This window comes from Panulirus ornatus, chromosome 24 (genome assembly GCF_036320965.1).
Source record: "Panulirus ornatus isolate Po-2019 chromosome 24, ASM3632096v1, whole genome shotgun sequence".
Classification (NCBI taxonomy): Eukaryota; Metazoa; Arthropoda; class Malacostraca; order Decapoda; family Palinuridae; genus Panulirus; species Panulirus ornatus.
In genome coordinates, this window is record NC_092247.1 from 1,172,695 (window position 1) to 1,244,783 (window position 72,089).

The window sequence follows — 72,089 nt, forward strand, 5'->3', positions numbered from 1 at the left end:
ATATATATATATATATATATATATATATATACATAATCGCTAATAAACCCATGAAAAATGAAGTAAGCCTATGATTAATTCCTTGCTGACGACGGTACGATCCTTGGGTATGAGTGTCTGACCTTTGACCTGACCCTTATGAGTCAGGGAAAAGGTTAAGGCCATCGTACCGAAGGGCCTTACCGTCCAGCTCAAGAGATCATACAATGTCTTTCCAGTGTTGCTCAATCAAGCTGACTGTGGATCTCGTAAATGCCCTGCAGCGTGTATGTTTACCTCATATATCGAGTACCTCATATTTATCCTGCAGTCTCTTATGAATTTTAAATGACTGAGAGTGGAAATGTAATCGGTGTATGATGAGAGGAAGAGACTTGAGTCCTACAATACTCTCGAAGTACATAAGACTCAAATAAAATCAAAATATGTATACTTACTTATACCTACTTTATTTTCTGTCAGGAATCCGTTCTATTATTTTATGAATATGCAATACCAAGAACAGATGAAGAGCGACCTCATTTGCTCCTCACGGGTTTGGATGCCTGACTAAAGATGGAAAGGTAATAGGAAGAGGGCTATATAAAACAAAAGATGATACTCCACAACTTGGGTGGTTAACTGTTGATGGAGGTATCATAACGGTCAATCCTCGTGTGGATGGTTTCCATAGAGAAACTAAGGGAAGCAGCAGCAAGGTATATGCTACAGGCCCAAGCCATAGTGGTTGGGACACTTACGCAGACAGCATACAAAATAGGTGACTAGAATGATACCTTTGGAACAAAGGGCAGCAACAGCACAGTGGAGAGAATGTGTTGTGTGAAGGAAGGTGATAGCTGGAGGATAAGTGAGGCGGCTAAGAGAGGAGTGGAGGAAGGAGGAGCCCAGTGTAAGCAGTGTTCTATATTCGAACGAGTAAGATCCCTGTATACATGAAATACTGCTCACAAGATGATTATTATGGAATTATGGCACATATACAGCACTCCTAGCTGCAGGGATAGAGTAGAGGATATGGTCGAAATTGAATTGGATAGCGGGAAACGAGTGGGGTTGAAAAAGAAACGTATGAAGAAAAATGCATTTTGGTACGGTTGAATTTCACCCGGTTACTGCTTCTCCATCTCGAGATGCTGAACAGATTCCGGATTAAGAGAGGAAGTATTTATAGTGCCAGAGAAAGAACGAGTATTGGCGTGAGGAGGGTGGGAGAGTACGTTGAATTATATAGGGTGGAATCATCGGCGTAGGAGTGCGTAGGGTTCGAGGATGAAGAAAGATCGGTTATAAAAGGCAGAAGAATAGGCGACAGGACAGAACCAGTAAAGGATAAGAGGGAGAAATCGCTCCATCAGAAACTACCACAGAGAGCCTTTGCGGTAGGTGGTGTGGTGTGAATGGTAGAGGATGGTTTTGGTGGATGGTATGTTTGTACGTGTCCTAAGAATTGACCATAAACGTAGTGACAACCTGCATGGTCTGAGAATCAACTTCCATAACTGTAGAAGGTGTTCACGTTTTTTCCCCACCCGACTGATGGTTACCAAATGACTTGTCAGCTCCAGTGAGCGTGGCAGTCGATGGGCCTAAAACCGAAATAACTCACCAGTCAACCTGTCATCCACGACTGATTGTCGAGGCTTGGCGTAGCAGGGGTCCCCGTGAGGTGGACGTTGGGTGAAATTTGTGATGTCAGTGATGAAGAATCACAGAACTCATATTCCAATCCCACTTCTATCACTGTATATGTTTGTTGTGTGTGTGTGTGAAGACTAGCGTCACCCATACATGAGCTGGATGTTGCCCATGACTGGCAGATGATCATGTGGAACTGGAAGTCAAAATATGATTCGTGATCAGTGGGGAAATGATAATCATTATGCGATCCGTTGCCTAACCTAGAATTACCTGAATTATACTAGAAAATTAGCTGGAAGACCATGATGCCTGTCTTTCGTGAAGGCTTTTCGAGCTTCCTCGATCAGAAAGAAAATATATGCAAAAGGTATTCAGAGCAGAACCAAAGTGATGCATGACAAGAAACGATCCAATATGGAGTGGCAAGCGTGTGTACAACATTGTGTCCCACAGAATAAAGAAACAGATGTACATGACAGAGTTCAACGTTTTGAAACCGACTGAAGTTGAGGACGAAGGATCCGATCTTATGAGAGAAGAGAATAATACACTAAGGAATGGGTTGCTGTTACCTAGAGTGTCCAGGGACCCTACAAAGTGTTGCTGTTAGCGCGCAGGAACTGTAAAAAGTGCTCTTGCAAGATAGTGTCTATGGGGTGAAGAAAGTAATGGTGACAAGCGAGACTATGAAGCGCGTGTAGAAAACGTGAAGTATTTCCTCAAACACATTTCTTTCACAAATAACGGAAGGGCCAGGGGCAATCCATCCACAGGCTTTGCTCGTCGTACGACAGACAGACAGAACAGCGTAAGTCAGGAAATAATGAGTGAAAATAGAGGGAGGATATGTATGAGTGGGTTGTGGAGGAAGATGATTATCCGAGTCATGAGCTGAGCTCTTTGTTGGCCTGAAGACTAAGGGCCTCCCGTGATGTGTGGCTGCAGTAATGAGGTCACAGCGAGTAATGGGGAGTAAAATGCGGTCGGAATTGTCTTGATGAAAATGGCTTGATTAAAGGCCAGGAAGCTTTGGGGTTAAAGGTCAAAGAGCTTTGTTGTTCCTGGACTGTGTGGGAAGATGTCAAGATGCTATATCGTTGGGGAATTAATCTTTTTTTTGCATGTTGACGAAGGTTTTAAAATCATTTTGGTCCATAGTGTATATCTTCTGTGTACAGTGAGTGGGATTACGCCCTTAGCGTCTGCAGCTTGTTATTTATCTATAAGCTTCTTATCTGAAATGTAAGCCATGAAGAACTAGGTATCTCCGTGGGGACACGGGAAGAGATGAATAGTTCTATTGCAAGAGTTATAGTTCCATTCATGTGTATGACGCTGGTAATGTTCAAGGATGTTCACTGTTGGGAGGTGGAGGGTAAGTCCTCCTCTCAACCTACTTCATCGTAGGCATCGGTACATGAAAGATGAAGGACAGAGAAGGTAGAAAACACGTCATAGAGATGAAGTAGTGATCAGGAGAATCTGGAACTACAGACCTGATCAAGTGAGTGTGATGTGAATGACCAAGGTCTTATCTCCAGGATGATCATGACAGCAAGACGGTTTATGCTTAAGCATCGTAAGGTTACTGACGATGGGGAAAGTCTACCTGTGTCGTCGTGTGATGTCAGTAATGATGGGAAAAAATCTACTTCTGTGGTTTGAGAACATCAGTGAAGAGGAAGGTCTGTGCCTGCATTCATCAAGGTTCAGTCAGGGAGGGAAGGTGTAGGCAGAGAAGGGTTTGTATGTATGGTAGATCCAGAGCTGATACGAAGATTGTACAAATGTTTACTACTGATATGGTAAAGAGAAGGATGTAAACAGCAGATCACCGTGCGCTTGTGGCCAAGGATCAACTGATAGAGAAAAGAATATTCATCGGGTGGTCTGTGGTACGGAAGGAGTGGTGGGGACAAGGAAGAAGGGAACAGCTACAGCAATAGGTAACACACACCATTATTCTGGACATAGAAAGTATATAGTTAGTGAGGCGAGAGTAAGCAGCTTACTACTAAATACATATCAAGTGTTATATGATTAGATTATAACAACATGCTAAGGTCTTGTCTCAGGCTACTTATGAAGATATCATCAACATTTTATTATTAGAATGTTTCACATATTTCACATCTAAGCTCCATTACAATTTCATTTTAGCTCCGTATGACTGTGACAGGCCTCGTACAGGCTAGCATATGAGAATGTATGCTAAAGACCAAGCATATCAGTATATATCAGAGACAGCATAACCGTATATACAAGAGAGCCAGCACATCAGAGTGTATACCAGCATCATCTTTGAGTATGCTCTTCGGTTTTTGGCCACATGATACGCAGAAGAGAGACGACATTTTTGGCACCACACGACATAACACACAAAAGAGAAAACTGCAGAATGAAAAGGACAGCTACCAGACCAATTGAAGCTTCAGAACACATACCAAATGAAATGTGGATAAAGAGATTGTCTCTTTTCTCTTATGAAGCATACACTACGCATGGACTTAATGCATATATATATATATACACATATATATCCAGATTCTCAGTTAGTTCGACACTAAATTCTGACGACCTTTATTAAGAAAAATGCTATGGTTGGAAGGCCATATCATCGACAGTGGACGGATAGGAATCCAGTCGTCACTAACCATCTTGCCCTGTAGGATTCCATCCCTACCCTGCTTCTGAGTGGCGTTCGACCTCAAAGGTGCAAGAGTTCCATGAAAGTGGTACTGGAACTGCTTAGAAGAAAATGATATGACATACGTTTGACTCTTTATTAGACATCAAAGATGAAAGATTCTTTGCTGAATATACAGTACCATGGGATACCATATAGGATAGTGACAGAGGAAACTATAAAGTCGCTGTCGTGTTTTGCTCTTCGTTAAAGCTTATCTTAATCCTGTATTGAAACATGTTGCAGTGTTGATAGTATCGCGTAAGTGTTTACGTGGAAATTATAGATAAACTTCTGAAGAAAACAAGAAAAGGATTTATTTACAGCCCCTCCTCCTAGACAAAAGACACCAGAGGTAGGCAAAAGACTTTATGACCAGTCTGCGAAAAATTGCTATGGACAAAATTCGACAATTATGAAAGATTTTAACATACCGGTGAGTTAGCGGGAAGAATCCCTTTACAGCAGTTCCAGTTAGGAACTCTACCCAAACTTACTGTACAGTGTCCAATGCAACTTACCAAGAAACCAACTCGTGGCGTAAATGTATTAGATACAGTTTTAGCTACAAATTAGGATCTTGTCTATAATGTAGTGGGTGAGAAGTTGGTACGGGTTATCACCAACAAATCACATTTTAGGTTGCTTTCAACACTGATTTTGATGCTAAACACGAAACTTACAAGATAGCAGGTTATTTAGACTTACAAATTCTAATGATCTTCACTTTTTGATACGATGTCAATAAAAACAGTATGAACGTGGAATGGAAAAGCTTCACTAAGACATTCAAAGCAGTAGAAAGAGCATCTGTACCACAGCGAGAGAGACGGTCATTTTCCACAACCAGACCAAAATAGCAGAAGAGTGAAATAAAAAAACGACCTGTTGTATACGTATACATAGCATGTAAGAAAATGAAAGAAAACAGCTACTAATATGATAGAATGATATAAATTTGCATAGAAAGACTAGATAAAGAACCTTTAAGTCAAGATAGACGTCAGGATGCAGTAAGCATGGCTTAAAAGATAGCAAATACATAAAGGAAAAACGAGGAAAGCAATGCATACTTCTGTTGCAATCAAGACAGGCAGCAACGAGTCTCTTGATGTATGAATTACGGGACTTGAAGAAAGGCAGCAACGAGTCACTTGTTTCATGAATTACGGGACTTGATGACATGATTACAAACAGTGGAGTCATGACAAACTTCATAGACTATGTCGGTTTCTTTATACACCACTGATGACCCAGCTCAGGATCCAGATCCAGTCTAACTACGAGAGGAAGAACATTCTGCAACATACGCTTTCAAGATATGTTATCATCAGTGAGTGGAATGAAAGCAAATGAAATGAAAGGGTCGGATAGATGTCATCCGAGAAACAATGAAAGAGGCAGTTAACAATGCGATGGTAAAGTCCTCGATTGCTCTTTTTCAACAGTTCCTCTGCCGCAGATAGATAGATAGATAGAGAGAGAGAGAGAGAGAGAGAGAGAGAGAGAGAGAGAGAGAGAGAGAGAGAGAGAGAGAGAGAGAGAGAGAGGTAAAAAGTGGGACGGAATAACTCAGATAATGAGCGTCGAGCAAGCTCTTAGGGAACTCGCGCGGAGTCGTAATACCTCTGTGTCTGTCTCATATGTTGTGCTCTACTGTCCACTTACTACCCGTCGCACACAGCAGACTCATTAGCTACACACACACACACACGTACACGTACACACAGGGGATACTGGGCCCGGAAAGCGGCGTTCTAGCCTCCCACACTGACGTATATTTACACAAACATAACACCAGACACATGTTTACTCCTGTGGTCACCCGAAATGAGTCTGGTATTTGGTCTTTTGTCGCAAAAAAAGTTTACTTTAGGTTTACTTAAGGTGAATGACGTAGCAGGGAGCCTCGCGTGACGTAGATGATGTCGTAAGTATTCCGTCTTAACGTAAGAGTTACGATAGATGTTCTCACTTGATGTAAGTGGTATTCTAGGTGCTCTTACTTGATGTAGGTGACACTCTAGGTGCTCTTACTTGCTGTAGGTGACACTGTAGGTGCTCTTACTTGATGTAGGTGACACTGTAGGTGCTCTTACTTGCTGTAGGTGACACTGTAGGTGCTCTTACTTGATGTAGGTGACACTGTAGGTGCTCTTACTTGATGTAGGTGACACTGTAGGTGCTCTTACTTGCTGTAGGTGACACTGTAGGTGCTCTTACTTGATGTAGGTGACACTGTAGGTGCTCTTACTTGATGTAGGTGACACTCTAGGTGCTCTTACTTGCTGTAGGTGACACTGTAGGTGCCCTTACTTGATGTAGGTGACACTGTTGGTGCTCTTACTTGATGTAGGTGACACTCTAGGTGCTCTTACTTGATGTAGGTGACACTCTAGGTGCTCTTACTTGCTGTAGGTGACACTGTAGGTGCTCTTACTTGATGTAGGTGACACTCTAGGTGCTCTTACTTGCTGTAGGTGACACTGTAGGTGCTCTTACTTGATGTAGGTGACACTGTAGGTGCTCTTACTTGATGTAGGTGACACTGTAGGTGCTCTTACTTGCTGTAGGTGACACTGTAGGTGCTCTTACTTGATGTAGGTGACACTGTAGGTGCTCTTACTTGATGTAGGTGACACTCTAGGTGCTCTTACTTGCTGTAGGTGACACTGTAGGTGCTCTTACTTGATGTAGGTGACACTGTTGGTGCTCTTACTTGATGTAGGTGACACTGTAGGTGCTCTTACTTGATGTAGGTGACACTGTAGGTGCTCTTACTTGATGTAGGTGACACTGTAGGTGCTCTTACTTGATGTAGGTGACACTGTAGGTGCTCTTACTTGATGTAGGTGACACTGTAGGTGCTCTTACTTGCTGTAGGTGAGATGACACGTTACCAGGTGTGGCTGGGTGGTTCAGCTGGCATGCAGCGGTGTCTGTGGCCGTCGTCCTAGTACAGACAGATTGCATCTCCTGCAACTGATCCACATCCTCATGTTTACATTCCCACATAATGTCTTTGGCCCACTTTTCTTTCGAAATATAATTTCCCATTAGTATACTAACCTCACACAGTGCTCTATTAGCAACGTCCATTCATCATTTAGAAGGATCCATTTAGCATAACTGACTTCAGGGATGTACTTAAGTATTTCTCAGTCCTCATTTATAACAATGAGTCTCCTTGGATTTATGAAGGATCTGGGCTTCTGTTCCTCCTACTGCAGTAAGACTGGACAAGTTCGTGTGGTCATATCTACATTGGACTGGTGCTTAGTGTTCGGGTCTTCGTCTTGCTGGTCTATGACGAACACTTGACTGATGCTGGAGTGTGCGAATCCTATATGCCTTATACGAGTGCTGGTTGGATGAAGAACAAGAAAGATGGGATGATCTAGAATGGAAAAAGATGACTTTGTTAAGAAAGAGGTATCTTTGATGGTGTTGGAATGGATTCAGAAGGGATAAATGGAGTTCAGGTGGAATAGGATGGATTCAAAAAGGAAAGGCTTCACTTGAGAGAGAGATAAAATGACTTAAGAGATGGTGACTTAAGTAGAGATGGCGCGAGTTTATTAGAGATTGGATGATTTCTGTGTGACACGGTAAAGGATCAAAAAATGTCGCCGAAGGTTTTCATTGTTATATATGTACTATTGTGTTCAGCCCCCTAGCTACTATGAGCATTCTGTGCACAATAAGTGCCTCTGGACGCTGAACTCAGCTGCAGGCTCATTATTCCCCTTGATCAGAATGATCGATTCTCATCTGCTGGATGTATGAAAAATCTTTTTCATATATCACTGAAGTTTTGATTTCCTGGAAAAGCTCAGAACAGTTCCATATCTTCCAGAGCCTTGACTAGAAATGTTTCCTGGACGCGGTCTGGAAGAAGAGGAGGGTTTCCAGACAATGGAAGGCTCGCAGAACATAGTCGTGAGCAGAGGAGGTGATACGTAACTGCAATGTGAGAAGGAGTTCCAGTTTGGAAGTAGATAAGGTGTTGTGGTTAAGGTAATGTGGGGCATGAGAAGGACGGTTGAATAATCTGCTCCAGGTCACCCTTCTTCCCTGCCCCAACATGTGAGGGCGTACCTAGACATCTCTGATGATGTTAACTAAATTCTTTTAAGCAAAGCTCCTTTGCATAATGTTAAGATGAAGTTACGGCCTCGTGGGACATACGTATAGTCGAGGAATTTTACGAGGAGTCTCGAGTTAGGAGAACAATTGGCGTTACGAAAGATAGTGGGGTGGAGAGATAAACAATGAGTTAGATGCCATCGAAATGTGGAGACTCTGCTTGGCATGCAACAAGCAAGGTGGTATTCGAAAAAGTACAACCTCCTCTTTAGAATTGGATCTGGGTGTGTAGACTACTGTTAGAGATATGACAAGTATAAGTGGAAGAAATATTCTGAGCCAAGTTGGCATATTAAGTAACACATGAGACGAGGTACCAGCTACATGACGTTCAGTGAAAAGATGACGATGATGATGATAGTGAAAAGCAAGACAGGTTTATATGAGGTTTAACGGAGAGGCCAACACTACTGAAAGAGAGAACCATAGATCCCTGCAGATATCTTAAGGTATATGTATTACCATTAATCACTTTTTAGACAATAATTACTTGTGTCCCAGGAAGACACGTTTGCATAAAGTCAGAACCTTGTCAGAAGTTCAGGGAACGCTGACTTAAACCGACTTTTCAGTCGTTTATGATTTCATAAGCACTACCATCAGGGAAACCTCTGCTAGACCAGTGGATCCTCCCAGATCACAGTCCTCAGCAATGGAACGTCTTCAGAACACAGTTGTGCACAACAGGAAGCTATCAGGACAAGTCTCGAACAATGGGAAGCTGTGTTTGTGAGCCTGAGGGATTAAATGTGAAAACAGATCCTGTGTTGGGAGAGTGGGCTTGAGGGCCTAGAACACGAGCAGTAATTGGCTGAGGATGGTTAAGAACCGAGAGTTTCAACCCCTCACCTGCACTTACTCTGTGAGAGCGAGTGTTCACAGCCATACCTTATAGAGACCACTGATGGCTCTCGGTGGCTTATTGGTAAGACGGCGTCACAACCTTATACCAAGAAATGAATTTTTGGATCGCACATAAAAGATGCAAAAAAAACAAAAAATTGGTTGAAACTTTGCTAGTCAAATTTACTTGAAAAATAAGATATTGGGAGAGAAATTAGCTAGATGGTGTACAGCAGAAGAACGAATTATAGAAAGACCGCTGCCAGTATTGGTGAAATGAATTGATACAAACAATTTAGACCTAACAAAGCTAAAGTCTACGGAGGTTGAGTACCGTTAATGGGGTGATCGCTACAGTACTGCACACATTCACAGATAACTCTATGATCATTAAGTGCACCATGTAACAGTATGCCTTACTCCTACAAGCACGGAATAAGAATCATCCCACAGTGGGAATGGTTCCACTTGGAAAAAACACTGATGTCAAACATCAGAAAACGAAATGAGAATATACTTACGATGAATCTATTACCCTTACAGGCAGACAATCAGACACGACTTAGGATCAAAAGCTTACTGTGAGACGAAAGACGAACGAAAGCTTCGTGAATTCATTGACTCACACCATGAGCGTTACAAGAATCTAGTGTTGTATTGAATAGGAGTCAGCCACAGAATATGGAGAGTTGGGAACGAAGACACTTGAGGGGTTAGCCATACGCAGTCCCCCAGTCAACAGTAGACCCATTGCTTAAACAAACGAACAAGCGATACCTAGGTATGAGTATCCTGGGAAGTTTAGACACCATGATAGACTCTGCAATGCATCAACAAATACGGACGCAGTTGGAGAAGTGGAAGCGATGTCTTAAACACAACGTCGACTGTCATACATGCAAGGATGGGGATGGTTATGTGAAGCAGCGTCTTGCAAACTGACCAACCAACGAGAAACACGTTTTCTGAAGGCCCGAGGAACTGATTAAGAGGAGAGACTCGGGAAAGTTTCTTACGAAAAGAATCATAGCTGCTGTATGAACCTGTGTTTGTTTGAGATCACGAATAAGAATACGGTTAGCGGAAGTCACTTGATTAAAAGTAGAATTACCACCTCAAGAAGGAATTATGTCGTAGATTCTACAGCTACAGCACGTGCCATTGCAACAGCTACACGCATGGCAAAGTTTGTAGAACACATAGACGAGTTATACCCAGACTGGCTTGACAATAACATCTTATTTCTTTCATGAAATTCGAACAGTTGAGCCACCAGTTCTCAAATGGCTCAATACGACCCTCCAACAACTGGGCCACCAGTTTACAAATGCCTATATACAATCCTCTTATTGTTGGGCCGTCAGATTACAAATGCCTGTATAAAAAGCTCCAACAGTTGGGCCACCAGATTATAAATGCCCTTAAATGATTCTACAACGCTTTGGCCACCAGACTTCCAATGCCCCTATATGATTCTACAACAGCTGGGTCAAACAGTCTGGAAATGTTTCCTAACATTCCTACAACAGTTTGGCCACTAGTTTGACCTCTCAAATCTCCAGACACTTTCCTGCTTACGGTTCAAATCTGATAAAAGCTTAAACTGAGAAAAACTCTGAGGGAGTTTTCTATTGTTTCCAACAAAGATTGCAGTTCCTCGAGCACTGTTGACTAAGAGAGTTCACCTTCACTCTCCCAACCTCTAAGGCTGTGTTCAGAATGTCATTCGAGGGACTGAGGCTTTGGTGAAAGCAATAAATAACCATACAGAATTCTGTGTTCAGAATGTCATTCGAGGGAATGAATCTTTGGTGAAAACAATAAATTACCAGACAGAATTCTCTGATGGTTTTGTTCAGTTACGACTCTATCAGTTTTGAACCATGGGGGAAGAAGATGAAAAAAAAAAAAAGATGTTAAGGATTCCTTTGCTTGCGTCGAGGAAATTGATTCAACATTTTCGACGTTGAAGGATAGCTTATGGAGGCGTCTACAGTGTCCTACCTCGACTTTGCTGGACCATTTATCTTCGTCGCAGACACGAGCCATATTGTTGCTGGTGTCGTGTTGCAACAACAACAGCATGATAAAGGAGACCTCTATCCTCGCTTTGACTTTAGTCGTTGACTGTCTAGTAACGAGACGAAACCATTCCGGTCTCGTGCGTGTGTGTGTGTTGTATCTGTCGTAAAATATATCGTTTGAAAATAGATAGTCCATTGATACCATAGTATCCATTAAGGATTCTGACTGATGATTGTCCCTGACTTTAGCTTTCTGATTGATGGGAAGCCAAGTGGACGAGTTGTCTTGTCCTGGAGCGCAGGAGTTGAGAATGATGTGGATGTCTGCCACACTGAAGGTTGAGAGAATGTTGTGGGTGACGCGATATTGAGCAACGGGTGAAGTCTGTCTGATCTCTGTAGTAACCAGAGAGGAAGCAACACAGTGAGTGGATGTGTCCAAATCATCCGTTCGGAGATATGGAGTTAGTTGGGGGGTGACAAGTTAGTTGGAGTATGCGTAATGTGGACGCGCGTAGTGAGGTAAGATAACAAAAAATCTTAAGCATGAGAGTGATTACGAACTTTAATAGATATCTGGTAAGATTGAATAAAATATCTAACTCCTAAGTTGTAAATTCAATCTCTCTCCAAAACTGTATTTTCGCTAAAAATTGTAATTACATAATTTCATTAACAGATTGAGTTGATCCTCCTAGGGACTTTGAATTTTTGGAATATTATGATTACGTACGAATATATCTTTTTGCCTGTTTCCTCTGGCGACCAAAGTAAACATGAAAAACAGTAATTCTCTGAAGAATTAGCTTTGACAGTTTTAGACATTTGAAAAATGGCATCTGCTGACTTACATCTCTTACACGAGAGGTACAAAATGTTGCGAAATACTAGTACTAATAGATGGCGTTGTCGAAACTTTTAAAGGAACAGAAAGTAGATAACACTACGAAACAAAGATGGTTTCCTTTTAAGATGAAGCCAAGAAAACTTTATGATTTTAGCATTTGTAAATGCGTGGAATCTTCTAAACATTCTTGTGAAAAAGCTGTAAGTGTTCCTCCAAAAGAGCAATCCTGCCTTTTGGCAGATCCCCGAAGCACAAGGAAGATGGTAACACGAACAGTGTATCAAGTTGAAACCATGACGTCACGACGAACAGAGAGGCGAGGAGGCCAGACTGGAAGCTGCATCATCCACCATAACGAAACCTGGACGGTTCCACACTGCGGTCCTTCACCTGACGAAGACATAAGTCATCCAGGAAGCCAGGAAGCAATGCATTGCTCAGTCACTCAACTGGGATTCCCTCCACATTATCATACCCAGGGATGATTCCCCTGTGGCTTGACCTGCCAGTGTTAGCGAAGGCTTGTGGTCCATACAGTGTGTCAGACAGACCCACTGCGTCTGTGGTCTCACAAGACTTGGGTGATGCTACGGGAGAAGACGGGTGGGTTCAATCCAGCGTCAGTGACGGACGCAAAGTTAGAACCAACCAGTGAGAGGGTAAAGGCCACTGCCAATTATCTCACAGATAACATACATTTAAATGGATGAAATGATTGCAGTGGGTTGTGAAGGAAGTGTAATGAATGATAGCCATACCGACGGAGTTATTATATGACTCATGGACGTTTCCTTTGGCAGGTTCTTGCTGTGGTTAATCTGCCAACACTAAACATATGAACTCCCACTGCATCAAATATTGGAGCATCTTGATGATGCAGATACCGATCCTCAAGGCTTTTGCTGAGTCCACTGCAGAAACTCTTACAAAGCTTTAAAAAATGGAGAAGAGAGGGAATCCGAACACCATACCTTGCAGCAATACGTTCTGAGCCTTCCACTCGTACTGGTCCGATCCTCCTTGGTTTTTGATGCCGCCTTCTGCTCATACTCGATGCTCCCTGCATGATGTCGCATCAGATAACCTTACCATTACCTGCGTTCAGTGCAGCACGCCTGCGAGAGCGCGTCCTTCGATACCTGCGTTCAGTGCAGCACGCCTGCGAGAGCGCGTCCGTCGATACCTGCGTTCACTGCAGCACGCCTGCGAGAGCGCCTCCTTCCCTGACCCACGCAACGAGTACTGAGACTTTCCTCAGGTCTGGATGAGAAGCTGAGAGCTTGAATCGTGCTGTCGCGCGTGAGTTTTGGCGCTAGTCAAGCCTGCGATCACTAGGACGTGCTAAGTGAGCCATGCCATCAGGTCACACACGGAGGAACCCTATGGCACCAGAAGCGCGGCTGTTGGACAGGGGACTTGGGTTCAGTGTCGCCTGCCATCTGGAGTGACCAGGTTATCATTATGGTTTCCCAGCAAGCAGGAGGCTCCAGGGTGAGTGCAGACTGACTCAGCTTGTCCTAGACAGGCACACACACACTCCTGTATGATAACATTAGGGCTTAACTCTCCGCTACGGATACCTGAAGGGCTGGAAATTACCAGACGAGGGAACCATTGTCCAGGGTAATGATGCCTCTCATGGTAACAATGGGAGGAGCGATAAGGGAGATTAGGTGTGACTGTGTTTAGATGGGTAGAATGTGTGAGGCATGAAGCCTCTGACGTGAGCTGCGTCAGGCACAACACGAGACTGGCGTGGCTGAACATAGCTTCGCCCTAGCGCTGATGACATGTTCAGTGGTAGAGAGGGGAGAGAGAGAGAGAGAGAGAGAGAGAGAGAGAGAGAGAGAGAGAGAGAGAGAGAGAGAGAGAGAGAGAGAGAGAGAGAGAGAGAGACGGTAGAGTAAGGAAAGAAGATATCTCTTCTCATACTTTTCTCTCATCCTCTGAGTGAGTGAGTTCCTCTGCCCGCCAGATCCTTGGCACTGAGAGCAGCGAGGGGGAATGTGACCCACACTCATCGCGTGTGTCCCCGGCGGAGGATGAGGTCAGCCCAACACGGGGGAGGGAGGGTCGTCACTCCCCAAAGATGGCAGTGGGTCCGCCTGGTTAGTTCCCATGTTGACTATTGTCCATCTTAACACGGAAGTTGACAGGAGTTGATGCGAATCATGTTTAATACAGGGATGTTTGACCTCTTGAACAAGACGATATCATCCCAAAATACGAGGGTTTGGTTACTGAGCACGACCCTTGAACACAACAGTAGTACCACATGGTACAATCGTTAAGCACGACCCTAGAGTACGACAGTGGTACCACAGAGTGTGATCGTACGATCCTTGAGCACAACCTAAGGGCACAGCAGCAGCACCCCAGAGCACGACGGTATGATCCCTAAGCACGACAATGTGACCACGAAGTTTAATGATCGGACCAGGCCATTATCATCCCCGTGAGTGGTTCCCCTGCTACTGTGTGGCTTTGATCGACTTGCTCAAGTTCACCAGCTCAAGCTCCCATAATAGTTTCAAAGAACAGAGATTCTGTGGAGAAAGTAAATTTCTTATACGACCTTTTAACACTGCTGCTCTGCCCTAACACAATACTATTAAGTTTTCACAATACTTGCAAATGAAGTGCTGACATTACTCCACCTCAGAAATGGACTAACTTAGTGTTAGGTCTGTCTGTCTGTACGTTCCTAAGGCACTCGCGAGAGCTGAGAAATGACCATCTATGTGCAAAGACGTGTGAGTGAAAGTGTTGCCAGATATCTAGGACGGTGAGGAAGACCACCACAATATTCAGCTCACCGACGCACGTCGGAAAAATTCGCGGAGAAAAGATAGTCTTGGGTTATCAGGAAGTGGGAATACTGCAGCAGAGAGCTCGACGGAAGGAGCAAAAATCGTGATGAAAATTTATCTCCTGCACAGACGACTCTGTGTGTGTGTGTGTGTGTGTGTGTGTGTGTGTGTGTGTGTGTGTGTGTGTGTGTGTGGTGTGTGTGTGTGTGGTGTGTGTGTGTGTGGTGTGTGTGTGTGTGTGTGTGTGTGTCACTTGCGTACCTCTACCAGCGCCACAGCTGACCATGATAAACACGTCATGATAACGAGTACATACAAGATACGAAAACGAGCTTACACTAACGTTGGTGTCCAGGACAAACGAACGTTAGTGTCCAGGACAAACGAACGTTAGTGTCCAGGACAAATGAACGTTAGTGTCCAGGACAAACGAACAAAGTTCAGTGAACGCTACAAGTTTCCAGGATTACCACACACAAACCATATCCACCACACGTGTCGTGATACTCATCAAACACCCGGTGTGTGGATCCATGGAAGCGGAAGTGAATCATAGGGTGGGGGAGGGGGCGAAAGTTCTGGGAGCGTTGAAGAATGTGTGGAAGTCGAGAACATTATCTTGGAAAGCAAAAATGGATATGTTTGAAGGAATAGTGGTTTCCCGCGTTAGCGAGGTAGCGTCAGGAAACAGACAAAGAAAGACCCATCTAATCGTATACACACATAAGTACATACATGCAGATACACGTACATATGCATACATATACATATATACACATGTAGCCATTCATGCCTGCTCGCTTTCATCCATTTCCGACGCCACCCCGCAACACACACACACACACACACACACAAAACACACGCATATATATATATATATATATATATATATATATATATATATATATATATATATATATATATATATATATGGGCACTTTTCCTTTTTTTTCTACGCAGCGAATTAACTTAACTGGACGCCTGCAGTGTAATAAATACTTGTGGTAACACCAAGATCATGCAAGTTACTCCATCTTCCACTGCCACACATGACTTGCGGTGGCCACACGTGGCCGGAACCCCTGGATGCATCTGGCACAATGTTCTCCACACATTACCCTTCCCCTGCGTTTTTCTCCCACTGTTGTTCTCCATCGTTCCCTGTTCTTGCTTCTCCTCTTGTACGTATATACTCTGGCACTCTCATAACGTTTCACATATTGCCTCACATGGCCGGCAGATGGCAGCTGGTGCACTTGTGTTGTTCTCGGGCTACCGCATGTGTATTGCTTCCCGCAAGTGTGTGTGAAGTCTTGGTGGTGAGGCTGAAGGCGTGGAGTGCCCTTGAAGGAAATGGTTTCCCGTTTCTTCTTCTTCTGTGTCTCTTTCTTTCTCTCGTTCCTTGGTCATGTTAATTAGACTCTGATGGTTAGGTGTCTCTGCGCGTCATAACTCTTGCTGAAGTTGATGGATTTCTGTGCCTTATGGTTCTCCTTGGAATGAAGAATATTTTGGGAGGTCAGAGGATGTGGCTCCCGCAACGGTAGAGGCAGACGTGCTGTCACTACTGCTGATAAAAAGACGAACCAGAGATGAAAATATATCTCAGGTATTGGAGAACTGTGGCGCGAGACGTGGTATGGGTCTACAGCACCAGGGAAATCTGGACTACAGATGGCTTACCTCTCATGACTGGCTGCAGGTATGAACTCACTGTCCCCTGTGGGAAAGACGACGTCTTTTCGAGTCACTTGATCATCCACTAGGCAAGAAGTTGAACTGTGGAGACAGTGTGGTAATAACTAAGGGCAATACTGTGGTACAAAACGAGAGGGGAAGGTTGGTACATCTTCACACTGATCGTCTCCCTACCCAGCCACACTTGGGTTAATTCCATCAACAACAATAACAACAACAGCAGACGGATATCTTACAACCATAACCTTTAACCATCGACTATGACCTCTTCTCTCATCACCCGCTTGTCCTCCTCATGGTCGCGTTACAGGATGATGGAGACGCCTTCGTCTCCTCATTGTTCGTCCTCCAGATCCGTGTGTCCTCCTGCCCTGAGCACAGAGGCCAGGCAGTAAACAAAGCAGACGATCATAACACTCTCGTACACTGGATCTGTTCGTGGCCAGCCGCCAGCTCATGGCGAATCTGTTTCACGTTTTTCGCACTTGCTATTTTGCATTTTTTCCCTCCTTGTCTTCTGTCCTGGGTCTTCACTCCACATTCCATCACATATTTTCCCCAGCAGGCTGGCCGCCGGGCTTGCCTCACTCTTCCCTGCGATTCGAAAGAATATTTGTTTTTATCCTCCCTCGGGCGTCTCATGTGTATTGGGGAAGAGGAGGATGCGATGCGAGAGCCGTAAATCTTGGGTTTAAACTCACCTAAACTTATTTACCTCCTCTCTCTCTCTCTCTCTCTCTCTCTCTCTCTCTCTCTCTCTCCTTCCCGGGGGAAGATAGGTAAATGTGAGGTCTCAAGGTTCAAATTTCCAGCTTCATCATATCTGACTTAGGTCACATATATGTTGGATGTCTGGCGGCGCTGTATGTTTGTCCCAGACGACAGTGTGTACGTGCAGTGTGCGAGGTTAATGGACGAGTTACGAGCTCCTGCAACGTCTGTTTTTGTGTCGTTAAATGTTTGAATATTCCAAGTGGTCATTAAATGTTGTTCAATCGATGTTTTGGATCCCTCTGCTTCTACAACGTTGTTAAGGAACAAGATCAGAAGGTAATTCGGTTATTATAATCATAACAGCAATTCCTTTCATTCCCCTCTTTTTCATTCTCTTCTGTGTTCACTCTTTGTAGATTTCTTTCTTCTTTTTTTATGGACTCTTGAATATATCTTTATCATAGACTACGTACTATGAAACCAGTACAGACGGGATCTACGATTACTTTCATTTGGCTGCGTTTCACACTGGCCCAGATGCTAACGAGATGTTTGGTAAGCGAATCATAGTGTGATATCCGATGTGGATTAACACTGTGTGCAGCAAGTGTTCCACGTCTGTATATGACCCAAGTTGTATTGAATGTTAATGGCTCCCAAGCCACCGCCGCCCACCGCCCACCTTGGCTGCCCGAGATGTTTAAGAAGATCAAAGGCATGCCAGGCAAAGAACCCCCAGCTACCGTATGCAAGAATCAAACGTCTGCATGCAGGAAAAATTGCACCGGCCATGTAAGAATCTGGGTAAGTATGCAAAGCGAATCACTGGTACAAGACTTGCGCTCCCGGGCTGTGCAGTTACGCTGTATTGACACGAAGAAATCCTGACCAGATGACGATTGTGCCGATCTGTAGAAGTAGTTCTTGTTGTTTGAGATTAAACCTCCCAACAACTCAGGAGGTGCAGGTCGCCCTATGCACCATGGCGGCCTGCTGGTGATGAGGGACCTATGCACCGGGTCTAAGGGTCTGGGCTTGTTATCCCACCCGGCCCCTGCGAGAGAGAGCCAGGTTCACTGTGCTGTGAAGAAGGATCATGTCCGGCCATGTTGGCAGACTATCACTGAACAGATACATCCTGACACATAAAATGGGAATCACTTGAAGTCCATGGAAACCGGTGTGTATCAGTGGATATAAAGAACATTATAATGTCGAGGTCTGTAACTATCGCATGAGTCAGGTTAGCTGCAGAATATGTGTGAATAGACTGATGTGGTGCTCGACCCGGGGCACCAGACAGGGATGTACTCAAAGATGACATTAGCTCTTTGGACAGGAAGGTAGGTGCCCCAGGATGACATCCACCCTCTGTCACCAGACGGGAAGGTAGCCAAGGTGACAGACACCGTCATCAGACAGGGAGGTAGCTCAGGGTGATGTCCACCCTTTGTCATGAACATGGAGATGCCCCAGAGTGCCTACAGGTAAACCCCTTTCCCCGTTACGAGAGCCCTTGTACAGTAGAAATCAATATTAGCTTCAGTTGACAACTTCATGGTCGTCTCTTGTTCCACACTGTGGGCTTCTCTGGTGAGGAGGAGCCCTATAAGCAAGAGCAACTCGACATGGTAACGTGGGAGTTCACTCTGACACAGGCTGGGTAGCATACGATATGATATCACAAAGTGATGTCCAATTTGACAACACTGTCAGTTTATACCCCGTGAAAGCAAGAGAATAGTACTCCCAGCGGCTCCCCTGTCCCTCAATCAGTATTCATTATGAAGGAATCACATCAACGAGACGCACCCTATACCTCCTCCCCTTCACATGTTGGCAGCGCCAGATATTCTGGGCGTGTGACGCTTCGTGCTGCTGTACCAGACTCAAACGACGACTGATCTCTGCATCAAATCCACCAGCAAGGTGTGTGATGCCATCAAAGGTTACCAAGCCCGGACAGATTAGGTAACGTCATCCAACTCTCTGTAAGTCCTCGGATTTTAGCCCTAGTGCAGGACTGGATAGGGGAGAAGAGCTAGTGAGATGATAGAAGTAGAGGGAGAGAGAGAAAGAGAGAGAGGGTACATACATGCCTTCATTATCCACCCCCCTCCCCCCTCGCGCACACACACACACACACACACACACACACACACACACACAACGTCCCCATAACGCTCAGCAGAGAGAGAAGCATCATACGAGGAGAGGAAGCAATTACCCCACGAAAATAGAAGAAAGTGTTGGAGTGAGAGGGATTAGGAGATAGTACGGGCATCGCTATCAAGACAGCAATACCTTAGTGTTTAGAGAGAGAAGCAGGAGGAGGAGGAGCAGGAGGAGGAGGTAAGAGAGTGTTGACGATCAAGCACTTGGGATAAAGATCTTGTTACTATGGCGCGATGGCTGAGGTGAAAAAAAAGAAAAAAATAACACACACCTACTGTGAGTGGTCGTGACGGTCTGGGTCATAAGGACGATGAGTGAAGATTTGCTGCCCCTCGTCTAGATTAGAAACGTGAGGGCTTCAGCCTCTAATCTCTCTCTCTCTCTCTCTCTCTCTCTCTCTCTCTCTCTCTCTCTCTCCCCCGAACACACACACAAACACACACACACATACACACACACTACCTATGTGAGAGGTTTTCTGTCACTCTGAGATGTATAATGAAATATATAGGACTTCATTTGAAGGATATGACAACCTCGTATTACGAATTCAAACACCCAGAAAAAAAGATATATAGAATGTTTAGAGTTTAGTGATTACCAGCAATACCAATGATGATATCAGTTGACAGGGAAATCCAGAGTCAAATCATATCAAAATTTGGAGGTTCACATTCCATGAGGCACAAGCCCCTTTTAGGGACTGGAATCTTGAGTGTACTTTGTAGTTTGATGCACAAGAAGAAATAATGAAAGCGTCAATAGAGCTGTGGATCCCCGAGAGACAATGAGATATGGAGGGATATCACCTAAAGAGTGTTGAACAGTAATAGAATACTCTCCTATGTTGGAGAAATCAATAACAAATGTCAGGCTTGATTACAGAGACAATGATTATAAGAAGCCCCAGCACTACCGCGGTTCAAGACTTCCCTCTCGTTGGCAGCAGAGTCAGAAAAAAAACAATGGATTGTATTTGTACCTTATGATGCATGATACAGAGTCGGGAGTTTAATACGTGAACTACCAACTGTGCTCTTTCATGGAACCTTTTGATTCATATACACGGCGGCCGCATCCTTGCCCGGTATAGCTTCTGTCTTCGTAAAGATCTAGTGCATAATGTTGTACGGCCGCTAAAGGCATTCACTACCTCAACAGCCGTCTACGGAGGATTACTGGTTCTGCAAAACGTCTTGTATATCATACATTGTGGGGGTAATTCGTCTTCAATAAGTTTCATCTGTGTGATCTCATTAGCGTCTGGACCAATGTGAGACTGTGCGAGATAATGGTAATAGGAAATCCTTTGATAACCTCAACAAAGCATATGCGAGAACGAGAAAGAAGACAGAAGAAAGTCGTGAAAAGAGACAGAAGCGCGAAATCAACAGAACTGCCTATGGCACAATACTGAATTAAGCTAACGTTACAACAGGGATCCTAACAACGATATGGGAGGGACTGTGTATTTCAGAAGTCGTGGTATACCCGAGGTTTGTCTTACGACAGCTCGACTCTGCCAGACCAGAGGGGGAAGAATGGGGCCTACCAGAGGGTCACTGGCACCGCCGAAGACATACAATTTACTACATCTTCCGCTCTTACTGTGAGAGTCCGGCTTACACAGGCCATGGTAGTGCTCTAACCCTTCACATTCAGGGCGTATCTAGCAATGATGAAGGGCTCTATATATATAGGGTACGAGGCAAGGCCCTATGTACGGAATAATGCAGGGCCTGGTATATATTAAGACTGCATGATATGGTCTATGGTAATATTGCATGATAATGGCAGTACATATGGTATGATTCAAGACCCTATATATGGTATGATGCGGGCTAGATATGTGGTATGATGTAGGTTCAATATACGAAATGATGCAGGGGATTATTTAGTGTCAGACGGTATGATGCAGGGCCTTACTATGGTATGATGCAGGCCCTATATATAGTATGATGTAGGCCCTATACATGATGTAATGCAGGTCCGATATATATAATAATGCAGGCCCTATATATCATGTGATGCAGGTCCTATATATAATGAATCTGGCCCTATATATGGTTTGATGAAGGTCCTATATAAGGAATGAGGCAGAGCTTCACACATCGTAAGATTTACAACTTACGTCATTAAACGTAATGACCACTTGGGATATCAAACATTTAACGACACAAAAACAGACGTTGCAGGGAGCTCGTAACTCGTCCATTAACCTCACACACTGCACGTACACACTGTCCTCTGGGACGAACACACAGCGCCGCTAGACATCCATCATATATGTGACTTAGGTCAGATATGATGAAGCTGGGAATTTGAACCTTGAGACCTCACATTTACCTATCTTCCCCCGGTGAGAGAGAGAGAGAGAGAGAGAGAGAGAGAGAGAGAGAGAGAGAGAGAGAGAGAGAGAGAGGAGGTAAATAAGTTTAGGTGAGTTTAAACCCAAGATTTACGGCTCTCGCATCGCATCCTCCTCTTCCCCAATACACATGAGACGCCCGAGGATAAAAACAAATATTCTTTCGAATCGCAGGGAAGAGTGAGGCAAGCCCGGCGGCCAGCCTGCTGGGGAAAATATGTGATGGAATGTGGAGTGAAGACCCAGGACAGAAGACAAGGAGGGAAAAATGCAAAATAGCAAGTGCGAAAAACGTGAAACAGATTCGCCATGAGCTGGCGGCTGGCCACGAACAGACCCAGTGTACGAGAGTGTTATGATCGTCTGCTTTGTTTACTGCCTGGCCTCTGTGCTCAGGGCAGGAGGACACACGGATCTGGAGGACGAACAATGAGGAGACGAAGGCGTCTCCATCATCCTGTAACGCGACCATGAGGAGGACAAGCGGGTGATGAGGGAAGAGGTTATAGTCGATGGTTAAAGGTTATGGTTGTAAGATATCCGTCTGCTGTTGTTGTTATTGCTGTTGATGGAATTAACCCAAGTGTGGCCGGGTGTGGGGACAACCAGAGCGAGGACGTACCGAACTTGCCTTAGATATTAACTTTCCCTGTCTACATACACTTGGCTGGACGCCAGCCTACATTTCTTACGCTGTTTTTCTGAGATTCTCTTTTACAGGGCTACTGTGAGCATATATTCCAACGTACCGCCCCAATGTACTTCCATTTATAGTCAGTCCTGCTAAAGAATCCAAGCCTATTGTCGTATTCTAATTCTTTATGCAGTATATGGGCGTACATTCCACGTTGCGTTATCCTACCAAGGGATCTTGGCCTTCCTAGCAGGGTTTACTATTCTAGCGAACGACTTCTGCTTTTTTAAGCAAGTTCTATACTAGTGTACTATCTTGGGCGACCAACTTGCCGTGTACATGAGATTCGAACGTTCTCTTTCAACAAACGAAGAATGGCATGTTATCTTAAGATACTCCCGTGATGTGGAATTTTGCTGCGTGATATCCAAAAATCCTAAGAATTTTGGTGAAGGATTTCCCTTTTGTTCTGTTAAATTCCAAGAAAGCTCACCTCACAATGAGTGTCTATTAATTTCTTCTATCCTTTCTTCCAACGTGTTGATATTGCCGGAGACAGTTATTGGATGGAAAGGAGCCACCTTACTCTTCTGTCTTTATCTTATCCACCAAGAATAGCAGTAGACACATTTAAGCTGAAACCAAGACATGGGTCATCAGGCCCTCTCACTATTATTAACTACCTATTACATGTGATCCCACGTACTCTCTCTCTCTCTCTCTCTCTCTCTCTCTCTCTCTCTCTCTCTCTCTCTCTCTCTCTCTCATCAGGAAGGATGCCCTCTTTCCCTCCTCATCTGCCGCGTCATTGGCCCAAGTTACCACAAGCAAAATCACCAGATAAGTCATGCGACCAACGTTTTACCTTAACCCCAGCCAGCAGCCCAGCCGTCTACCCAGAGCCACAAGCAGTTAAGAACACTGATGCACTCCAGCCCAACCCTTGAATAATGAACCTTCTTAACTGATTTGTTACTCTTCTGCATGTCTGGTGTATGTGAGATGAGAGACATTTGGTTTACACTTCTATTTACATTTATAAGAACATGATCTATCTGTGGGAGAAAAATATGACATGAGGTAGTAGAGAGCACGTCCATGTTCCACGCAGATTTCCGGGTTCCAAATTCATGATTTTATCCGATATTAATCTAAGATGGTTGTCAACACACTTGAAGCCCTCCTCGGAAAAGAAAGTCACGACCAGTAAACAAGCAGCAGCCTCACAGAAGATTGGAAATCAATCGACATCACAAAGTGGTAGAGAGGTGGAATGAGGAGGTGGAATAAGATTTTGTAGAGACGTGGAGACTAAGGACGACGGCCCTGACGAGGGGACATGACCTTGTGTCCCTGTCCTGGTGGAGGAAGGTTAGCCATATTGGTCCATCACGTAATCAGAGATTCGAAATCATTTGTTTACATCTTATGTCTGACGGAAGAGAATTGTAATCTAAGGTGTTCATCCCAGGTTAGTGTTGAAGACATTCTGATATCATTTGTAAGATTTTTTGATGTGTGTTTTTCTCATCGACGAAACACTGTCGTGTGTTCTGTATTTGTGACGTGTTTACGTCGTTTACTGGATGTGTATGACACCATGGCATTAACTATGGATGTTTTGTTCTTAGGAAGCCAATAGGGCTTGGGTAGGCCCCGGCTGACAGACGAGCAGCACCAACTGCCAGACAGACACACAGACGAGTAACTCCAACAGCCAGACACACAGACAAATTTCAACATTAAGAGAGCCATATGGACGATCTGCATCAGACACCCAAGCCACAGCATTGCAAGGATATGTATTGCAAAAGCAGCAAAATGCTTTATACCGCGAGAAGGTTTGCCATCTGGTGCACACACACACACCTTGTCCTCTTGTAGCTGTGAGGGAACCTGGAAGACTCAGTGCGAGGAAATAGATGAAATGATTTAGGTTCCGCTGGAGGAGGTGGAGGGAGGGCTGAGGGGTGGAATAAATGTGAAATCATCCAAAATAGAATTGGAGAAAATATGGTGTCGAAACGTAGGATTTGATTCGTTGGAGGTTTAGAATTAGATTGATTACGTAGGATAAACAGTGGAAAAGTTGAAGTACATATGAATTTTCAGCTGACGAGGAAGTGAAAGAAGCACATGTTCGAAAGGAAAGTACATTGTACTCTGGAAGGGATACGCAAACACTACCACTGGCTAGGAAACATTGGCAAAAAAAAGATATATATATATATATATATATATATATATATATATATATATATATATATATATATATATATATATATATATTATCCCTGGGGATTGGGGAGAAAGAATACTTCCCACGTATTCCCTGCGTGTCGTAGAAGGCGACTAAAAGGGGAAGGAGCGGGTGGCTGGAAATCCTCCCCTTTCTTGTTTTTTTTTTTATTTTCCAAAAGAAGGAACAGAGAAGGGGGTCAGGTGAGGATATTCCCTCTAAGGCCCAGTTCTCTGTTCTTAACGCTACCTCGCTAACGCGGGAAATGGCAAATAGTATGAAAAAAAAAAAAAAAAAAAATATATATATATATATATATATATATATATATATATATATATATATATATATATATATAATATATATAGTGTGTATATATATATAAGATATTTGATGGTCAAGAGAAGATGCAGGATTGGACAGCTGGGCTTCAGAGAGATCAGGACAGGAAGCAGAGAGACGGTATTCATAAGAGTAGAGATTAGATCTGACACTGCAAATATTGCAGAAATGGATGGAGAAGGATCCAAGTCTTTAGGACCAGTGTTGGTAAAGGGAGGCGGGTCCCGGTCGTTTGATGGCAGTCAAAGGGAACTCTTCAGCCAGCCTCAACTGGCGAGTGGTTCCGATCCAACTCAGCGCCAGGAAGACAGTTTTCTCTTGGCTAACTTTCATTTGTTTTAATGAAATTAGAAATTTTGGAGTTAGGAATAGATAAGAATTTGAGATAACGCTTTGTCAGCGTTACCTCAGAAAGAGAGTGTTTATGTCGTGCTGACGTACAGCTTACAAATCTTAAGTGGTTTTAAATCTGTTTGATTTTTTTATGTTGAATATATAGCCATCTGACTTATCATATCCCCCTGGATGACACACATTTCCTACGTCTCGATGCTGCTTCTCTTTCCCTCTTCTGCATATATTGCTTCGGTTTCTAGATATGAGAACTTCATGTGTGGCTCCTCCAGTATTACCTAAGGCCTTGCATACTGTATGGCCGTCAGCAATTCAAAGTGTAAACCGTTGTGATGTCTGCTTCTTTCCTTACAATGCTCCACTCTAGCACTTTATACCTACTGCCGTGTAACACAACAATTACAAGCTTTTTTAATTGCAAGTTTTGTACTTTCTCCAAGGCTCCTAGATTATCTATTTACTTTTCATTTTCCTTTCTATCTATTTTGCCAAATTTCATGTCTCATGTAAGGTATAAGCCTGACGGGGACTTTCGTCCATGACTGGAGAATTAGACTTAAGGTAAATTGAATAACCAATGTTATCTTTTAACCCTGTACTCCAACCCACACACCACTACGAGGGCTGGATGTGGTTTTATCGATTCCCACGGCTCAGTATACGACACCAACCAACCAGCTGTAAGAGCAGGCTCGCTCGGTGAATTCGTCACGAACGGATGCTCTACATAGTCCACATAACAAACTCCAAACTCACTTAGCGTCTTATAATAAAGTTGCTTTTGTGACTGGTCAGACCCAGCTTGAGTCATTCGTCTCAAGTAATGTAGTCAAGATGCTGTTCGTGTACAGTACAGGGATACTCCACTTTCCTAATTACACCTCCTCAGTACCACCTCTTGTCGTGTCTCAAGTGACCTCCTCCTTCCTTCGTCAGTTTTCTTCCGGGAGTTCCACCCTGCCGGCAAACATGGACCCACTGAACTCGATGAGGATCAGCGTCTTCTCTCGGAGACAAATCTCAACTGTCTCCCCGACTTCTCGACTCGAGGGTATCCTGACGTAGAGTGGAAGGGCCCTGTGATACAAGGACCATTCAACCGGTCTTAGAAACTACGTGCTCTTGTTGGAATCCCTCGGTATATCGTCCATATTCTGAGAATGACGGTCCGTTGGGCAGTGCCAGTGAAAACTGCAGTCATTGAAAGCCAGAATTATGTAAGAACCTTCGTTGAATATTCATTGGAACGCAGTCGTCCTGCTCGACTACGCGTCTGGTAATGAAAGATGAATTCCACTGGTGAAAACCTGGTCGACGATACTGCCATGTGTAGGGGAGCTTGTCGGGTCCTCTCAGTGGTAGACAGGGGAGGAAGGGTAGGGGGTGATGGCGGTAGATGGTAGAGGTGAATGATGAATGGTGTAGGTGGTGTGTAGAACGTGAGTGAGGGGCGTGGTGAAGGGGTGGTCGGCAGGGTGTGTGTGGTATGTGGATAGCACACAGGGTGTGGGTGGCTGACGGGGAAGCGGGTAGTGGGCTGGGACGTGGGCGGTGGGCGGGGTGGCAGCAGGGTGTGGAGGAGCCACAGTGATGGATGGGTGGTAATCAGAGGACCAAGGACAGGGAACCGACGCCGGAAATCGACCAGTGACTGAGACTGCTCACGCCAGTCTGCCAGAGGGCGGGGAGGGGGGAACGGGACACCCCACGGGTGGAGGGAGCCTCTCCACACTAGCACTGGGAGGGACGGAGGGAAGTAGGTTTACGGTGATAACTCAAAGTGGAGGGAACCTGCCAACATTAACACAAGCAGGGAAAATTTGCAGCGATCTTCCACACGACACTGCAACCTGGGCGTCTGGTGCTGGTCGTCTGTGTGTGTGTGTCTGGCTGTTGTTAATGCTCGTCTGTGTGTGTCTGTCTGGCTATTGGTGATGCTCGTCTGTGTGTGTCTCTCTGGTGTGTGTGTGTGTCTCTCTCTCTGGCTGTTGGTGATGCTCGTCTGTGTGTCTGTCTGGCTGTTGTTAATGCTCGTCTGTATGTGTCTCTCTGGTGTGTGTGTGTGTGTGTGTGTGTGTCTCTCTCTCTCTGGCTGTCGGTGATGCACGTCTGTGTGCGTGTCTGGCTGTTGGTGATGATCGTCTGTATGTCTGTCTGGCTGTTGTTAATGCTCGTCTGTGTCTGTCTGTCTAGCTGTTGGTGATGCTCGTCTGTGTGTGCCTCTCTGGTGTGTGTGTGTGTGTGTGTCTGTCTGTCTGGCTGTTGGTGATGCTCGTCTGTGTCTGTCTGTCTGGCTGTTAGTGATGCTCGTTTCACCATATGATCAAAGTTTGAAATGCGATATTTTTTGGGATTCAAAGCACACTTGGATGTCTTATACACAGCCATCATCCACGAAGCCAACATCAACATGACGCTGGTTGTCCTCGTCCAGGATGTCATCCTTGTCCTTCATCCTTCACCACAAGGACAGACCACAAGCCTGCGATACATGTATTGTTGCCACTACTGACTTACAACCATCTGCAGCTGGCTCATGTGTAGTGGTTGAGGGTGTCTCTTTTTCCTAGGACGTACTTGATGATAATCCTGCATACGTTTTGATACACGACTCTGGAACCTGAAAATGTTTTGTATAGAAATTTTCTTTACTGTATTTGGTGAACGATTTATGATCAATACACTGGATGAACCTCGATTTTGAAAAATGAAATATGTACGCGTTAATCAGATTGATCTTATGTAACACCGCGAGGATAAACAAAGTGATTAATCTGATTAATGATTCGAGGGCTGGGATGGGGTGCACTGATGTTTTGATCTGCATGTGACGTGGGGTACAACACTGGAGTTACTGGCTGAGTTATTGTGCTTGTTCCTTGAACTTGCCGTGGGTGATTTTGCTCGTGGTAACTTGGGCCAATGACGCAGCAGAGGAGGAAGGTAAGATGACACTCTGCATGATATGAGAGAGAGAGAGAGAGAGAGAGAGAGAGAGAGAGAGAGAGAGAGAGAGAGAGAGAGAGAGAGAGAGAGAGAGAGAGAGAGTGTTTCAGCCATGGAATAGTTTCATACTTAATTCAATAAAGCCTGAAACTTTACTGGGAATAGATGCTAGACGATGCGTAAGTTAAGTTCATCATGACATAGTACTAACCACACCAAGAAATCTGAAGACCACGTCATAAACACGTCATAGACACGTCACAAACACGTCACAAACACGTAACAGAAGTATGACTAAAAAACACATCAAGACTTCCCCTATCAAGAGCATAATAAACACGTTAAGAACATTTCAAAATTCTTTAGAAACGTTAAAAACATTACGTCAACACTGTATGAAGAAGTCACTGGATCGAATCCCGGTTTCGGCAGTTACCTCACAGTCAATCCAGCTGTTCATCCTTTTTATTCATATATATATATATATATATATATATATATATATATATATATATAGATGGATGTGCTGGAAATGAGATGTTTGAGGACAATGTGTGGTGTGAGGTGGTTTGATCGAGTAAGTAACGTAAGGGTAAGAGAGATGTGTGGAAATAAAAAGAGCGTGGTTGAGAGAGCAGAAGAGGGTGTTTTGAAATGGTTTGGGCACATGGAGAGAATGAGTGAGGAAAGATTGACCAAGAGGATATATGTGTCGGAGGTGGAGGGAACGAGGAGAAGAGGGAGACCAAATTGGAGGTGGAAAGATGGAGTGAAAAGGATTTTGTGTGATCGGGGCCTGAACATGCAGGAGGGTGAAAGGAGGGCAAGGAATAGAGTGAATTGGAGCGATGTGGTATACAGGGGTTGACGTGCTGTCATTGGATTGAATCAAGGCATGTGAAGCGTCCGGGGTAAACCATGGAAAGCTGTGTAGGTATGTATATTTGCGTGTGTGGACGTGTGTATGTACATGTGTATGGGGGGGGTTGGGCCATTTCTTTCGTCTGTTTCCTTGCGCTACCTCGCAAACGCGGGAGACAGCGACAAAGTATAAAAAAAAAAAAAAAAAAAATATATATATATATATATATATATATATATATATATATATATATATATATTCCTGGGGATAGGGGAAAAAGAATACTTCCCACGTATTCCCTGCGTGTCGTAGGCGACTAAAAGGGGAGGGAGCGGGGGGCTGGAAATCCTCCCCTCTCATTTTTAATTTTCCAAAAGAAGGAGCAGAGAAGGGGGGCAAGTGAGGATATTCCCTCAAAGGCTCAGTGCTCTGTTCTTGGCGCTACCTCGCTAACGCGGGGAATGGCGAATAGTATGAAAGATATATATATATATATATATATATATATATATATATATATATATATATATATATATATATATATATATATATATATATATATATATATATAACGTTAAAAAGATCGCCTTAAGGTCATTCAGTTGCCAGCGCCGTCTCAGATAACATGATAAAAACATAGTACATGGAAAAGATAAGTAAGTACTGAACCCAGTGTTGTGACCTGACGACCGTACTAGTTCATTTCACGACGCTGTCCCCTCACCCCCCACATTCCCCCCTTGAACACGACGGTATGATCCACACCTCTGACCTCACCTGACCAGACCTCTCAGGCTCAAGGCAAAGGTAACGCCATCATGACCAGAACGCAGAGGGAGCCTGGCTCTCGTGGAGGCCGGGTGGGATAACAAGCCCATCCCCCTCTAGGCCCGGTGCTTAGGCCCCTCACCACCAGCAGGCCGCCCTAGCGCATAGGGCCTACACCTTCTAAGTTGTAGAGAGGTTTAATCTCAAACAACAAACGACTAGAAAATCCTACCATGATTTTGTGTGATCGGGGCCTGAACATGCAGGAGGGTGAAAGGAGGGCAAGGAATAGAGTGAATTGGAGCGATGTGGTATACCGGGGTTGACGTGCTGTCAGTGGATTGAATCAGGGCATGTGAAGCGTCTGGGGTAAACCATGGAAAGCTGTGTAGGTATGTATATTTGCGTGTGTGGACGTATGTATATACATGTGTATGGGGGTGGGTTGGGCCATTTCTTTCGTCTGTTTCCTTGCGCTACCTCGCAAACGCGGGAGACAGCGACAAAGCAAAAAAAAAAGAAAAAAAAAAAAAATATATATATATATATATATATATATATATATATATATATATATATATATATATATATATATATATTGACAGAGATATTGGACAAAGCATGACCTGGTCAAGACCATCTCGGGAGAAAGAAACGAAATGAGAGAAAATGAAATATTACCAGAGTTCTTCAGTTTTTTTGTTGTGGCCCCAGACTCTCAGAAGCGGGAAGTTTATTGGAAGATGGGAAAGCGAAAGAAGGAAGAGAATTCACAGCTTTACTGTTCCAGGAAAGGAGGAGGAGGTAACGTAAAGTTCAATCACCGAGTGGCCAGCCTCCACACAAAACCGGTGGGAAACAGCGGCCAAACGCGTACCATGGGTCCAAGCCTTGAGGGTAGGGACACACGCAGACAGCTCACGAGAAGAGTGGCCAAAATATTACCTGTAGAGCGGAGAAAGAGCTGGAACAACGCAGGGTACAGAAAGGGATGCTTGAAGAGCGGTAATTCATGGAGAGCTAACCAAACGGATGCTTTGTATTCCACTACAGTTACAGATATCTGGGGGGAAGATCCATAGTATACCATAATAAGGTGACCAAAACACTTATTCATATCAAACAGCTGCTAAAAGGAAAAGATGATGGTACCCATGACGACAACAGCACTAGCCGTTGTTAATAATGTCTGGTTTCCAGGACAGAGTGAAGGATGTGGTCATGCCCAACATGTTCATGTTATTTCAGGGTTAACTTATAGTATCTTGAAGCTGGACTGAGGGAAACGGAGAGAGGAAGAGAGGTAGTGAAAAACTGTGTGTTATCGCTATTGGATTTAACTATATTATTGTTTCCCCACTTTGAGATGGAGTATAGATCCGATGTGAGAGAGAACATACGTTCACAAAAAGAATAAGAAAGAATGAGTTTTAGAAGGAGAAGCGGGAGGGAAAAAGATGTAAGTGTGTATGACTGAATAGTGTTGGAAGATGAAGAGAGATCACTGAAAGAGAAGAGTAGAAAAAGACAGAGTAGGCCATAGAACAAAACCCTACGGGACACCACGTATGTGCCCAATTTCATCGTCTTTCCTTTTTACCTCTACAGTTCGTTTTTGCCTCACTGCGCTCCGTCTACTTACTTGTAAGCCTGAGCACTCATCACCAGCGTACATTCTTATTCAAGGTCCGGTATTGTGTGAGTATGTCTCCTACATCATCCTAGCCACAGGAACCTAAATCATCCCTGCTCAAACTTGCATTTATAGTCACACGTGATCCAAGCAATGGCCATCTTTTTCTCTCAGTCTCCTGAGTGGCCACCCAGTCCTTCTTCTCTGCTCTTCACTTCTCCAACTCTCAACTCACCGTCTTGCCTCTCGGCCTCTTTCTTAGATAATGTGATTCCATCAACCCGACGGTGTCCGTCTTCGCCATTTCCTCTCGCAAGCGTCACTCACTAACAATATGATTCCATTAGCTTCATTTCTCATCGTCATCAACATCATCTCCTCCTCCTCTCTCCTCCTTTCTCCCTCATTTTCGTTCTCTGTCTCTGCTTGTCTCTCTGTATCTCGCCTGGTTCCAGGTCTTCTCTCTCGTCTCTCCAGGACCTCCACTGTTACCTCCTCCTCAGTCGTAAGATAAGGTTTTCACTTCCCCTCGGCTGCCTTCTGACTCCATCATATGATCCCGTGCCACCTCCCTCTCTCTTTCTCTCCCTCCCTCCCTCCCTCTTGCCATCCTCCTTCCGTCGCTCCCTCCTTCATTCCACTCCCTCCTTCCTTCATGCCACTCTCTCCTACCCTGGAACCATCACATGCTCCTCGCTCGTTCCACGTACCTTAATGTAAGGGATGATTTAGTCAGCCCGACGCCTTCTTCGGCTAATTAGCAGGTGGTTCAGAGAGGAGGAGGAGCTGAATCATTTACTCTACGGGACTAATTCAGTAAGTCTGAAGGTCGCATCAGTTCGTTAAGCGGGTGAGTTCAGTCAGTGTGGAGGGATGGGGTCAGTTAGTCTGAAGGATGATTCCCGTAATGTGAAAGCTGGTTCATAAGTGAGGAGGCTTGGTTCAGCTAGTATAAAGGGTGATTCAGAGAGAGAGAGAGAGAGAGAGAGAGAGAGAGGTGATTCAATATATTATGAAGGGTGACTCACATAGTAAGTGTGAAAGGTGATTCATACTGAGAGATGGGGGTTGGTTCACCTAGTATGAAGGTTGATTCACTGAGACAGATGGGGTTGGTTCATCTAGTATGATGGGTAATTTGATTCAAATGATGTGGTTAGTATGATGATTGATTATGCTAAATACGAGAATACGTCATTTAATACGAGAAATTCTTCAAATCACGTGAGCGATTGTGCTGTCAGTGTGAATTCTGATCAGGTTGATATGTTGTTTCATCACGTATGATTATGGTTAATTCAGCCAGTGGGTGAACGAATCCAGTCAACACATGAAATGCTTCAGTGAGCACCGCATGAAATTCAGCTAACAGATGAATTTTTAGTTCAGGCTAATAATTTGGTCAATTTGTGGTAAGGACGAAGAACTTCAATTAGTGTGTGCGATAATTCATTTAATATAATAACTTCTCCAGCTAGTATGTAGCCTGACTGTATTAGTATGAGGGATGAATCACTTAACTTGCGGGATGATTAAATTAGTGGGGGGGCAGAGGGAAAGCTAATCTAGCCACCACGACATCGAAATCAGGTAATATGAGCCATGATTTCATTTAGCATTGGGGTTATTTAGTTATTTTAGTACAGCATTCACTGTGGCATATGTGGGCTATTCCCACAGCGTGAGGGACGACTGTGCTGGAGTACGTGAATGATTCAGTCAGTACGAAGGCCGCTTGAGTCAGCATGAAGGCTGAGGAGACTAGTTTTAAAGGTGCTTTATCGGACAGAAACGCTGTTTAGATTAGCAGAATAAAATGGCTTTACTTTCTGGATATCAAACCCGAGTTCGTAATACGAAGGTACGCAAGAAGTTCCACCTCAATATTTTTCCTATGTCTTGCGTCACCGATCTCGCCACAGCTACTGAGCCTTTCCCAAGCACGTCATTAATACTTAAAATCTGATTGATCCATCGTCGAAGCTCGATGCTCACAGGATCACATTACCTGCTTTGAAGCAGGTCCATCTAATTATACACGTTATCAGTGGATTCCCGTCGAACGTGCATGAGTTTAGAATAGGACTTATTTTTCTTCAGTGTCGTCTCTCCATGTCAAGTTCTTCAGTTCGGCAGCGCGAGCACTATGCATGTCGTTACGACTCTGGACCACGATGATACAACCATTAAGGACGGCCAAACAACCCTTAGGCATGAGGGCGTGATCCTCTGACCTGATCCTAACGATGCCCAAGGATTGTCCCATCGTGCTCAAGGATCGTACCATCGTGCTCAAGGATCATACCGTCGTGCTCAAGGATCGTTCCATCATTCCTAAGGCTCATACCATCATACTTGAGGCTCGTGCCATCATACCTGCCCCAGATCCGTGATGTGCCTGCAGGGCTGCACGAGGTGACCTTTGATTCAAATCAATGTTTCAGCGGGTCACGAGGCTCGTCCATTATTCACCAAAGGTCTCTACTTCTTAATGAATGTATTTGCGGGTCGGGGACTGCCACAATATACCGCGGAAGCGCTCTGGCCTCATACAGGCTTTACGAGCGTATAAATAGTCAACAAGCTACGAGCACAGCCCAAGGCTTGGAGACTTTAAGAGTAGGATATTTTGAGCTGGGAACTTCACAGTCTTATTGATGTGTGAGTCGTATACTTATTGTGATTTCGTCTTAGATTAACGGATAGCTACATCATGACTGTGGTTAACGTATCGGATGAGTTACATGAATGGATGAAGAAAGTGAGGAAAGTCTGGACTGCATGAGATGACGTGGTCTCCGCTGTCTGTTCTCTTTGATCCCAAAACTCGAAAGGATTTACCTACCGCTTGAGCATACCCTGGTGTGATAGCGTGGCCTCTGGCAGAGAGTGAAGAGTCACCTTTGGCGAGGCTGTATCATTGGGAATAGTCATCGTGAGAGAATTTCTCACTCCAAAGGAGGCCACCATTCCCTGCTACTGGAAGTAGCGCAGTCTTGGATTGCAAGATCCTTTGGAAAGGTCCTGGGTAGGACATGAACCCTTTCACAGAAATTGGTTTTGACGTAATCATAAACATGATGTATATATATATATATATATATATATATATATATATATATATATATATATATATATATATATATAACGTTTTTGGTACACTGTCATCCTCATCAAACATTCTCTTTACAACTGATCTGAGTTTGAAGCTGGGCATCACCTTGCCAGAGACGAGTGCAGATGAGTTCTTTGGTAATTCAGCAGGCGACAACAGCGGCATTTCGCTACCTCCTGGACGCAAGACGAGAAGAACCGAGCTCTTGTCCTCATGGCTTATGGGTCACTGCGCACAGAATACCCAGCACCGCCTTATCCCACGCTGACCTAGCTATGCCGGTGAAGTGAATCTCAGTGTCAGAGGAAGATGATATTGCTATGTATGTAGTCATATTACTTTTTCATTAGTGTTCACCGTTTCCCATGCAATGCACCGATACCGAAGCCCCCAGTCTACAGCCTTATCAACCCAGAGCCTCCTATATACAGACTAGCCACCACAAACCTCTAGGTGGTTTCTGCAGACCGCTTCATATTCCCAGGTTCAACCCAGCGCGTCTCCCCATGTACTCATTATCGTTCCAATTTGTTCTATCCTGTGTACGCCTCGCACCCTCCTGCATCATCAGGCCACGATCACTCACAACATCTTTTATTTCATCCTTCTATCTCATCGCTTGTCTTCCCATCTCCTTGTTCCCAATTTTTCTGTCACGCATATCGTCTTGGTCGTCCCCCTCATATATCCATACCATTCCAGCACACCCTCTGCAGCTCATACTCAACCGTACTGCTTTCATTACGACACTCATCTCTTACTCAGCAGATGAAAGGGAGCAACTGGCAAGAGTAATGAGAATCTGTGATAGATCGAACCTACCTCAAGTGAGCCAATGTAAGATGACATATACTGAGCATCTTTTATTCAGGCGATGGTTTACGGTGATGGAGGTGGCACTACTGAGGCATGTTGTCACTAGCGTACCACTTCGTCATAACGTAAGATGAAGGAAAGATGAATGTGTTGTGAGGTACTTGTACTCTCGTAACTAGCTATATGATGCTCATGACTATGGGAAAATTATACACCACTGAGGAAGTCTAACACTCTCTCGCGTAAGCATAACGCACTTTAAAACATTTCACAGCATTAGGGAAGCAAAAATGTACATTGTGATTTTATCTATAAATTCATGATTACAAAAGGACCCTTTTCTGATAGGGTTTTGGTGTGATTTGGAGACTTATTTCCCAGGGGCTTCTGCATCCCAAAGCTGCGCTAGACTTACCAGCAAGAACAAGATGGACCACAAATCAAAGACTGAATAAAAACCTGGATGATTTTAGCCTCAAGAGTTCCTTAGACATCCAGTTTTTTCCCCACTTACTCGATTCTTAAATTCAACTTCCTCACTGTGTCCCAGCAATATGATGCCATTTTTTTCTTCAGTAGTGTACTGGACGACACATATAAGTGAAAGAATATCTCAAGTTAGCATTACTTCATTCACTTTAGATTAGTCATCAGAACAATGGTTTACCCACCTTAATATTCCCTTCACTGGCTTTCCTCTAATGTATCGATGTAACATTAATGTGTATATCATACTGGCATCCTAGTCATACACTCACTACATCCAACATTCATTTATTCATGGCAACTGCTTCTCCAGCTCTGCTCCTCCTCGTCTTCCTTCAACTATTTCCATCTCATCTGACACATTTCACCTTCTCTTTACTCCTGGAGTCTCCTGCAGGACGCAGCGCCTTTCCTGCCCTTGAACCCCCGACGCCTGCCTGCCCTTTGCCCAGCTATCCTTCTCCCCTGCCCTACTCCGTGACGGATGGCCCGTCAGCTGTTGCCCAGGATAGAGGCGAGTTCCCTCGGCGTTGAGAAATACGACCAATCACTTTATCAGAAATGAGAGCGAGGTTGATGGGCCACGCAGTGTGTTGCTCAAGCCAGCCAGTCGCACTCAAGGACCCGAAACGCCAATTGTATGTCTTGAAGTGGAGACCCTCGAACCCACTGTCGGACCCCGAGGTGGGAGAGATTGAAGCCAAGGGAAGGTTTGTTCAGTGGCGAACTACAGCCATGTGATGAAGGACGCTTGACTGGGTCGTGTGTCTGGGATTGTATATCAAATTAATCCCGGGACAAAATAAAAGCTTTTGACTCGTAATGGCTTAATCATTTTACTTGAGTGTCCATGGAATCACACGAACGGTTCGTTGTTAGAAATGACGTAATTCTTAGTTCATTATTCTACGTACGTTTCACGTACACTACACGTCACGTACCTTGCATGACACGTATACTACACGTCACGTACCCTGCATGTCACGTACACTACACGTCACGTACACTACACGTCACGTACCCTGCATGTCACGTACATTAAGACCCAAAGTGGTCTGATTCTGTACTCAAAGTAGATGTAGTGCACTCTGTCCTCTACAGCCGGAGGGACTATGTTAGCACGGTGGGTGTCCTACATAGATTACTACACAACTTCGAGAGTTTCAGCAGGGACGTATGTCTGAAGTTAAGATATTCATTTGCATACCAGGTGTTGACACAGAGAGAGAAGTATTAGCAACCTCTTGTGAAGTTAACTGTCCATATCTTATAGATAAAGGGAAGACGTGTGTGTGTGTGTGTGTGTGTGTGTGTGTGTATAATAATGATGTAGTGTTCTGCTACAGTCGTCTGGTCACCCTTGGACTAAGACCTAAGTAACAGGTCGTCACTACACAGAACCACATCGTACGTCCTCCACTCCTCTCCCACCTCACCTCTGGTCTGGACCCACTCTCTGCTCTTGTCGTCATCTTAGCCAGTCTGTCTATCCCCCTCTCCCCCAGAATCCCCTCAATATCCCTTTTAATTAATCAAAGGCAATTAATTAGAAAAACAGCCCTGATTAATTTCTTCTTTCTTTCTCTTTAATGTTCTTTTTTTTTTTTCGTCTTTCATCCCAGATGGCCTTGACTGGGGCATGTTGTTTGCCTAAGCCACGTCGGCCATCATGAAATAAAGATGAGAAAAAATGACTTCATTTTCACACACACACACACCAAAAAAAAAGATAACTATCTCGTCCACATTAGAGTCGGTGTCTAGAGATAATCTCCACAGTCTCGAGTGGTCTCTCTCTGAACCAGGCATGAACAGGAAGTAAAAAGAAAGACTTTTTTTTCTTTTACACACACTCAGGATGTTACTCCTTCACCTCCGCCTAAGACCTCATCTTTATCACTCACTAAGTTTCACTGGCGCGCCAGAGCCTGAACATCTCTCTCTCTCTCTCTCTCTCTCTCTCTCTCTCTCTCTCTCTCTCTCTCTCTCTCTCTCTCTCTTCCATTCCCTCTCGTATCTCAAGGCTGTGGTCTTCCTCCTCTCTCTCTCTCTCTCTCTCTCTCTCTCTCTCTCTCTCTCTCTCTCTCTCTCTCTCTCTCTCTCTCTCTCTTCTTCCATTCCCTCTCGTATCTCAAGGTTGTGGTCTTCCTCCTCCTCCTCCTTCCTCCCTGGCCATCTCTTCCTCGTCTCCCTTTTGTTCAACGATATCACAGGGCCAGGGACTTTACCCCCTCACGTATAAATACATATTTCCGTGAGGCATGGGTAAGAGCCCCCCGAGGCCGAACCACCTGAATCTCATTCTGTAAAACACGACACTGAACTACATAATATATAGTCTGTACCCCCCCCCCCGCAAGAAATACACTACGAATGACGTGTGACGGAAAAGAAGAGGATAAAACCTTGAGTGTCCCCTAAAATTCTGAGTTGAGGGATGAAGCGGAGGTACAGACAAGACGCGCACCACCACCCCATGATCTCTCCCGGGGCGCTATGGTAAAAATCCAGATAAAAAGAGTGGTCTGGGGGAGGGAGGGAGAGAGAGAGAGAGAGAGAGAGAGAGAGAGAGAGAGAGAGAGAGAGAGAGAGAAGGGGGGACAGGGAGAGGGGGAGAGAGAGAGAGAGAGAGAGGAACATATTACATCAGGAAGAATGAGCCACCTCAAGGCTGTTTACTGGGGAGACTAGGGTTTGTCCTGAGCTGCAATGGTCGATCTCGGTCGCTGAGTGGCCGGGGGGGAAGTACAGAGGGAACGGTCGGGTGAAAATATTTCCGTGGCTTTAAAATGTTTTTCCTGTGGAGGAGGAAGAAGGCAGGGAGGTGAGGCCATAAGAGCAAGACACATCAAAAAGGTGCTTGGTTGTGATGTCTTGGTAGAATGTTGAGGTTGTGATGTCTTGGTGGAATGCTGAGGTTGTGATGTCTGGTAGAAGAATGTTGAGGTTGTGATGTCTTGGTAGAATGCTGAGGTTGTGAAGTCTTGGTAGAATGTTGAGGTTGTGAAGTCTGGTACGACCCTTGAACACGACAGTACGACCCTGGAACACGACGTTACGACCCTTGAGCACGACGTTACGACCCTTGAGCACGACGGCATGACCCTTGAGCACGACGGCACGACCCTTGAGCACGACGGCACGACCCTTAAGCACGACAGCACGACCAATGAGCACGAAGATATCGCTCTATGGTGTGATGACCTGCAACGCTCCATGTATATATCTACACCCTCCTCCATGCTCCACATCTGGTTACAATGCTCGCTCTGGCTGCGTTCCCCCGTGTCCTACATCTTACTATGCTCCCTCACGCTTCATCTATGGCTACGCTCTCCCATGCCGCTGCACCCCTCCTCTTATGCTCCCTCACCCCCCAATGCTCCATCCACGCAACTAGCCTCCCTCGCCCACTTCCTCTCACCAGCAATATGGAGGGGAAAATGTAGGGAGAGAAAGGAATGTTTTGCCCCTTAAACCTCACCAAACAACCCCAGACTGAAATTCGTGTATTATGGCCTGGGCTGGATATCCGGTAGAACTTAACCCGGAATTAAGTCTCACACGTAGAATAATGAAGGTTGTGTTACACCTCCTCCCCTCCCCTACCCCCTCGTCCGAGATAGTAATTGGCTCGTTTCCTGAAGGTTTGACGATGATCCAAAACAATTTTTTTCTCTCTTTTTTTACAGAAATTCTTAAATTTTTTTTGGAGGGGGAGATTTTTTATATTTCCGTACGGCCGGTTGAGTGTGGGGGGGGGAGAGCGCTAACTGGCCATCTTCCGTCAGAGGAACGTCTAGTGAACTTCTACAAGAGCCACTTCAACTCCCATTTAAAGAATTAACCAACAATAAATCCGACACAGCTGGAAGCTTTCAATTTCACGGTGACAAGTTCCGGGTGATCTGTGGCTACTGGCCCGGGGCGCTGACAGCAACGACGGCTGCTCAGCGGCCGCTCCTGCTGTGGTACTCTTGCTGTGGTACTCTTGCTGTGGTACTCTTGCTGTGGTACTCCTGCTGTGGCACTCCTGCTGTGGTGCTCCTGCTGTGCTATGACTCCCGTGTCGGTCCTACAGTGACTATCCTGTAGTACCATTCTTGCAGTGCTACCCCTGTAAGTCCACCGATACAGTGACACATTCACACTCTCGATCCTCCAGTGCCATTATCCTGATGTCACTGTTCCCTGCCTCCCCTGTGATGTCACTGTTCCCTGCCTCCCCTGTGATGTCACTGTTCCCTGCCTCCCCTGTGATGTCACTGTTCCCGTGCCAATGCTGTGATGTCACTGCTCCCCGCTCCTCCCGCAGTCTTACTGATTCACTGCCGCTTCTACGGCAGCACCAACCAATAACTGTGACTCACTGCTCGCCTCGTATCTGGTGTGGAAATCCATAAATGTCATTTTACTGCTCACAACAACCCTCTCAATCACAGCCTCTCTCATCTTCTCCACCAACACAACCTCCAGCCATCTTGACCAACACAACCTCCAGCCGTCTTCACCAACACAACCTCCAGCCATCTCCACCAACACAACCTCCAGCCATTTTGACCAACATAACCTCCAGCTATCTTCACCAACACAACCTCCAGCCATCTTGACCAACACAACCTCCAGCCGTCTTCACCAACACAACCTCCAGCCATCTTCACCAACACAACCTCCAGCCATCTTCACCAACACAACCTCCAGCCATCTTCACCAACACAACCTCCAGCCATCTTCACCAACACAACCTCCAGCCATCTTCACCAACACAACCTCCAGCCATTTTGACCAACATAACCTCCAGCCATCTCCACCAACACAACCTCCAGCCATCTTGACCAACACAACCTCCAGCTATCTTGACCAACACAACCTCCAGCCATCTTGACCAACACAACCTCCAGCCATTTTGACCAACACAACCTCCAGCCACCTCCACCTAAACAACCTCCAGCCATCTCCACCAACACAACCTCCAACCATCAACCATCATAATCTTCGACTCTCTTCACCATCAAAAGCTCCAACTATATCCACCAGCAAGACCAACCAGCCCCACCACCATAACCTTCCAGCCATCTCCAACATCACAACCTCTAACCTCCACCATAACCATAACACATGACAAGAGTCCTCCAGCACCTCACTGCTACAAATATGCCATCAACAACACGTGCAACTCTCCAAGGGAAAATGCTGCAGCTAATTAATTCCTTAAAAACAAAACAAAAAACAAAAGAGAAAACAAAGAACAGTTGCTAACAAAAAACCTCATATTTCCCACAAGTTTGTTAATCATTGTTGCCAACTTGAGACAAAAGACAGGAGCTGGTGACACTGGCCAGAGGTCCTTCATGTTGAGAGTTTTATTTCCAGTTCACACAAGAGCCACCGTAAGACAAGTCTTTTTAATTCTAAGGTGTTATACTTTATCCCCGTAGGCGCACAGGGCACACAAGTGTGTATGTATAACTGTGGACGTACACGATACATACACAGACACTCAAGACGCATAATGTGTATGTATGATGTGGATTTTTGTGTATTTGACTCATATATATTGGCTGAATAAGGAGGATCTTTATCAATTCTTATTTTACTGGGACCGTATAGCGTAGGACACACACACAACACAACACACAATAAACACACCCACAACATACACACACACACACACACACACACACACACACACACACATACAACATACACACCCACACACCCATACCTGGGTATCGGGAGGTTAGTGACGACGCGGTATGGTAAGCCAGCACTTCAGCAGCTGTCGTGTTCCCTTCCTGGGCCCGTATTGATGTCTCTTCTGGCATTCGTTGCACAGGCACATACCCTCACCATCTTACACATAACACTAGACAACAGGAACTCACACGTAATCTTCATCCTTAACTGGATATTCTTCTTGTCAGCGCTGTGAGTTGGTCCCTTCCCAAGGACAAAATTTCGTCAGAGGTAAAGAAATTTCAAGAAATGGTGCTCCAGGAACCTGGCTCTCTCTCTCTCTCTCTCTCTCTCTCTCTCTCTCTCTCTCTCTCTCTCTCTCTCTCTCACCCCACACCGTCCTGTTATGCTTCAGTCGTTCTCCAGGTTACTCAGCCCCAAGTTCTCGATGTCGCTCTAACCATAAACTAAGCTGGAAGGAACACATCAGCATCAAGTAATACTCCAGGTACTGTCTTTCTCTACTTTAGGTCGACCTCGAACACTTGTCCTCTCAGTACTTGAACTTGTGAACTCAAGAGACTTTTTTTCTGACCAAACTCACCAACGCTTCTGTTTGGTCTTCCTTCTTACGATCTTACGAACAGCATCACAGATGCTACAGGGAGAGGTGCAGCAAAGGGCATGCAAATTATCTACATGGTTTATGAATTCATGGCCTTAGGATTATCCTGGACCCTTGAAGTTGCTCAAGATCCTTTGACTGGTGACTGAAGTTGACTGCATTTAATGACCCAATCAGTCGATAGACCCTAAGCAGTCTAGATAATAACCACCCGACCCTATTATACCATATAGCAAGAGGCGCTCAACACGTTGATTAGCCTCTTCCACAATCACCTGGACTCCATCTGACTTCGGGAAGAAGCCACTGTACCATCCATGACACCTCTTACCCGAAGTGCAGTTCGGCAGCACAGCCACACACAGAGCCCACACCAGTTCGTACTGACCACTACAGGTACAGCCGCATCCCATCCACTGTAAACATCATCAATAATCACTAGACAGTAGAACAACCTCCACCTTCGTGTTTGCGTAAACTGTTTCACCCTGTCCCCCACGAGCGTAGAACTTCCTCCCCGTACAGTGCACTGCAGTAGGTAAACACACACACACACACACACACGCACACACACTAACACGCTATCATCCTCACTCCCACATCTTCACACTTTCTACAACTCTTCGTTTCACATCGGTTCTCCCCTGAACAGTATTACCCTGTGAATCCGGGGTCCCACCTCCAGGAATATTGGAATCTGGGGCACCCACAGGGATTCTTGTAAAGTCGTCGCCCTCACGTAAGCCTGGAGAGTGATATATAATGGGTCGTCAACAGGAGAACCAGGGTCCTGGCTCCTTTAGACCTACGAGTAATAGCTATACATCCTGTCTCTACCCTCAGTTACCCCTCGGATGTCATCCAATGAGGACTGCTGTGCAGGGATGAGCGGGTTCAACGTGTGAAGGGTGCCAAAGACAATCTTATCAGAGGATGTTCTGGAATGTCTTTAGTCGTAGGTAGAGTCGTTCACTTCTTGAGCATGACCGTGTGACTATTGAACACAACGATACAACCCTTGAACACAGCGATACAACCCTTGAACACAGCGATACAACCCTTGAACACAACGATACAACCCTTGACTGGATTGGATTATATAATCTAAGGCTTCTAAGCCAAGCACCGGAGCTTCTAAAGTTATTCAACAGTCTTAATACAAATTAAAAGATACGACCCTTGAACACGACTATGCGACCTTTAGGCATGATAGTCTGGCCCTTGACCTACCCTTTAACGGCCCTTTCTGGATACTCAAGGATCGCACCATCGTGATCAAGGGGATGAGGAATTAAGAGCCACGTTCGTTGCGTTGTAAGACTACAGATCTGTAAGATTGCTTCTCACTTGCCCACGACTTCCGTTTCACTTCAACTCTCTCTCTGGCATGTCGTTATCAAATACCATGGGATAAAGACGGTCATTAACTCTACAAGAACAACAGATGACTCGTATCCCTAAGAAGGAACTTGTTATCTGTCTCTAGACGCATGCAAAAATAACATCCGGTGAAGCTCATCCTAACCGAAGGTTTGCACAGTTCGGTAGATGGTTGAATGTCTCTTTGGCAGATGGATGGGACGGTCACATCTGTGTTATACTCACAGAAAGAACTACGGTGTTCACGGATATCATGAGGAACAGCATGACTTAAGTCTCCATGCCAAACATCCCGCCTCCCCCGAAGGCGTCACATCCCTGCTGGGAGAACCTGGCGGCTCCTCCCATCCTTTACCCTCTGTGGCTCCACCGGAAAAATATGATGGTCTGCCACCACCCAAGTCTGACAAAGGAACAAGAGCAACAGATGTCTTGTAAATCGGTGTTCCGATGCATTCTCGAAGAGGAAGTGCTTGTAAACTCTCTCTCTCTCTCTCTCTCTCTCTCTCTCTCTCTCTCTCCCCACAATATTTCACCATCTTTATTGACTCTCTATGCTCTCAGCTGGCCTCAGACTTGGGTATCTAGATCTCTTTGTGTCAAGGTATCCTATAGATCATAAACCTTTTGTGTTTGCAGTGGTAAGTTAAGTGAGTGGCTTGTGGACGTGTCGTTTTGAAAGTGTCATGAAACATTTGTGTTCTGAGTTCGAGCTCAATAACGAGAACAAAAAAAAAAAAAAAAAGATCACCTCAGACACACCCACTTCGCAGGTTTCTGGTGGAAGTCTTCGAGGAGCGGAAGCACACAGTCTTCAAAGGACACCAAATCTTGAAAGTTGAAAGTTCATTGATGTTTACTTCCTGTGGTGTGAAAATATCGGCTCCACGAGTCGTGTTATTTAGTGGATGGAGACCCAGAGAGAGGGTCGTCTGGAGTTCAGAGCCTCGACTCTTGACGGAAGGGTATTGATGCACAGTTCCAACGTCCTGTGAAAATCTTAGTTCCACAGCCTGGCCTCCAGAGGGGAAGACAATGCTGTGATGGTGGACAGATGCAGTAAACAGATGATGCTGTCGATGACACCAAGACCCGTAAGTGTCCTTATGTACAAGTGTGACGAAAAATCTGATCTTTAACACACAGACCCGAAGAGGTAGTGGAAAGAATTTCAATTTGTTTGGGACGTTTTCTCTTTAAACAAATGTAGTCCAGAATATGACCCCCGAAAGTAAAGTCAGCATTATGACTTCTTGAATGAATATTTAGAAAACTAATTAAGAACTCGGGCAAACTTCCTTATTTTCAGAGCGATGAAATTTCTCTCAGTAGAAATCATGTTATTTCCGACAGCAATCGAATGCACGCCAATTTCGCACCGGCCCGAAGCTGAGCATCCATTTTAGCTCTTCTAGATTTATGAGAATCGACATACGAATGAAGGGGAAAGAGTAAGGTTTATATTATCATAGTGAAGTTATCACCCCACACTACCATTACTATGTCCTCTCCCGCGGCTCCCATCTCTCCTCAGAGCTCCCCAGCATTATTCGTCCTTAAGCCTCTGCTTCACTCCCCAAGCTTCGTAGAGCTGGGGACTTATGACAATAATATCTGCTGGTGTCGTAAATTCCTTCGTTCGTCCGTTTCCCACGCGCTTGATCGAGGTAGTGTACGGAGATGGTGTCGTAGAGGGAGATGTGATGGAGAACAGGCACTGTAGAGTGATGGAGGTTGGAGACTGCATTACTAGGCAGGCCGTGTGGTGGGGGGCAGAGAGAGAGAGAGAGAGAGAGAGAGAGAGAGATCACATGGCGGGTCAGTGGAAAGATGAAGATGGACAGGAGACTGCGTGCAAGGCACGGTGTGGAAAGTATTGTGAGCCAGAGGGATCTGTAAGGGCACGGCACTTACTCAGGAGCATCACACACACACACACACACACACACACACACACACACACACACACACACACACACACACACACTCCTCCCCCAAGGCAAGCGACCGGAATATCGAGTAACAAAATATTCCTACTCTATCTCTCTACGCTCGCCTGACACACTCGCCTCCGGTAACACACTCAGGCGATGCGCCGCTCATGCAGTAAACTAAGGCTTAGAATCAACAGCCAGTGTATATACAAGGCAAAGTGTATCCGCACTTCAGAGCCATTCTCGCGGGAGTTCGTCGGTATAACATTCGTTGAGGAAAAGGCTGAGTGAAATCGTCCCCCGTGCGTCCTTGCTCCTCCAAATGATCGTTTGAGGTCAACTGGCGACAAGAGGACACACAAGGAAGACGTGAATATTGTATCAGATCAGGAGACACTGCGGAGGCCAAAGTTGAAAATGTTTCTTGTTATAAGATAAGGGACTACATAATAAGTCAGAGCTGAGTCATTTTCACCATTATGAACAAGATCACGAAACACTGTATACCACCAAAACTTAAAAAAAAAAATGTTTTTCACACATACGAAATTAAGAGATTACCAAGGACTTCAAGAGATCAGGGTTGAAAACGCTTTCTATCATTAATCATTAGATCACATGGAACTGTTGTGATCACAAGTGAGAAAGTGAAGGGAAGGGAAGGGACGATACTGTTTCACGAAACATGACACAGACGGAATATCAACCTACGATCCTTCGTCACTGGTCAGAATCATCTGTGTCTGAATATTTCTCAGATCCACAAAAGTAGTTGGACTTACTTCGTCAGTAGAAAGTTTTTGCTCGACGTGAATTAGTTTCTTGGAGAGTTTAAAGAGGAATCTAATTTTCCCTCCGAAACTCAGGGAAATAGAACAGGTGTATTTTTGTGAATCAAGAATAATTTGGATAACAAGATTATCAAAAAAGAAATGTCGAGCACATGAGAAGTTGAATATGTAAATAAAGCAAACGACAAAATGGCATATGTAATGAAAAAAAAATACCCAGTACATGATGCATTACATATTGGTAAAGATAATCAGAATACATGGATTTTCGAGAACTCATACACTAAAGTAAATTTTCTTTCTGGGAATCATACATCGAAAATTGACCAGATGTAAGACCAGCTTGATGATAGCACGCAACAGTATGGAACCAGTTCACATGCGGGAGACTGTAGTCAGTCACTACACTTCTCAGGTGTACTGCAATAACAGGTGATGGGCGTACACATACAGGAAGATAGATATAATGCACTCTAATATTGTTCTAATTTGTATAGTACTTATATCAATATCATCCTTATCCTTATTATTATTATTATTATTATTATTATTATCATTATCATTATCATTATTATTATTATCATTATCATTATCATTATTATACTACTATTATATTATTATTGCTATTATTATTATTGTTATTATTATCATATCTCATCCAGGCCCCACAAACCTTTCGATGGTTTCCCCCGCCCGCTTTACACGCCCTGGTTTAGTCTATTGACAGCACGTCGACCCTTGTATACCAGACAGTTCCAATTCATTCTATTATCATTATCATCATTGATATTATTATTATTATCATTACTATCATTATTATTATTATTATTATCATTATTATTGGCAGTAACAGTAGTAGAAGTAATATTGGTAATAGTAGTAACATAATACCAATCCTAAGACCCTCTAAACCCCCTTAACCCCTCCTCCCCTTCTACCTTCAGTTTCCATTCTCCTTAGAAAAACAAAATCAAGCAAAATATCCCACGTTAACTTATTCGTTATGCATTCACGTAGACCCTATCACTCCACCACCACAGTACTCACAGTACCACAAAGAACATACCCTACACGACTCCAACCGATCACAGCCCCCTTCCCGCACAGTACTGTTGGCAATAATCACCAGTAAAGCATGTGACACTGTCACCCACCAGTTTACAGGAAGTCTAATACAAACTTTGGGAAGGATTTTACACAATAATATTATTGTACGTTAAACTACCGTCAGATGTCGTCTCAACGATAATTGTGTGTACATTCAGAATACAAGACAAATGCTCTAATGATACCGATTATCAGTGTAATATGAACGTATTCTAGCTTTCATTTTCTTTACAGAATATCAAGATTACTTTTCCCCCAGAGTTTCTCATGTCTGTAATTAGACCACATTTGCCATTCGCCATGTCCTACAAGATTGCTCTGTATTTTTTTTCTCTATTACGTGGTGTTCCTTCACTGCTGTTTTCTTGTGGTATGTGGACAGGAACTTTCTGATTTACTCTCTTGCCTCCAATTGTATAGTTGAGATTCAGGATATTATTACTGTTCCTTAGCAGAGAACCTCGTCATGGACCAATAGGTCACCTGTTATGTTTTTCTTTCATTCATTTCTATGTACGACACCATTTTCATTCTTCCTCTGACAACATTATTCTTATTCTGTTCCTGTACGTCATCAGTGATAACCATCTCCACGTCTGTGCTGTGTACTAGATGGTAATACTACATTTCCTAATCTAAAACTTCATTTCCTCTCCAGATGCGGCACACATACATTTTGTCTTTTTGACTTACTACCTTCAGTTCCACGCCCCAAATGAGTTCTGGGTCGGTCTCTGCCAGAATACCAGCCGTATATAAGGGTTAGTTTATTGCACAATAAGGCATCTGCAGGACACATAATGACCTTGGCACCAGCCGGTTATAACCCCCACTCCATTCCAGCTTTCCTTTGTGTTCCGTCTTATCCTGAGAGGCTATTCTTGATGCTGTAGTCTCAACCTCAAGATCCTGATTACCACAGTCACTACGTAAGTCTCCTGCCACAGAGATCATGCCATCTTCACCAGCAAACCTGCTCTCAACGTTTTCTTACGTTCGTCTGCTGGAGCTCAACCTCATCGAATTCAGTAGACGTTTTCTTTTCTCACTTCAGTAACGTAACTTTGGCTGGACCAAGTTAGCAACAGGATTTCTATCCATTCCATTCTATAAAAAGCTAAATATACCTTCATTCTTCTGTTCCTCTTCTTCTCTGTTTCTAGTGTGTTATTTCTTATCAAATCTTACATTCGCATTTCAAATGTATTTTGTTCTCACTCTCTTGTTTAAACAGACTTCAGCCTATGTTCACCACTATCAACCACCTCTAACTTTTCATTTCCTTCATTTATACATTCTAATTTCACCACAGTCGACACTGGTAATGATAATTCATGTACGGGTATGTATTTTCATTCGTTATATTCTCAAGATCTGACTTAAGGGAGTTAAGTACCTGTTTATCGATGGTATAATACATTCAGAACCGATGGATTCCCCTCACGTCGTGCTTCACTTAGGTGGACGTCACATAGCATCACCACCACGCACAGGGCGACGACTGACTGAAAACAACTCAGGCCATTCGTGAATTTCTGTTGAGAACTTTATTTTGAATTACGTCTATGATGATCGAGGGTAGTTATGTGATATAATTACGAGGACGATTATGAGATACAATTATGAGGACGATTATGAGATACAATTATGAGGACGATTATGAGATATGATTATGAGGACGATTATGAGATACAATTATGAGGACGATTATGAGATACAATTATGAGGACGATTATGAGATACAATTATGAGGACGATTATGAGATACAATTATGAGGACGATTATGAGTTACAATTATGAGGACGATTATGAGATACAATTATGAGGACGATTATGATACAATTATGAGGACGATTATGAGATACAATTATGAGGACGATTATGAGATATGATTATGAGGACGATTATGATACAATTATGAGGACGATTATGAGATACAATTATGAGGACGATTATGAGATACAATTATGAGGACGATTATGAGATACAATTATGAGGACGATTATAAGAGCATTTCGTATGACGTAAGGTCATCCGTTCTTAAAGCAACTTCAAAAGAAACTCTTACTTTCCCTCACGCGCTGATAAGAAATGGCTCCCGTGGTGTAACGGTTAGCGTTCCTGACCATAATGCATTCGGGGGCCACCCAGGGTCGAGCATAGCACATAGGTTCGAATCCTGTTGGTAGCAATTGGCCCACAGTCAACCCAGCTGTTCATCCACCCGTTGGAGTTGGTCGATGAAATGGGTACCTGGCTCAGGCTACGGTATATATATATATATATATATATATATATATATATATATATATATATATATATATATATATATATATTAGCGTTAATGGGATGGCCTTGATTAGGGCCTCAGCTGCCCGTGTCGTCTCAGCTAACATGAAAATGAAAAGGTTTTCCACAATACAATAAACCAGGATCCGGACCTGGAGACCCCCAGCTTCACGAGATGGTATACGGTCACAACACAAGCTTGAAAAGTGATGATAATTTTTCGAAAATCATCATTTTGGCGAGTGAGTGACCCAGTAATTACATTTAGCACTTAGGGTTTGACGTAATCGGGTTTTCCCCTTGGCTGCGTTGGTAATGACATTGCGCGACTGCAACACGAAGGTGGCTAGTGCTGAGTCCTGGATTAGCGATGGGTAAGGATTGATTTGGTATCGCTTACGAAGGCTGGGGTTTTACAATCTGATTTACATACACAGTTTATCATTCTTTGAAAAAGAAAAAGATGATAAAGAAACGGAATCTTTTCTGGAAAGAATAGCTGGATCAAGCTCTCTCAAGCAGAGTCCAATTCTGACCAGAGAACATTAAGAGATGTTGGTGAGACAGTCAGTTGTCTCTTCCATGGATCAGAGTTTACACCTGTAAGATCATACACGTCAAACTATGATCTAAAGTAATGCAGTGTTGACGGCTGACAAGTTCAGACGATGAGAATTATGTTCGAGGAAAAACTGATGCACAAAATAATTATATATATATATATATATATATATATATATATATATATATATATATATATATATATATATATATATATATATATATATATATATATATATATATATATATATATATATATGTATATTATCCCTGGGGATAGGGGAGAAAGAATACTTCCCACTTATTCCTTGCGTGTCGTAGAAGGCGACTAAAAGGGAAGGGAGCTGGGAGCTGGAAATCCTCCCCTCTCGTTTTTTTTTTTTTTTTTTAATTTTCCAAAAGAAGGAACAGAAACGGGGGCCAGGTGAGGATATTCCCTCAAAGGCCCAGTCCTCTGTTCTTGACGCTACCTCGCTCACGCGGGAAATGGCGAATACTATGAAAGATATATATATATATATATATATATATATATATATATATATATATATATATATATATATATATATATATATATATATATTGTATTGTTGACTGGTTGGTAAGGTTATTTAATGTATGTATGACTCATGGTGAGGTGCCTGAGGATTGGCGGAATGCGTGCATAGTGCCATTGTACAAAGGCAAAGGGGATAAGAGTGAGTGCTCAAATTACAGAGGTATAAGTTTGTTGAGTATTCCTGGTAAATTATATGGGAGGGTATTGATTGAGAGGGTGAAGGCATGTCAAGAGCATCATATTGGGGAAGAGCAGTGTGGTTTCAGAAGTGGTAGAGGATGTGTGGATCAGGTGTTTGCTTTGAAGAATGTATGTGAGAAATACTTAGAAAAGCAAATGGATTTGTATGTAGCATTTATGGATCTGGAGAAGGCATATGATAGAGTTGATAGAGATGCTCTGTGGAAGGTATTAAGAATATATGGTGTGGGAGGAAAGTTGTTAGAAGCAGTGAAAAGTTTTTATCGAGGATGTAAGGCATGTGTACGTGTAGGAAGAGAGGAAAGTGATTGGTTCTCAGTGAATGTAGGTTTGCGGCAGGGGTGTGTGATGTCTCCATGGTTGTTTAATTTGTTTATGGATGGGGTTGTTAGGGAGGTAAATGCAAGAGTTTTGGAAAGAGGGGCAAGTATGAAGTCTGTTGGGGATGAGAGAGCTTGGGAAGTGAGTCAGTTGTTGTTCGCTGATGATACAGCGCTGGTGGCTGATTCATGTGAGAAACTGCAGAAGCTGGTGACTGAGTTTGGAAAAGTGTGTGGAAGAAGAAAGTTAAGAGTAAATGTGAATAAGAGCAAGGTTATTAGGTAAAGTAGGGTTGAGGGTCAAGTCAATTGGGAGGCGAGTTTGAATGGAGAAAAACTGGAGGAAGTGAAGTGTTTTAGATATCTGGGAGTGGATCTGGCAGCGGATGGAACCATGGAAGCGGAAGTGGATCATAGGGTGGGGGAGGGGGGCGAAAATCCTGGGAGCCTTGAAGAATGTGTGGAAGTCGAGAACATTATCTCGGAAAGCAAAAATGGGTATGTTTGAAGGAATAGTGGTTCCAACAATGTTGTATGGTTGCGAGGCGTGGGCTATGGATAGAGTTGTGCGCAGGAGGATGGATGTGCTGGAAATGAGATGTTTGAGGACAATGTGTGGTGTGAGGTGGTTTGATCGAGTGAGTAACGTAAGGGTAAGAGAGATGTGTGGAAATAAAAAGAGCGTGGTTGAGAGAGCAGAAGAGGGTGTTTTGAAGTGGTTTGGGCACATGGAGAGGATGAGTGAGGAAAGATTGACCAAGAGGATATATGTGTCGGAGGTGGAGGGAACAAGGAGAAGAGGGAGACCAAATTGGAGGTGGAAAGATGGAGTGAAAAAGATTTTGTGTGATCGGGGCCTGAACATGCAGGAGGGTGAAAGGAGGGCAAGGAATAGAGTGAATTGGAGCGATGTGGTATACAGGGGTTGACGTGCTGTCAGTGGATTGAATCAAGGCATGTGAAGCGTCTGGGGTAAACCATGGAAAGCTGTGTAGGTATGTATATTTGCGTGTGTGGACGTGTGTATGTACGTGTGTATGGGGGTTGGGCCATTTCTTTCGTCTGTTTCCTCGCGCTACCTCGCAAACGCGGGAGACAGCGACAAAGTATAAAAAAAAAAAAAAAAAAAATATATATATATATATATGTATATATATATATATATATATATATATATATACATATATATATATATACATGCAGACCCTTCACCTTACCGTGACGAGATACATGCGACAATTACCACTGGAAAGAGAAAATAAAAACGTGAGTACTTTCGTTTATTACATCCTCAGACAGAGAGGATGTAATAAGCGAAAGTACTCACACTTTTTATTTTCTCTTTCCAGTGGTATTAATTTCATATATATATATATATATATATATATATATATATATATATATATATATATACATATATGTATATATTATTTTCTTTATTATACTTTGTCGCTGTCTCCCGCGTTAGCGGTGTAGCGCAAGGAAACAGACGAAAGAATGACTCAACCCACCCACATACACATGTATAAACATACACGTCCACACACGCACATATATATATATATATATATATATATATATATATATATATATATATATATATATATATATATATATATATATATATATATATATATATATATATATCTTTTCCCTGGGGATAGGGGAGAAAGAATACTTCCCACGTATTCCCTGCGTGTCGTAGAAGGCGACTAAAAGGGGAGGGAGCGGGGGGCTGGAAATCCTCCCCTCTCAATTTTTTTTAATTTTCCAAAAGAAGGAACAGAGAAGGGGGCCAGGTGAGGATATTCCCTCAATGGCCCAGTCCTCTGTTCTTAACGCTACCTCGCTAACGCGGGAAATGGCGAATAGTTTGAAAAAAAAAGAAATATATACATCTATACATTCCAACGTATTCATATATATACATAGACATATACATAATGTACATAATTCATACATGCTGCCTTTATTCATTCCCCTCGCCACCCTGCCACACATGAAATGACAACCCCCTTCCCCCGCACGTGCGCGAGGTAGCGCTAGGAAAAGACAACAAAGGCCACATTCGTTCACACTCAGTCTCTAGCTGTCATGTATAATGCACCGAAATCACAGCTCCCCCTCTACATCCAGGCCCCACAGAACTTTCCATGGTCTACCCCAGACGCTTCACATGCCCTGTTTCAATCCACTGACAGCAAGTCGACACTGGTATACCACATCGTTCCAATTCACTCTATTCTTTGGATGCCTTTCACCTTCCTGTATGTTCAGGCCCCGATCGCTCAAAATCTTTTTCACTCCATCCCTCTACCTCAAATTTGGTCTCCCACCTCTCGTTCCCTCCACCTCTGACACATATATCCTCTTTGTCAATCTTTCCTCACTCATTCTCTCCATGTGACCAAACCATTTCATATATATATATATATATATATATATATATATATATATATATATATATATATATATATATATATATATATATATATATTATACATATTCGCCACTTCCCGAACTAGCGAGGTAGCGTTAAGAACAGAGGACTGAGCCTCAGAGGGATATCCTCACTTGCCCTCTTCTCTGTTCCTTCTTTAAGAAAAGTAAAAAGTGAAGGGGAGGATTTCCAAGCCCCCGCTCCCTTCCCTTTTAGTCGCCTTCTACGACACGCAGGGAATACGTGAGAAGTATTCTTTCTCCCCCTATCCCCAGGGTTATACATATATAAGATGTCCCAAAGACAGTTACGCGATGATCCTGTGAGATTCTGTTTTTACTCCACTACCTCAAACATCCCCATCAGGGTCGAGTCACTGTGGATATTTGAATTCCTTTGCATTTACCTAATTCTTGCTAATCTGTCGCTATTCTCTATTGTTTCTTTAATCAGGTAGAAGAACGTGTTTTGGTTGAAGAGTTCAGGTACAGTGAAGACCTTGGAAGGGGAATGGCAGACAGGACTTTGTGTCATTTTCTGACGGTATATCGGGGAACTGTCACAGGTCATGAGGGAAGGCAGGTCGAACACGTTGTAACAAACAGAGGCGGGAGGGGGTTCTGTAAATAGACATCAGCCACTAGGATTACGATGCTCATTTTTCTTGGTAAAGGATGAAGGTGTTGTGGGAAGATATTCCCGACTCTGTCTCCTCCTAGCGAGTAAAGGTCGCCACAGGAATTATTCACTGTGCTGCAAGATTACACGCGCGCGCGCGAGAGAGAGAGAGAGAGAGAGAGAGAGAGAGAGAGAGAGAGAGAGAGAGAGAGAGAGAGAGAGAGAGAGAGAAATTCCCCGATGATAAACCTAGGTGGGGTTTCTGCAACGACGGAGTTCCTTGTGTGACCGGATCTAAATGAAGTTTGCATATCATAGAAGATCGTTCTGTCCCGCCGGGATGAAACACTCCATCAGCTACCATGTGCAACTGTTATCGGAGAAGTGAGCTCTGATGCCCACAGCCACAGTGGTACAGAACTGTTGGGTTTAGGTGTACGGCGAGGCAAAGGAAAGGTCATATTTTCTCAAGTGAATTTGTTCCACTCAGTCAGGGAGATACGTTCTGTGCTGGTCATCCACTCGGAAAGTGCTTCACTGTGTAGTAAAGGTACTCGAACGCTTGTATGAGCCTCAATGGGAGTTATTTGTGTAGGCAGTGGACTGAAGAATTCAGAAATTTGTGGCCATCATGAATGTGAAAAATGGACGTTTCTCCTTACTACACCACCAATTTGTTCAGTAGAAATTGATAGAAACAGTGTTAATCTACAGGGTAAAGACACATAGACATGTTCATTCTCAGCGCCCACATAAATAGATACATGGATATGTTAGTGTTCTACATGATAGCATGTGTTCAGTTACGCAAAGATGTTTCCTCAGCATTGCAAGCCCCATACAGACCACAGTGTCATAAAATCCCGCTCACAGGTGTGGAGCTCACCGTATCGAAAAAGGATTTGATTATTTCAAGATCTATAAAACGTGCAGCATCGGAAATGGCTCTCAAACCTGCTCGAATATCAGAGCGATGCGGAGGAATTTACCATCAGATGAAACTCAAGTTATTCTTTTGTCGTTATCTGAGACGCCGAAGGCAACTGAATGCCCTTCTCAGGGCCATTTCCTTAACATTATGTCATATATAAACCCTAGCCAAGGTCAGGTACCCGGTGTATCGACCAGCCCTTAGGAGAGGATGTACAGCTGGGTGGACTGTGGACCGACTGTTACGACCAGGGTTCGAACCAGTGCAAGGCTCGACCCCAGGCGGTCCGTGAAAGCATCAAAGTCAAGAGTGCTAACCACTACCCAACGGAAATACACTAATCAAGATCTTTTGAGACAGAATTCCCCAAGCATCTCTCGCCTAGAAAATGTCTTAACTACTCAAGCGGAGTACGACCAGCCAACCATCCAAGCCTGTAGACACAGCGAAGTTCCTTCAGCTGTTTTCCCCGGCACCTTCATGTGTCAGGCAGGTCACTGGTGCCAGCCAGGGTTCTGACACTAATGACCCCATAACAGATTTTGGCTGCCATATCAGTCACGCTAACCAATACCCTACGAGACCAGCTCGTCACAACACTGACCCAAGCGTGACACGAACACTGGGGTGTAACACCCGTTGTGACGAGGAAAGGTCACTGAAAGAGGGGATGACGTGACGGAAGTGTAATCTCGCATGTTGTTAAGGGTCAGAGAAATATTCGTCCGCCGAGTTATATAGGAAAAAAATATATTTCCCTCCGGCAAAGTAAAGTTTGGAGCTGTCATTCAGGAAGTAAACAGTTGTAGCAAAGGTCTGTGTCGGAGTTTATCGCAGTGAATATTTCAGGGAAAAAGCGAAGGCCCAACTTGATGAAATTTCAATCTTTCATGACGCGAACATGGGAAACATATTGGGATTATCATGGCACTACAGAACCCAGACCTAAAAATTAATAGGAAATGTGGAACCATATTGTTCTAACATCAGTTATCCATTTTTAATCGTCTCTGGGAGTAAATGAAGTGAGTGAGTTCAGTTTTAAGCGGGCGCTGACACTTCTGTTTAAGATCCCCTTCAAAATCAGGAGATTCAGAGCTCATTAACATATATGTAGACTGCAAACTCGTAAATTGTATGACAGTATATAAATGTTCAAGATATGGGGTCCTCAAGACTGTAAAACTCCCTCTCAGTACATTATTAATAGGTAATTAAACACACACAAACACACACACACACACACACACACACACACACACACATATTGTAAGTCAGTCAACACGTAACTGTTCATCACCTAATGTTCAACTGATCACCTCCAAATGCATAATGTATAGACCATAGCACTACGTAAGGCATCTCATATCTACCATTTGACAAGATTACTGTAGATGTACCTCACTCATGTGCTTATCCTATTCCTGTAAGCTTCTAGCTCCACCTCAACCTGAAACTCTCTCATGATTAGCTTCCCAAGGTACAATCATGACCTCCCAGTTCTGTGATACCTGTATTTCTAGCCTAATAACTGACGAAATTTATCAAATTATCATTATTGTTATCATTACTATTATTATCATTATCACTGCTTATCATATTATTATCATCATTGTTATTACTGCTATCATTATACACACATACGTGTTTTGCGTTACTGACTATGATTCAGTGCAGGTCAGCCCGGGGTCGGACCCGGATGGGTTCGAATCCTTGGCGTGACAGTCGGCCTACACCCAACCAAGGTGTTCACCCTCCCCTTGGTCTGGTTATGGCCGTGTGTGTGTGTGTGTGTGTGTGTGTGTGTGTGTGTGTGTAAAGACGTGTACATACATATATATAATGTTAAGAGACGGGGCAAAATGAGTATAAAATTCTCCCAATAACACACAACCAGTAATCACAAATAGTAATCACAAATCAATAATGACAAACACACAGATGGGGCACCACAAGTGTATAGCTCTCTCCTCGTACTGTACAAATGCGTATCCACATTTAGTAATTACAGATACCATGATTCACTATTTCCTTTGACATCAACAAAAGAGTCTTTCGTCTTTCGTCAAAAAACTGAACGCACACCCTGAGAACTTGCGTTGATGAGAGTGCGACAGTGAAGGATCATATGTCTTTCAATATCAACACTAGGTCCAGCCCTCTGGCGGCTGGTGTGGAACCCCAGCAGACGTCATCCCTTCCCATGCCAGTGACCAACACTGTAAGATGCAGCGTCTCACGATTCCAGGTTGAATTCATCCTGGGAAATTATTAGCGTTCATCTCGCGGCCGTTCGTCCAGAACCCTCCATGATGGAGGGTTTGCAGTGTGCGCTGGATCGTTGTGACCAGGTCAGCTAGCGAGAGGTCGTGACTGTGTCACAGCCGCGAGTCTCCTAGCATGGCTGTGCAACAGCGGGAGCGACTTGTGGACGCCAAAAGGAACCAGCGATGGCACAGTGCATTACACCAGCTGGTGTTTATGTCTGAAAGTGGCAAGTGGTGAACACCTTGAGCCCTGGAAATCGGCGCTGAAATGCGTGGTTTGCCTTCATGACACCAGGGATGACGATGCTCCAGCCATGCGAGTAGGGTAGCTGGTGTACACTGGAATGAGAGACGAAGCGACGTATGGAACGAACGGTACAGGGAACAGGTAGTACAGGGACTAGCTTACGGAAGGAACAACTGTATCGTAGGATGAATATTTCAGGAACCAACTGCGTGGTGTGGAGTGAGCGTTCCAGGAGATACACATGATCAGCGGTCGCAGTGTACCCTGCCCAGAGCACCGGCAGACACGTCGAAGCTTCCACCAGGGGAGCGATATCAACGGACTCCAGTATTTTTGATTCCAGGGGCTTCGCTCCCTCAGACTTTATCAGCGGCTCAACTGACGGTATTTTCCTCGTCCTGATGAACACATTCCGCCGGCCTCGCGCTTGCTTCCTCAACGCTGTGGGTCCAGCTACACAAGGGCCACTTTCCAGGGAGTATTACGGGAGCTGCTTCCTCCTGACCTCTTTTCTTCTTTTCTAGATTTTCTTTATATTTTTTCTTTCACGACGTTTGTGGAATCTATCCTACCGCTGAAGTATGAGTGTTTTTGTATCAGAGCAATTTTTTTTTTCATCTTCGCTGGCGTATAAAGTAACCCTTTTGCATCTTCTTTTCTTTTATATGTTACGGCAAATTCTTTCCTTTACTTCGAATCCCTGATTTATGAAGGTATCTTTAGTATGGGCACTGAAGACGTCCCCAGCTGTAGGATATCAATTATTGATGTTTATCAGGTGAACTTCTTTCGTATACTGATACCATGTAAGCCAAGAGCTTATAGGTCTCCTCAGCTTTGGGTGCTTGCAAGTGAAGGAAGATGAAAAAGACTCAAGAATACATTTGATTTTCCTCTCTCTCTCTCTCTCTCTCTCTCTCTCTCTCTCTCTCTCTCTCTCTCTCTCTCTCTCTCTCTCTCTCTCTCTCCAACTTGCAATAGAATAAGTGAATGCACCTAAGAGAGAGATTATAGTATATAACACCAAAATCATTACTAGTTGCGGTGACTGTTTGAGACTACAGATATTAGAAGCCATTCCCATTAGAGAGAAAACACCTGTCACCAACATCCGGACACACATAACCACCGCCATAAAGCTCTTTGATGGCCCGCCAAAAGGATGTAGACCTAATGCCGTTTTAGGACAGGTGGAACACGTCACTGACCCGCCATAAGCTACCGAGTCCGCCATTTCAGGATGGGAGGAACGCGTCACTAACCCACCCAGTCCTGGGTTACAAAGGTCAGAGAGAATCAGACGGGTCCGACCTGGCCGCAGCTCCTCACCCGGATTGGAAGTTTTCGCTGGGCCCAACGTAGTGTTTTTGACGATGGACTGTCTATATTCCTATCTCGTTTCCTATTGGTCGTCTCTGTTTTCTCATCTATTCCAGATGATGCTTCCGTGAAGACAAAAGCTTCATTGAAATGAAATAGATAATTTTGAACAACTGGTGTTTGAGCATACACCTAATGATAGAATGCCACTGAGAAAATTAGAGAACATAAGAAAGAAGATTAATTTCTCTGACATGCTGTCGCATTCGTTTCTAAGTGCATACACACACACACACACACACACACACACACACACATTTCATGTATGGCAGGGTGGCGGCAGAAATGGATGAAGGCAGCATGTATGAATATGTACATGTGTATATATGTACATGTCTGTGTATGTATATGTATGCATACGTTGAAACGTATAGGTATGTATATGTGCGTGTGTGGGCGTTTATGTATATAAATGTGTATGTGGGTAGGTTGGGCCATTCTTTCGTCTGCTTCCTTGCGCTACCTCGCGAGACAGCAACAAAGTATAATAGATAAATATATATATATAAGATCAGAAAAGAAAATAGACTAAAAGAAATGCAGGGTCGTGGAAATTACACGAAGACAAACATCTTTTCTGAACCATGAATCAGGGAATGGAATTCAACAGCCAAAATATAGCACACTGTTACGGAAGCATCTGTGAAATCTACGACAGGGTTAACTTATGGGTACGTTTGGCAGTAAACAGAAGGAAAAAAAGTTACAAACGAGAGATTTTCTTGAAGGCAAGATATCGAAATGCAAAACGACGTAGGTGTATACTGTGTGAAAGATCCAGGACAGCGTACGGAAGGTATAAGACACCAAGATGTGTGTCATGGTCAGAACGCTAACAGTTACATCACGGAAGTATACACAAGCTTTAACATTTCTATGATAACAAAGAACCTTCAAGATGTGGGGCCTAAATGAGTAAGAGACTCCACCTTCTTGCTGCACAAATGGGGTACTTACAAATCATAGCCTAATGAATATATACACAGGCACATAGCCACATAGATATATACACACACGCACATAGCCACATAGATATACACACGCACATATACACACACAAAGACCCACAAACTCAGCTATGCTATGACACTGTGACTCACAGTTTCCGTCGACGTCAGTAAGAGCCTCGCCCCTCACCATCAGAATAATCAAGTTACGCTCGCCTTCCTCTCCTCAAAAGCAAAAGAAATCAAGAAACTTCGTTAATCAGAGTCGAACAGTCGAGGATCGAATGTGTTCCACATCAACATATGTCCCAGTCTTCTGCCGGCCGGGATGGAACGAACCTTTTCCCACACCAATGATAAACAACTTAGTTTCCTGCTTCGCCTGAGCCCGGGATAATTCTCTCGTACGTAACTACTCCAGTTTATCTCGTGGCCACTGATCACCCCGTGACCGGAGACGTCGCTTTATGGCAACCGTCCAAGAGGACCTTTTTTTTTTTGCGGAGTCCGAGGAAGCTTATAGCCAATTAGAGCGACGTCATGTCTACCAGGATGTGGCATGAAGGACAGCGTGAAGACTCGGGCACATGTCTGGTTCTGTAGTTGCAGTAGTGGTTGGTGTTTCCTCTCTCGACACCCGAGGCCCAACGGTGGCACGACCATAACTCCACCTAGTGTTTTTGGTCAGGGGCTGTGAGCTGTGAACAGCGGGACGCTGGCGACTTTGGTAGTTAGCGAGGTTTTGTCTTCATGTTGACAACAAAATTAGCGCACACAGCGGACAGACGTGGCATCGGGTGTGGCCAGGTGTCACTGTAGGGCATAATGTACAGGAGCGAGCGGTTCAGGGACCAGGTGAAGTGAGGACCAGCTGTGGCATGGAACAAAAATTGCCGGGAAAACCGATTGCTGCAGGAGCCAGCTGTGGTGTGGAGCAGCGGTAGTACATGATACAGGACCACCTGTGGTGTGGACCAGCGTTGGTACATGATATAGAACCACCTGTGGTGTGGACCAGTGATGGTACATGATACAGGACCAGCTGGTGCTGTATCCGGTGAGCCGCAGCTGGAGCGTCGAAGCCTGGGAGTGGGAAGCAATATCAACTACTCCAGCAGTATGGGTTCTCGGGGCTCGCTCAATCAGACTTTATCAGCGGCCCAGTTGACGGTATTTTCCTCGCCCAGATGAGCACATTCCGCCACTCACTCGGCTGCTCAATGAAGACTTGGGAGACATTGCCCATGGTCCACTCGTGTGAGGGAGTCGTGCCAGTAAGACTCTTGTTTCTTCGTGCGTTTTTCTATAGATTTTTGTTCATCAGAATCTGTACTGACGTCAAGTATTTTTCTCTATGTTTCTTGTTTGTTTTTGTTTTTCATTCGCTCAATTTTGGTTCTTTTTATTTTCTTCCTGACGAAAAAACTCTGATAGATTTTTTCGTGCGTTATCCAGTAAGCCTCGTCCAGGGTTCTTTCGCTGTTGCTGATGCTAACTTCGATTCGCTAATTCAAAATGACACTTTCTATTTCAGACATAACTACTGACTTATGTATGGCATATCAGTGACTTGTGTTGTCCTCATAAACTGTCATTATTTTCTTAAGCTTTGAGGAAATAAGACTCAGACGTTTCGGTGGTATTCTATAAGCTACGTGTGATTAAAAAAAACATATTTCATAAATGTTTTTGCCTAGATTCAATCATTTAAGGGATTGAACTCTACTCACCCTTGTACTGACTGCTGCGCTTTTGTTTATATGAATGTTTATGACTGTATTTACTGTGTGTTTCAGAATATCACTATGTGTATCATGTGGATGTGTATATACAAGTTTGTGAGTCTGATTCCATTTCAGTTTAGCCATTAACAACGATCAGGTTATTGTGCCGACCACAATCATTCTGCGAACGATGGCACAAAGGATCTACAACCATCATAAAGGACTTTTGTCTGACCACAGTGGCCAGATAACCACAACCTCCCACGCTGCAGAGATCATTCGTTGCACTGCATTAATCTCTTCATACAACACGTAACTTATTTTCTTGACACAAAAGGTGAATACAAGCTGACTATTTCCACATATGAAGTGAATAATAACGTGTTCTACTGTTGCTCTAAGGCTAATTTCTATTTCTCACAGTCTAGCATATAGTTCTCTAGTGTGGATCTGTCACTATCTATCTGTATACCTTTATCATTGCATAAGATGAACATATATACTATCTACCATGTAGATAAAAGCACTTGAGGCTTAGTATTATCCTCATAGTGAGAACACGTTGTGGTCTCCTACACTTATACTTGTTCTCTCTGTACAAAAATTTACGCCAGTCATTCCTCTTTTTCTTTTTGTGGACACTGGATCTGCGTAGTGTCTGTCTGCACCTCCCTGTCTGCTTTGCATTCACCTGCCATTCCTTTCCTCACTGCACTTCTGTTTAACAGCATAATACGGTACTGTAGCCTCTTCATCTAATGTGAGGTTCTCTAAAGCATTACCGCTATCGTATTCCTACAAACCTCTGTTGGAGGTGATATGGAAATGTGTTTTGAATACGTTTATCAAAGATAAGCACGTATTTACATCTGTCTCCTGAAACTGGCATGTTATACTGAAATCACAGATGTGTTTAGTGCTAAGTGTTAGGAAGAGAAGAGTCCAGGTGTAAACCACGTTGCTTTAACGACCGAACTAAACTCTTTCGTTTGACCTCACATTGGTAGCTCTGCTTTCCTTGTATGCAAATATGTGGAGGCACCAGTACCATTTTTCCAGCCACTTTCCATAACATGTGGAGGCACCAGTGGCACCATATTCCTGCCACTTGCCATAATGCAATATGTGGAGCCACCGGTGGCACAGTGCCCTTCACAGCCATAACGTAATTTGCATTATTTGGCGCTGAACTCATCATACGTTTCGGAATATGATTTGATTACTTCAATTGGCCAGGACAAGGTAAAGCACGACGCCGCATCCAGGGTCAATAAACGTGTTTATTGCCTGACTGTCCAACGTGGAAATCAGTTAAACATCATCTTCACCTTCAACAAGCAGATAGAAACAACACACAAGTGATTCCAGACTGATAAGATCATAATGTAGGTGTTCCTACCCACGGTTCTCTACTCGGCTCTTGGGGAGGATGGAGGATGTGCCATTAATTCAGATAAGTGGTATCATCAACGAGAGATAATGCCACAGCAAACTACAGGGTTTCTGCCTCTTTCATAACTCGTAGGCTGACAGAAACTACGTCCACAAAGCAGTATGCCTATCATCGCTGACTCTCCGAACCCTTGATTAATATCTCTTGATTCTACGATCCCTTGATTATCTCCTACTATCCGATCCCTTGATTATCAATGATTCTTCGACCCCTTGATTACCTCTGGCTTTTTGACCCCTTGATTACCTCTGGCTTTTTGACCCCTTGATTATCTCTGGCTTTTTGACCCCTTGATTATCTCTCACTCTTCGATCCTTTGATCATCTCTGATTCTTCGACCCCTTGATTACCTCACTCTTCGACCCCTTGATTACCTCACTCTTCGACCCCTTGATTACCTCTGATTCTTCAGCCCCTTGGTTACCCCTGATTCTTCGACCACTTGATTACCCCTGATTTTTCGACCCCTTGATTACCTCTGATTCTTCAGCCCCTTGATTATCTCTCTCACTTTTCGATCCCTTGATCATCTCTGATTTTTCGATCCCTTGACTGACTCTCACTCTTCGATCCCTGTCACTAGATACTTCTCAATTTAGAGCATAACATAGTAGTTTCTAACACCAAATACAAATGTGAGCGCAATTCTGGCAAAGGAATATATGTCAGCTGTGAACTCCTACTGTAAATCTCCAAGAATACGATCAAGTTGATTTCCCAAGATAAACTAGTTTGAGAGGAAGACGTTACTGAAGACAATCCTGGGTTATATCAGCGCGAAGTTGAAAAAAGTACTTTAAGGAGTAATACACCAGGTGAGTGTAAATCAAGCGGAAAGGGAAGATATACCAGGCGAATGGAAAGCAAACGGAAAGGTGCAAATATAAGTACCAGCAGACCCACTGTCCATTATAGACAGATATTTATGGTAATGCTGGAGTACCGAGAAAGTAACAAGGGCAACGAACTACCATACGTTTTCTTTGTTGAGGTACTATACCTCAAGTACACATGGCAGTTTAGCCTGTAAGGAAATGCTCATTACGTGAGATGGAAAATGTGTAGAAGTATTTGTGGACGAAGACTAAAAGACTATGACTTATACCCTAAGGTGGTTCTACTTCTTCACGTAGGTGAGAATGAAACATAAAGAAATGGTACAATACTTTATCGTCCACGGCAAAATCCCTAATATATCTTGAGATGGTATCCAAGAAAAGCGTCAAGGAAGTGTCAGCTTTATATGAAGAAACTAATATAATGTAATAAATCATCTCTACCGTGAAAGTTTGTGATTATCAGGCCACTAAGGTCAGAAAAAAGACCCCCAGAGACCTTTGTCGTTCTTTTGCTGCTGAAGCCTACGGGACAAGCATGGTAGGCATGATTTACGAACAACGGTTAATAACAGAGATGAATTAGGATTGGGCCCCCCACACACACTTGTATGTACACACCCGTATACTGGCCTACCTATATACCTATAAACACATATACGCATATATTCACGTAGACAAAAACAGTCCCCTAGGCAGAGGTGAAGCTGAATAGCACCTTAGCTGTGGCAAAATACGAAAAGAGAGAATAGAGTTTTAGATGAGTCAAACGTAAGCGTCTTGAAAAAGTGAAGACTCACACACCCACCTCCTCCACCTCACGGAAGCATACGGGAGGCTCACCACTACTCAACACCGCTGGTAACACGCATGCCATCCGTGTGACGCTATTCATCGACCTACACGTACGTACCTTTCGGAATCAGAGATTAAAAGTGACCAGGTAGTGAAGCTCTACAACGTTATACTGGATTAGATACGAAAATCGGATGATTTCTTCCTATTCGTAACGACGCGAAAGTGAAACTAAAAAAGAAACGAAAACATTAAGAGTAAAAATTGCGCAAGTTACTGGAGCGGGAAATGGAGAAGAAACAAATGACCAACGGTCTCACAGCGGCGCTAACCTCACATCAGGGGCACAACTGCATCTCCCTCTCTCTCTCTCTCTCTCTCTCTCTCTCTCTCTCTCTCTCTCTCTCTCTCTCTCTCCAGCCTTCAGTGAGCAGCCGAGTGAGCGGCGGAATGTGCTCATCTGGGCGAGGAAAATACCGTCAACTGGGCCGCTGATAAAGTCTGATTGAGCGAGCCCCGAGAACCCATACTGCTGGAGTAGTTGATATTGCTTCCCACTCCCAGGCTTCGACGCGCCAGCTGGCTCACGGGATACAGCACCAGCTGGTCCTGGATCATGTATTACCGCTGGTTCATACCACAGCTGGTCGTATCATGTACCACCGCTGGTCCACACCACAGCTGGTCCACACCACAGATGGTTCTGTGTCATGTACCACCCCTGGTCCACATCACAGTTGGTCCCGTATCATGTACCACAGCTGGTCCACACCACAGGTGGTCCTGTATCATGTACCACAGCTGGTCCACACCGCAGCTGGCTCCTGCAGCAATCAGTTTTCCCCGCAATATTTGTTCCATGCCACAGCTGGTCCTCGCCTCACCTGGTCCCTTTACCGCTCGCTCCTGTATTAGTTAGTCTGTACGTTGGTTTCTCCAAACACACACCAGCTGTCACGTCCGCCCGCCTGGAGCATTATTGTTGTTGTTGTTGACACGAGGACACAACACCCCCCCCAAATCCCCAGCGCTCCGGTGTTTACAACGCGTAGGCTCTAACCAAACACCGGGTGGAGTTATGCACGTCCCACCGCTGGGCTGCTATTATTGACACAACACATAACAGTCTCTCCAGCAGCTACCTGTGGCCTCAGCTTGTAAATTACCCTCACAACACAACCGCCAGCAGGTAGATGTGGCGGGTACACTAACACAGACTCTTCAAAACAACCCCTTTTCCGATCCTCATAAACTGGTTCCTCCATCCTGGGGTCCCTCAGTGACAAGCTACAGGCCAAGGCCAAGTGATATATCAGGAGAGAATCATCCAGGGCTCAGGTGAAGCTGAGGGCCACATTGTGAATCGCTGGCTCAGAAAGGAATATAATTTCCTTGGGAAGGGGATATAATTTCCTAGAGTTCCTCATCAGCCACCAGAGGGCTGGAACGTAAGTTGATATGGGACAAATACGATCCTGTATTGCTACATCGTCTTCACCGAAGGTTCATACAACACCCACGTTTGATGAGTGAAGGGAAGCGAGGACTATCTTATGAGACTCCAGGTTTCCAGGACGCTGGAGATAGGAAGAGTAAGAACAATGGCACGACAGTGGAAGGACTGGTATTACGCACAGGCCTGAATCCCTTAAGTACATATCCAGTGACCGTTTGTGCTATTATGAAGTGATGCTCAAAAAGTATAAACTATGAAAAAATGCTTCAAACTACAAGCTACTTATATCTTACAGAAAAAGGGAAATCATACAACAAACTAATAAGAAATAATCCATAAGTCTTGATCCTAAATACAAGTTGTTTGCCCAACACTTCACAGTTCTCACACAGACAACTCGGGCTGGTTGGTAACCTAAAGCACCAGGCCGTCACTATACTCCCTCCCGCACATACTCGAGATCGTGTGCTAAGGATGGGATAAACAGGCGCTCCTGCTCGAGTTACGACGCAGCACAGTCGTCAGACCCGCTGTAGACCGTCCTGGGTAATACACGAAACTGCGCAAGCTGTCTACTGGAGTGTTTCCTCAGTCATCACACAAACCTTCGTCAGGAGAGAACACACCAGGTCTCCACACACACACACACACACACCGGCTGTGCACGGGTGAATACACCAGGTCCCCACACACACACCAGCTGTCCATGGAAGACATACTAAGTCTCCAGACACACCAGCTATGCCCGGAAGAATACACCAGGTCCCCACACACACCAGTTGTCCATGGAAGACATACCAGGTCTCCAGACACACCAGCTGTGCACGGGAGAATACACCAAGTCCCCACACACACCAGCTGTCCATGGAAGACATACCAGGTCTCCAGACACACCAGCTGTGCACGGGAGAATACACCAGGTCCCCACACACACCAGCTGTCCATGGAAGACATACTAAGTCTCCAGACACACCAGCTGTGCATGGGAGAATACACCAGGTCCCCACACACACCAGCTGTCCATGGAAGACATACCAGTTCTCCACACACACCAGCTGTCCACAGGAGAACAGCATGTCTCCACACACACCAGCTGTACACAGGAGAACACTAGGTCCTACGCCCACCAGCTGAAGAATATATCAACCCACGGGTCATTTCTGGCATACGGCAATTTACCCCTTCATTGTGGCTTCACTATACTACCTTGTGAATTACTTGGGTAGCCAGACAGCTGAGCAGAACCTACACTAACACTTATGACATACCGCTAACAGGAAACGACACTTTGACCACAACCCAACTGTGTACACACATCTACATTCCGTTCCTTTTTCTTCCCATCTTGAAAAATAGATGTTGCAGTGTCCAGAGAAAGAGAGAGAGAGAGAGAGAGAGAGAGAGAGAGAGAGAGAGAGAGAGAGAGAGAGAGAGAGTAATGAGGATAAAGACAGACAGAAAGACAGACAAAAGGGTAAGAAAAGTGAGGCACAGTGGAAAGAGAGGAAAAGAAATGTGTCTAAGTAAAATTTCCCATCCATGAAAACATTCATAGCATGATAAACCCATCTGATGAGCATATACATCATTATAAACCCATCTGATGAGTATACACAATGATAAACCCATCTGATGAGTATACACATCATGATAAACCCATCTCATGAGCATACACTAATGTCGTGTTATTTTCTTCTATCTTACTATAAGTAGCAAAAAACTGTGAACATATTTCATCGCCCATATACTAATAACATTTTTCGTGCGTGTGGGATGAAAAATTGCCTTTGCCTCCAGTGCTAATACTCACATTTGGGCTAATTGAGCTTTAATGGACAAATTATGCATCTGAAAATGTTTGGGGCTAGAGTAATTAAGGTCACCTAACCTTGATGTAGAGGCCTGTGGCTCAGGTCAGAGGGAGGGGCTATTATTTTAGCAAGAGACTGGTGGATGGGTTGACCCACACTAGTGATGGTGGTGGTGCTGATTTATTTACACGTTTTGTTCACTGTTCAGAAACACTTGGGAAGAAAGAAACCTTGGGCGTGAGGGGGTGTGTTCGCACATGCCAGTAAATACACGAAGTGTGAGTAAACTAAGATATACACGCACACACACAAGCACACACACACACACACCACACGCATGCACACAAATACGCATTCGCAAGCATGACATAATTCAACCCGTCGGAAAGAGAAAAAGTAGGGAGAAAAATGAGTATAATCCACGACATTGGAATGTTTTCCAAGTATCTAACTCTCGGGCAAGGAGGGAGGAACCCCCTGACGATGGCTTATATCTTCGATATCCAGTGGAGGGAAATGAGTCATCGCGAAGAGGATCTTCCACCTCAGGAGAAGATATGACCTGGGCTAAACGGCAGGCGATCTAGATGACTGAGCTGTGCTCTAGAGCGGCAGTGAGACGATATGGAAGGCAACAACTGGTCGGTCAACGGTGCAAAGAAGACTGAGGAATATTAGAATACGTCCAGGAGAACCAGAGACGGGGAGTGCCCAGTGTAATGGGAGGTCTGCGATAAGAGGGGTTTAGTTCCAGGACAAACACAGAGATAGAGTAACTTTTACTTTTCAAGAGAATGTATACATTGATGAACTTTCATTTATTATACTTTGTCGCTATCTCCCGCGTTAGCGAGGTAGCGCAAGGAAACAGACGAAAGAATGGCCCAACCCACCCACATACACATGTATATACATACACGTCCGCACACGCACATATACATACCTATACATGTATATATACACATACAGACAAATACATTTATACTCATGTACATAATTCATACTGTCTGCCCTTATTCATTCCCGTCGCCACCCCGCCACACATGAAATGACAACCCCCTCCCCCAAATGTGCGCGAGGTAGCGCTAGGAAAAGACAACAAAGGCCACATATATATATATATATATATATATATATATATATATATATATATATATATATATATATATATATATATGATCAAATGATATCGATTTCCCTTTTTTGGGGTCTTCTACAACTTCAAAGCTGCACTCCATTAAGGAGCAGAGACACGCTGGATTCCTTTGGAACGTAGAGGTCCTTGACGGAGGTGCATTCCTCTTCGTCTAGTTATGACGCTACAACTGATGCGAACATGTTCTAAAATGTTTCCCATATTTAGTCAGAAGATTTAGAGACAATGGTTTGTGTATTATCAACAATAACTTTCTAAACATGAACGTTCAGTAATCACATTTCTCAACTCCTTATCTGGTAAAAGAAGTTGAAGACATAATATATACGTTTAGAGGAGAGAATATTAGTTTTCTGAGGGAAATGTCGTTAAATAAAGACCTTTTCATGTCTGGTTATTCATAATAGTGATGAAAACAAACTTTGAATTTCCTCCACCTGAGCTTAACGTGAGGTAATGGTCTGAGGACGCTGTAGTATCCTATATGAGGACGCTGTAGGATCCTATATGAAGACGCTGTGGTATCCTATATGAGGACGCTGTAGTATCCTATATGAAGACGCTGTGGTATCCTATATGAGGACGCTGTAGTATCCTATATGAGGACGCTGTAGGATCCTATATGAAGACGCTGTGGTATCCTATATGAGGACGCTGTAGTATCCTATATGAGGGTACTGTAGGATCCTACATGGTCTACATGAATGGGTGTCTCGGGGCGTATGGGGGGGGGGGGAGCTTCTCCAGACTACAGTTATAGCCGAGGGCACCCCAAACCCAGGCTCTCAAAATGGCTTCCCATTGTGAGCAGATCCGCCTCTCTCTCTCTCTCTCTCTCTGTACAGTGTCCTGGGCAGTGCGTTAGGAAAGAAAAAGAAAAAAAAAACCTCGATACAAAGATGAATCATTAGACAGCACAAGAGAGAGAGAGAGAGAGAGAGAGAGAGAGAGAGAGAGAGAGAGAGAGAGAGAGAGAGAGAGGTGCCAGACATCCGGGTAAGGAGGAGCGTCAGAGGAGACTCCGTCACTATCCATCTGGGAATAATTCTAGGGGTCGGCAGCAGCAGCGTCGGGCGGGAGAGCGCCAGGTTCCTCTGTGCTTCGCCTCAACACTTCGTGAGTTTCATCTGACAACAGACATTGAGAAGAGTCACTCAACACGCTGTATGTGACACCTGAACGTGTGTGTATGTCTTGCTTGTCTTGCACCGTTCATGAAGATATGTGCATATATATATATATATATATATATATATATATATATATATATATATATATATATATATATATATATATATATTATCTCTGGGGATAGGGGAGAAAGAATACTTCCCACGTATTCCCTGCGTGTCGTAGAAGGCGACTAAAAGGTGAGGGAGCGGGTGGCTGGAAATACTCCCCTCTCTTGTTTGTTTTTTTTAATTTTCCAAAAGAAGGAACAGAGAAGGGGGTCAGGTGAGGATATTCCCTCTAAGGCCCAGTTCTCTGTTCTTAACGCTACCTCGCTATTGCGGGAAATGGCGAATAGTATGAAAATATATATATATATATATATATATATATATATATATATATATATATATATATATATATATATATATATATATCACAAGAGAGAATGTGAAGTTCATGTGACCGATGGTGGAAGTCCTGAGCGGCGCTGGTCCTATTGGTGTTTTGGCTTGTAATCGGGCGTGTGGGGCGTGGACAGGGTGTTGGGGCGTAGACAGGGTGTTGGGGCGTGGACAGGGTGTTGGGGATTGGTCAGGGTCTTGGAGCGTGGTCAGGGTCTTGGAGCGTGGTCAGGGTCTTGGAGAGTTGACAGGGTCTTGGAGCGTGGACAGGGTGTTGGGGCGTGGACAGGGTGTTGGGCGTGGACAGGGTATTTGAGCGTGGACAGGGCGTTGGGGCGTGGCCAGGGTGTTGGGGATTGGTCAGGGTGTTGGGGCGTGGCCAGGGTGTTGGGGATTGGTCAGGGTGTTGGGGCGTGGACAGGGCGTTGGGGTGTGGTCAGGCTAGCTGCCACTCTCGACCCGTCCAACCTAGCCATGGTGCCAGCGTGACACCAACTCGCTCCTGCACGATTCCAATCATGTAGTCTGCTGCTGCGATGATTCAGTGTCGTGATATTATATATATAAACACGCTCGCATGAGTAAGATTCTTTTCATGGAAATATTGGCTGTCGATACGTGTATTCAAAGCCTATTAGTCTACAAGGTCATAGGATCTACCTATAACCCGATCAGAACTTATAACTCTCCAAGGCCATGAGATTTACCTACAACCCAATTTGGTTTAACATGGTCATCAGAATACAATGTTCAGCACAGCTTTTTCATTTTTCCTTTACCGAGTCCAACATTTCAGTGGTCAACATAGCACACAATAAGTATCACTCAAGCGTGATTTATTTGACAGTGGGAACAGTCAAGCA